Below are 72,089 nucleotides of genomic sequence, written 5' to 3'. Positions count from 1 at the left end.
ATAAAATTTGTGGAAACCAAACTGAAGTATCCCCTTTATCTATTGTTATAGATAGTTGGAGTATTATTCTTTTTGAAATTTGCTTTTCCCACTTGGATTGGGGATTTTTGTCACAGAATGTGTTTTGGATCTTAACTTGCTTCACTATTTCCCGATTGTTGTTAGCCTGGTCCATTAAATCATTTGACTATTGACTATGCACCAATAATTTATGATTAAAAGATGCAACCATATTAGTCTTCACGTTTACCTCAACTCTAGTAAAGGCTCCATATTTATCATTTAAGGTAGTTGCATTATCATTTTGATATGCTGAATTCTTGACATTATTATCATTGATGAGAATATTATCAAAATGTGATCCAAAAGCTTTTGTCATTCTTGATATATTGGAGCATGAGGGAATCTTTATGTTATTTAATCTATTAACACCTTCCTTTATAGTATCTTCTTACTTAACTCCGACAAATATTTTTTCTTCCTAAGACTACGTTGGGTAATCATCTAAACTCCAAAGTAGTTATCTTTATCATACAATCAATTAAGGCTTATGTTAGTCATATCCTCCTAATTTAGCTTCTCCATCAGAACCTGCATATTGCTTGTGTTCTCTAAAAGCTTCACATTATGACTTCTTATTGGCACCACCGTAATCTCCATGAATTAGTCTTTTTTGTGTCCTACTCTTCCACATTTAAAGCATATGCAATGAAGTCCCTCATACTTCAAAAGTAGTTTGTAACCTTTGACATATATATGTGTCTCCAAAGGTTAATCTAAATCCAACTCTACACAAATCCTTGCAAACTTCCTTCTTAAATGAATTGATGTCAAAAGATCAATCTTAAGAAACTTCCCTAAACTTGATCCAACCCTAATAGAAAACTCATCATTATATAACTCATTAGGAAGGTGTTGGATTCTGATCCAAATTTCTACCTTTGTCACTTTATCCACATTAATCAAGAAAAAGGCATCCAACATTGCTCTAATAGATAATGATTGACCACCATCCATAACCCTTCAAAAAGAACAAAATCATAATCTTTCATGTTGCTTAAAATAACTAGATAATAATCGTCATGGAAGTCTATGCTTTGGGTTGTGCCATTTCGAGTCCAATTCTTTTGAATTTTCACTTCAATAATTCTAAAGTTAACTTGTTTCTCCCAAAACATTAACAATTGGCGTATTCATCCATAGGGAAGACCATCTCAACAATTTAATATCAAAGAATGGGATCATTGGGTCATCCATTTGTTGTAGTGAAGAACCATTACATTCCTTTACACTACTAGAAATATGCTTTTTTTTTGCGGATTTTCCTACGAAAAGAATTTCCCACAAAATATTTGCGATTCCTTTTACAAATTAAATATTGTATGAAATTTTTGTGAAAATTTTTACAAATTAAAAGTTGCAGGAGATTATTGCAAAAGCTTTTGCGGAAATAAATTTGTAGAAAATATCTACAAATTTTATTGCAACCACATTTAATATAAATATTATTTTGTGCAGATAAAAAATTCTTAAAAAAATTATAGAAGAATTTTTTTTCCTACAAGTTTTGTTGCAAATATAATTAATAGATAATATTTTGATAATTATAGGAAAAGTTGTTGGAAAATTTTCCTACAACTTTTCCTACTCATTGAAATCTACAGAAAATTAAATAAATTTAATTTATTAAAATTTTTATTTTAATGAAATTAAACTATTTCATTTAAGTAAATATTATCTTATTAAATATATAATTTTTTAATAAATTAATGATAAAAATTTTAATTAAAGAATAGTTTTTAAAATATATATTATAATTTATATTAATTTAAATTCACCAACCTCTGTCCCTTTCTAAATATAATTGAGAATCCATATGCTGAGAGTTTTTAGAACCAAAATCATTTTTCTCTGCTCATTCAAACTTTTTCATCACTTTCGCACACTTCCTCTATCTCTGATTCAGGTTCGCACTTCCTCTCTCTTCGATTCAGGTTCGCACTTCCTCTCTCTTGTTACTTCTTTCACCGATTAGGTTTCAATATTAGGTAATGAAAATTTGGGTGTACTACATGTAGCTTCCATTTTTATTTTTTTAAAATTCAATAACACTTTCCTAATGCTGTGATAATCTCATAATAAAATGGAAAATCAAAGAACTAGGTAACTTAAGAGCTCAGGTTTCTATGGTGAAAGGTCTTGTTAGGTGCAATTATGGTTGTTTCCCAAGCAATGGAGGGGATGATTGGGAATATGGTGTTTTTCTCGGTTGCTAATATAATGAGAGCAGAAGAAATGAAATAAAATGAGATAAAGCTTTTTTTTCAATTTATCTGACAACTTTTTTTCCATTCCTTCAATATTTATATTATGATAAATCAGTGTATATGCCTATAAACTAAAATAGTTATATGTATATTTAGAAACTTATCTGTTAAACTTATAATAAAAGAAGAATTTATTTTTTATTGGTCATAAACAATATGCTACATGTTTATAATTTATATTTTTTTTAGTTTCCTATAATTCATAGACATATATTTTGCAGTGTAATTGTGAAAGCTCTCAAGGTGGATAATTTGTAGAAGCTTTGCTCATCTTTAGAACCTATTCTTCATAGAGTTGTAAGACAATTGGCTTCAAATTACTTTCACACTATTTACTGCTTTATATATACTTTTCTTTTTGGCATGCTTATTTTATGGAGAGGGGCACAAGGGCTATACTTTCTACAAAAAGTTATTTTCCTTTAACTCCTACTAGAAGCCATTTTGCAAATTAAATCAATTCTTATCATCTGATATGCTATTTGAGAGTGATGGAGTGCTTTTGCTTGAGTATGGATATTCTCAATAGTGCACTAATGTGGAGTAGTAGAATGAAGTGGCCCTGACCTGCCATGGGATTCAAATAGCAGAGCAGTTTTTTGATAGTGGCCATTACAGTTGCAATAGTGGCCTATATTTTGTTCTTACGTTGCTAGCAAAGGTACAATGATATAGGCTTCTAAAACCCATTTTACCCCCTTAAGCAACATTGGTAAAATTGTGATGTCTCCCAAATTCTCTACACCATTTTTTGAGTCAAAAACATCATATGGATTTGAGAATTGAAACACTTCTTCCTTGACCATTCCGCAAAAGGTTACCTCTATTTTTACTTCTGCTCACTCACACTTTGTAGGATTTTTTTTTCTCTAACAGGTTAAAAATTTAGTACTTTAATGAGCCTGGTATTTTCTTCTAACAAACTAAAAATTCCAAGTCACCTCTTAAAATGATTGAAGGCCCTAATGGTTGAAACTTGCAGCTACAGTTTAGTTTATAAGCACCTGAATTAGGCATTTTAAGATGTACGTGGATTACTATTAGCTAGTTCCATATTAAATATGCCAATTTGGTTTATAATACCTACTTCAAATTAAATCATAGTTATGTTTCTAACTTATTTACTCATATTGTATTTTTTAGTTGCTTTTAATTACTATTATTATTAGATATAAAAAATATTCAATTATATGTCAAATCTGTAAGTTTTAGTTATCATAGTTATTTTCTAATTTCTTATTCATTTATCATTTTTAGGTGCTTTAATTTCTTGCTCATTATAAAGACTAAAAATTAAGATCACATATTTACAAGAGGTATGTTTCCCCTCTTGAACTTGTAAATCATAGTTATGGTTCTAATTTAAATTATTTACTTTTATTGTATGTCTTTAGTTTCTTTTAATTAATATTATTATATATAAGGCATATTCAATTATATTCCTTATAAGTTGTATGTTTAATTTTATTGTTTGATTCATGTCTCTTAGTCATTTTGGAGTCAAGCTGAAAATGGAAATGGCCACTTATCGAGCATGGATGTATAATAGGCTTCTTCCTGGTCAAATGGGATATACAACTGAGTTTTTAAATGGCCTTGAAGAGTTTATGGCTATTGCTCGTAAATAACCAGTTTATTTGAGTGAAGGAAAAATAAGGTGTCCTTGTTAGTCATGTTGAAATGAGGCTTATTTAACCCTAGATAAAGTGAATGTTCAAATTCTTCAAAGAGGATTTACACCTAGATATTAGTATTGGACATCCCATGGAGAGAGAATCCCTCGTACAAACGTTGATGTTGATATGCATTCAGTTTCTAGCAGTAGTCAACAATGGGGTTATGGAGATGTTAATAGGCATCAAGACATGGTGTTTGATGCTGCTGGTTTTAATCATGAGCAACAAAATGAATAGGAACATCCAAATATGGAAGCTGCCAAATTTTACGAAATGTTGAATTCAGCTCAACAACCATTATGGCTAGGATGTGAAAATACATCTGAGTTGTCTACAGCTATTACAATGTTGAGTTTAAAATCTAAACACAAAATGTCACGAGCTTGTTTTAATGATGTGATGAAGTTTATGAAAGAGTCAAGCCACCCTAAGAATGTCATTCCTTTTAATTTTAGGGAAACAAATAAACTTGTAGCAGGGCTCGGTTTATTGATTAAAAAAATAGATTGTTGCATTAATGGGTGCATGTTGTATTACAAAGATGATAGTACTTTGAAGGAATGTAAATTTTGTGAAGAGGCTCGATATAAAGCACGCAATGCACATAAGAAAAATTCAAAAGATGTTCCCTAAAAAAGATTGCATTACTTGCCGCTCATCCCTAGACTACAAAGGTTATATGTTTCCATGAAAACTGCATAGTACATGAGATGGAATTATGAAAATCATAGGGAAGAAGGTGTGTTGTGTCATCCTTCAGACGGGAAAGCTTGGAAACACTTTGACCATCTGTATTCTGAATTTGCCTTAAAACCTTGAAATGTTAGACTTGGCTTATGTGCCGATGGATTCACTCCTTTTAACCAACCAGGAACACAATATTCTTGTTGGCCAATAATTGTAACACCATATAACCTACCTCCAGAACTCTGTATGATGACTCCATATATGTTTCTAACCTTGATCATTCCAGGTCCACATAATCCAAAAGGCAAAATTGATGTGTATTTGCAATCGTTGATAGATGAATTGCAACAATTATGGAATGATGGTGTGATAACATATGATGCTTCAAAAAAGTGAAATTTTCAATTGAAAGTTGCATTGATGTGGACAATAAATGATTTTCCTACTTATGCGATGTTGCTTGGGTGGAGTACAGCTGGAAAATATGCATGTCCAGTATGCATGAAAAAAACAAAAGTTTTTAAACTGGATAAGGGAAACAAATTGTCTTGGTTTGATTTTCATCGCCAATTTTTACCTCTCAATCATGCTTTCAGGAGAAATAAGGGAGCATTTTACAAAAATAGAATTGAGAGAAATGAGCCCCCTTATAGGCTAAGTGGTGAACAAGTGTGGGAAATGATTTTTAACATTCCTAAGACTACTGAAGTGAGGGTATGCAAAGTTCCAGGTCATGGAAGATACCATAATTGGACCAAAAGAAGCATATTTTGGGATTTGCCATATTGGAAACACAATTTATTAAGACATAATCTTGATGTTATGCATATAAAAAAAATGTCTTTGACAATGTGTTTCATACTGTTATGGACAATAAAGAGAAAACTAAAGACAATGAAAATGCACAATTGGACTTAGCAGAGCATTGTCATAGAAAAGAGTTATTTTTGAAAACAAAACCTAATGGGAAATATATAAAGCCTAAAGCAAAATTTTGTTTATCAAATGAACAAAAAAAGGAAGTGTGTGAATGGGTGAAAGGGTTAAAAATGTCTGATGGTTATGCTTCCAATATTTCCAGATGTGTAGATACAAAATCTATGAGATTATTTGGGTGGTCTTCCTAAACCAATATGGAAGCCCTTAACTGAGCTTAGTCAATTCTTTAGAGACTTATGTTCAACAATGTTACGGGATGATCATTTATTGCAAATGGAACAAAACATTCCCATAATCATATGCAAGTTGGAGCGTATATTTCCACCTGCATTCTTTGACTCTATGGAGCACCTACCAATTCATTTGCCTTATAAAGCTAGGATGGGTGGACTAGTTCAATATCGTTGGATGTACCCATTTGAAATTAATGTTACTAAACCTTTTTTTATCAATGTAGAAAAAGGAAAAAGGAATGGATCCATCATTAAGTGAGTTTTATTTTTGTACACATTGAAAAAAGAATAAAAGTTGGGTGGGTCATCATGCATAATTAACATTTGTAAGTTTTTTGTTGTTGATTTTTTAGAATATTGGGTATGGAGTAGCCTCCTTCAAAATCTGGAAATTTTCTACATGACCAGGTTTATGATAGTGATATTTTAAAAATTTAAGACACAATAATTATTTTATGTCTTCCTTTTAAAAAAGGAGAAGTGGAGACTTTTTGTTAGTTCAAGTTAATTTTATTATACAAATTTCATTGGCAGGACAAATTTCAACAAAGGAAATTTGAGTTATCATCTCAAAGGGAGGATGGAGTTGATAGCCAATCATCTATAAATCATCCTATGCCTTCTGACTTGGATATATGGGTAGATCTAGTTGGAAAGAAAAATGGAAGGATCCTTGGTCTTGGATCTTTAGGCAAAATGTTGACTCCATCAAGATTTTCTACTAAATATGAGGATATGTGTTCTTTAAGGGGTCAAATGCAGGCATTAAATGAATCATTGCAAAAACAAGAGGAAGAGAAGCTAACAATGATGCAAGAGTTGCAAAGACAAGAAAATGATAAGCTAGAAATAAGACAAGAGTTGAATGAGACAAGGAAACATTTAGTAGCTTTAATGACACATTTAGGATTTGTTGGCTCTTCTTCTCATCCACCTCCATCACTTGAACGTAGCTATGGAAATGTTGACAATGATGATGATGATGATGAAGATAATGATGAGGAGGGTGATATTTAAAAAACGTGTATTACCTCATATTTTATTTAGTTTCTTGTCTTAAAATATTTGATTTGTGTCTTGAATGCAATAGATTAAATCTTTGAAATTTATTTTTTTCCAACTGTGAGTGTTGTTTAATTTAGTGGTTTTTTATGATGCATTGTTATAATGATGTTAAATGAGATCTTGACCTTTTATGTTTATAAATCAGGAACTAACATGGACTGGAATTAGACTAAAAGAGTTTCAACCATCTTGCTTTGAGAAGGTTATTGTCATTGCTCAATTTTTTTTGCTTAGTTTTGATTATGATGATAATAGGTTTAAGCTGGAATTAAACTTGAAGAGTTCAGGAAAGTTTTGGTCATCCAAATTTAAGAAGGTTCTTGTCATTGTTTAGTTTCTTTGTTTGGTTTTGGTTAATAATGTGATGACACACATTATCAAGTACATCATCAACGTTTTACATTCTATGATATGGGTATTGAGTTTATATATGCTTCAGCAGTTTATATATGTGCTTTCTTTTTGTTATAGTGGGCCTTGGTGGTTAATCAATGTTTTCACTAAACCTCAAAAAATTATTTATGTACTTGAATGAGTGAGTTAAGGGCTTTGAGTATGATTATCAAAACAAATTCTTGTCTTGAATGAACTATGCAGTATGCTTGAAATTAAGGCCTAAAGGAACTTGATATCTATAGTGGTAAGTATGAATAGATTGTGTTTTTGTTTGCATAATATTATGTTCTATTAATTATACTAAGTTTGGCAGAGTCTGTTATGGAAGAAGTGAAAAGGTTAATTGAAGTGTACAAAGGGGAAGCACTGGGCATTACCATCACGGGGCATAGCTTGGGTGCGACACTTGCGTTGTTGGTGGTGGATGACGTCAACACTTGCTGCAATGATGTCCCACCTGTGGCTGTTTTTTCCTTTGGTGGCCTAGGGGTGGTAACTAGGAACAAGCTCACAACCCAAAACGTGAAAGTTCTAAGAATTGCGAACTTGTAGGACGTCATAACATTAAAAAAATTATAAAAAATTACCTGTGATTTTTCCTAGGAAATTTACTTGCGAATTTGAAATTTTGATGAAAATTTACTTACAAAATTTTAATTTTGCAGAAAATTTACTTGGAAAATTTTAATTTTGCAAGAAATTTACTTGCAAATTTTAAATTTCCTGAAAAATTTCTTGCAAAAATTTTGTGGATTTTAAAATTTGTAGAATATTTTTTTGCAAATTTTCTAAGAATTCTTTTTCCACAAGAAAGTTTGCTGCGTTTTTTTTTTGCAAAAAATTTTTCTATAGCCAAAATCATAAGAATTTTTTTTGCAAATTTTGAAATTGGCAAGAAACAATTACCCACAAAGGTATTAGCTGCGAAAATAAATTTGTAGAAAAATTCGCAAAAAAACTTCTTTCCTACAAATTTTGATGAAAAATTCTTAGGAAAATCCTAAGGTAATAGAAAAAATTCTAGTAGTGTCAACATCTTATGCATAACCTTCTTATTCACCTTCATATTTCATCCCATAGATATATCACTTCTTAGAACATGTTGAAAGAGTTTGTCTACAAAGAAGTGAATGTTCATTCCTTAAACAATCTCTTCATCATCCTTGATCTTCTTAGTACTCTTATGGAACTCACCATATTCTCAATGATACAATGCAAATGGTATATTTGCATTAATAATATTAAATATTACATTAGTATTTCTTTTATTTTTTAATTTAATGAAGAATGATATTGAACTACTATAGTTATATGAATTCAAAATTCCTTCTTAAACCACTATTTGGACTATGTTTTGTCAACTATGTGTTTATATATAAATTGATATGATTTTTTTAAAATTATTTATTATTTAAAGATTAGCATTGAATGTTATTTAATATTTCTTTTTCACTCTAATTTATTATATATATGTATTATTGTATATGTTTTTTTTTTTTTTGGTTCGTCCCTGGAATAGCCAGGACTGATAGCAGTTGGAGGCACCTCAAAGGGTAACGCGACTGCATACACAAGGCAAGTGTGATAGCTGACCCCAAGATTTAACGCGACTACATATACAAGGTGGCCCCAAAATTTAACACGACTGCATACACAAGGTAGGATTCGAACCTCTGACCTTATTTAAGCGTGAATTAACCCCTACCGCTAAATCACATATTAGTGTATATTTATTACTATAATAAATAGATAAAAAAATATAGAAATGAAAAAACACTTTAATTACATTCAACGTGGGCACAGAAAAGTTGCTACTGTTGCCAAAGCAAACCGATTTATTCATGTTATATGGATGAGGAGTTTTGGAAATTTAGGTAAGTTCACTCAATCACACACACAGCAATGAAAATCATAACAAGGGATTAGATTAGTTCAAAAGTTTCCATATTAGGGTTTGTCTGGGCTCTCTCTCTCCCTCTCTCTCCCTCTCTCTGTGTCTCTTCTCTTCTGCACACAACCACATGCCCTGGTAAGATCTCTCATCCTCTCTCCCTTTCCCACGCTGCGTTTTGATCTCCACGCGTTTTTTCTCGATTTTTTACAATCTCATTATTTGCTAAAAACCCTAAAATAAAAACCGTTTTTTTTTTATTTGGTCGCAAAGGGGGAAAAAGTGAAAAACCTCGATAATGGACGAAGGCGAAGGAGGGTACGGCGAGAGCGGCGATCCTATGGATCAGTTCCACCGTAACGAGGCTATATCCGCCGTTGCCGACGAGGGTTTCTTAGGCGAGGAAGACGACGATTACGAGGACCTTTACAACGACGTCAACGTCGGGGAAGGGTTCCTTCAATCATTGCGGAAGAATGACGATTCAGGGTTCCGAAACGACGACATCGACGAAAAGAAGCCACCGCCGCCGCCGCCGGTTCCTGATGCGGCCGGTGTTTCGATCCCGGGTGTCGGTGGCGGTGGAGAGGGTGGCGTTGGTGTTGGAAGCGGGGTTGTGGAATCTAGGGTTCCGGCGAGAGTTGATGGGTTTCAGAATCAAGGGTTTAGAGGGAACGAGGTGGGTGCCAAAGGTGGAATTAGGGTTGAACTGGGGCATCAATCAGGGAAATTGAGTGAAATTGAGGAGCAGGGTGGTAACGATGGTGCAGCGGTGCAGGGGATTGGGCAGCCACCACATGGCGGAGTTGTTGGGAGTGTGGGGAATGATGGTTTGCTGAGACAAGGTCAAGTTGGGGGTGGTGGAGGAGGAGGGAATGCTAATAGGGTTGGTGGAAACGGTGTTGGGAACAGTGTGACTGCTGTTAGTAATGTTAGTGTTGGAGGAGTTGGAGGTGGTGGTGGTGGTGCTGCTGCTGCCGCTTCTGGTGGTACTATATTGTTTGTGGGTGATTTGCATTGGTGGACTACGGATGCAGAGCTGGAAGCTGAGCTCAGTAAGTATGGGCCTGTGAAGGAGGTGAAGTTTTATGATGAGAAGGCAAGTGGGAAGTCGAAGGGGTATTGCCAGGTTGAGTTTTATGAGCCTGCTTCTGCCACTTCTTGTAAGGAAGGGATGAATGGGCATGTTTTTAACGGGAGGCCTTGTGTTGTTGCGTTTGCATCACCTTTTACAGTTAAAAAAATGGGGGAGGCTCAGATAAATAGGAATCAGCAGATGAATCCATCTGCTGTTCCACAGGGAAGGAGGGGGGCTGCTGATGCAGGGGCTAAGCCTGGTGGGAGCAATATTTCAACGGGTGGTAATTACCAAGGTGGAGATGGGAATAGAGGTTATGGGAGAGGAGGTAACTGGGGGAGGGGGAATAATAATGCCATGGGGAATCGGGGGCCTGTTAATCCAATGAGGAATAGGGGTGGGGGGATGGGTGGTAGAGGTATAATGGGTCATGGTGGAAATGGATTTGGGCAGGGTATGGGTGGTACTCCACCACTGTTGCATCCTCAGTCAATGATGAATCAGGGTTTTGATCCTGCATTTGGTGGTCCCATGGGTAGAATGGGCAATTATGGAGGCTTTCCCGGTGCTCCAACACCACCATTCTCTGGTATTTTACCTTCATTCCCTGGTGTGGGAGGTGTTGGTTTGCCTGGAGTGGCACCTCATGTCAATCCGGCCTTTTTTGGAAGAGGGATGCCTGTGAATGGTATGGGGATGATGCCCACATCTGGCATGGATGGTCCTAATATGGGAATGTGGTCCGATCCGAATATGGGTGGATGGGGTGGTGAAGAGCCTGGTGGTGGTAAGGCTGGAGAGTCAAGTTATGGGGAGGAAGCTGCATCAGACCATCAGTATGGTGAGGTGAGTCATGATAGAGCTGGGTGGCCAATGAGGGATAAAGATCGAGGGTCAGAAAGGGACTGGTCTGGTTCTTCTGAGCGAAGGTACAGGGATGATAGAGATCAAGGATATGAGAGAGATGCCCCTAGAGAAAAAGAGGTGGGCCATGACCATGAATGGTCAGAAAGAAGGCATCGTGATGATAGAGAAATGGGCCGTGAACGATCTCGTGATCGTGATCGTGAACGATCTCGTGACCGTGATCGAGACCGTGAAAGGGATCGAGACCGTGACAGGCACAGAGAAGACAGGGACAGGTATGCAGATCATCATAGGTACAGAGACCGGGAAGCAGAGCACGATGATGAGTGGGAGAGGGGACGGTCATCAAGGACTCACAGCAAGTCACGGTTATCACAAGAGGAGGAACACCATTCTAGGTCGAGAGATGCTGATTATGGGAAGAGGCGGCGGCTTACTTCTGAATAACTCTGTATGCTGCTTGTTATTTCTCTTGATGCTTTCCACTGAGGAAGGAGAAAACAGTAACTGAAGAGTCAGGATTTGTCATTTGTTGAATTCTCTAGTGGCCCAGACATTGTTGAGCAGCTGTTTTATTTCAATCACTTGTTCTAATTGCTTCTTGTTAGGAGCATGGTTTCTTTCTTCTTTGATAAAGGTTAGTTTCAGACTTCAGTTCTTAGCCTGCTTGTGTTATTGGATCTTGATTTGTGATATAAGCTTACTGTCTGCTATGTGCATTATGACGAAATAATACTAGATGCCTCTGCTTTACTCTCTTGTTTTCATGACGATTTCCCATGGACACAACCAATTGTAAGGTGAGATTTAGTTTTCACCATAGGTGATATGACAACTATCTAGAGAAGAATACTGTTGACTGTTTAGCGTTCTTCACTAGTAGATTTCTGCAGGCTTTTAAAATATTGTAACTTATTATTCAGAGGAGGAATCAGCATGTTCGAGATTAAGCCTTTTAATTTTTGGAATATATAATATAGTTAAAACTGAACCTGGAAGTATAAGCTTAGGCATCTTAGAACTAAACTATGGCTAACAAATGAGAAGCCCGTTGATATTTAATTGAAGGTTCAATAAGAAATTATTAACTTTGAATATTACTAATATATATATATATATATATATATATATTTTTTTTTTGTATTAGTGTTTTGCTTTTGTTGCGGGTGTTTTATAGAGGGTTTGGGATTGCTTTTCATTCTTTTATTTTTCTCCTCCATTTCAGACACATGTTTTGTGGTTTTGAATGCAAGGATTTACATTTACATTTCCTTCTTTGTGATTTCTTTGGGAGAACATCGTATCCGCTTGTATTTTCCTCTTTGCATCTAATAATAATTTCTTTATCTATATCTAAATAAAAATAATATTAATTTTGTCTTTAAAATTTGTTTTCTTCCATTGTCTAGTTAATGTTTCATTCTAGTATTTCTTTTGTTCATGTGTGCTCTTATTTATTCTAGTAATCTTCCTTGTTTATAATCTGGGCTGAGTTCCACCAAATCCATTCAGAATATCTTTTTTCCTTTTGATTCTCAGTTTGAAGCTGTAGTGCTTTCCTATCTCTCTGCATTTGGACCAGTTGGTTGTTTGACTATGGTTTCTGGATTAAATGGAAATCTATATGTTGTCTCTAAACACTTTACTTTTTAATTACTCTTTTTTGGGGGCTAATTATGCAAATTAATGGAGTTTATAATCTGGAGTCAGCTATGTGTATAATCCATTCTGGATTTGTAGCTTCTATGTGTGCATACTAGTAACTAGTTTCTTTGGAAGTTTTGTACAGTTATTACCCCCCCTGCCACCTTTTCTTTTGTTGGTAGTATAATTGTATAAAGATCTTGTTATAGTAAGTGGTATTTCTACACTTGAATATGCAGGTTATATCCATTAAGTTCTATGTTCAGAAGTGAATGTCTTTGTATGTGGTTGCATTTATTATGGCTACATGTTTTTAGCAGAATAATTTATGATATTGGGATGATCATATAATATATTATAACTGGAGCATCAAATGATCTCAATTGCACTACTTTTTGGATTTTCTCTAGGTATTTGTTTGAGGTATAGTTTTTGTAAGTTGTTCCCTTGACAAATACCTAGCCTAAGCTGTGGGTAGGATCTTTGGACACATGGATATGAAAAGGGAAAATAGGCTTATTCTTGAATGATTTCAATTTTCAATTGTTGAAATAATGGGTTTTAGGAAGGGAAGGACGAAGAGATGGAGGAGTATTTCAGCTATATCTTAATTAGGTTATTAATAGGAACTAGGTTATACGGAAGACAAAGCACTCAACTTAATATATACAAGGAATCAAATCAAGTATTTGACTTTTAACCCTGTGCAAATGGGGAACAAATATCATACTGAAGATGAGATAAAAGCCTCAAGAACAAGTTTAACATGATTAGATCCCTAGAAGTAAGCTAATACAATTCTAATATGTTATGCTTTATACTCTTCTGCTATGATATTTTGTGGATATTATAATACTCCCTTAAGGTAAAGCCTAAAGTTTTAGCTTGTTACAAATGAACACTAAAGAAAACAATATAAATATGAATTGTGTTCTGTAAAATTGGAAAAGGTGGAGATGCATGTCTTTACAGGCCAGTCAAGTTGACATATGCGTAGAATGCTAGAACATTGCTTGGTGGATTGTAATAGTTTTGGGCTTTTGGCAATAGTCACCTTATAGTAGTGTGCTGAGTTGGGATAGGCAAGGATGATGGTAGGGTCCAGTTAGAGCTGAAACATGCTCTTTAGGGATGAATATGATATGTTCAGTTGCGGGAGCAGTGATAAAGTAGTATGGGTGGAAGAATACATAGGGATTTGTTGCCTGGAATTTGTGCATGGCCAATGGGAAAATGAAACACAATTAGAGGTGTATGAAGGCCAAGAAAAACGTGTAAAACCATTAAAAAAGGATTTAGATTTAGGTTGCATCTCTGAAGAACTGGTTATTGAAATATCACAATGGCATTTTTAATCCATGTAGTTGACCCCACTTTGCAGTAAAAGGTTTTGTTATTGCTGGTTGTTGAAAACAAATTTACACCGAACTTGAGAATCCAAAATTTTCTTTTTTTTGGAACAAGTGAGTGGAAAAATAATGGCTTTTGGTTGTGGAGAATGGTATTTGGCTATTTGCTTTGCTCTGATACCATGCTGAAAGTATAGGGTATAAACAGGGAAGGAGGAAAGGAAAGTTAGCTGACTTTTAATTATATTCTCTTGGATTGATGTGGTGTATAATGATTTGATGCAAAAGACAAAGCACTAACCTCTATATATATAGTAGGAGTTAGCAGGTTAAGTACTAGATTCTTAACCTGCTAACCCTAATCATATCATGGGAACAAATAACTCACTAAAGATTTGATAAAACCCATTACAAGATCCCCAAAAATAAGTCAAGACAATTGTCCTAATCTGTCATGCATCATTTCCTCCTTGAGGTAAATATTTTTTAGATATTCTAACATCAATATTTCCAATTAATTTTGAAGTTAAATGCATTTCTACAGCCTAAAACCCTTGGTTTTCAGTTTCCCAACGATTAAAATGTGTTGTTTGCTTCTGGGGTCAATATATAATATTCTCACCCCCATAAAACAACCAAGTTTCTGTGTGCTTGTTTAACTGAATTGTGGAAGTATTTTTCTCTCTCCATTTTATATGAATTATACCTGCTTTATCTTCTTTCGGTTAGTGCCTTCTGAATTGTAATCAATTATCATTGTTATGGGCTTCTGTGTCGTGTAGGAACAATTGTTTTGAGAAAGGAAACTGTTCATTCAAACTCTGGGTTGTGATGGGGATCAAGCATCTTCGGTGTTGGAGATTCAAGTCATGACAATCATTTTCTTACATTGACAAGTGGAACTTTTGCTATGAAGTATTACCTTTTGATTTGATTTTATGTTTCAGTTATTAGCACATGATTAATTAAACCATCGATGTTGATGTAATGGGTTTAACTTGCTGAAGTCTGAAATGTGGCAGATTATTTAGAACTTATTGTTTGAAATATGTACTAGGATTTAGCAGAGGATGCTGATAATGTGCCGTTTCTGATTGGCTGGCTGTTGTATCATTTTTATCCCCACCTTTTGGCTGGCTGTTGTATCATTTTTCCCCCACCTTTTGGCTGGCTGTTGTATCATTTTTTCACCACATTTTTTTGGTGTTTTCTCCCTCACATTGTTAGCATTGTAGTTTAGCATGCAAATATTGTGTATGATGTAGAGAGCTAACCATTTGATCCCTGTAATCATTCAAAGCTGGAGAATTGTACATGTTTTCATGTATATATTGGTATTAACTTTGCTTTTATTAAGGTCGAATTCATCTCCAGTTTTGTTTAATGGCCATCTTGTTTATATCTAGTCTAATGGAATTCAACAGTTGAGAATTGGAAGGCCTTATTGTTTTGATTTTAGTTGTCACTTTCTGTATCTTTAATGCTAAAATACAGTGGAGGATGCCTAGGTTTTTCACTTCAAAAAAATAATAATAAATTTTATAATAAAAGTTTTGTATATTGTATGTAGAGAAATACATTTTTTAACATACTTTTTCTAATACTTTTTACAATTCAATGAAATTTGTTGATAATTATAAAATTGTGTGGGTCTCACTTTTCATTTAATAAATTTCATTCATTTTTTTAAGTTGTCAATAAATTTTGACTGATAAAAGTGTATTTAAAGGAGTATGACTGTTACTAGTGAGTGTGTTGCTAATACTCTTCCTGTAAACATATCACCCTTTTTTTTTTTTTTCAGGATTTATTTTACTTTCAAAACAGAAGTATGGTATTACTGCCAAAATTAATTGATGTTCCTGGGAATAATCGTTTTATGCATGGGAGAGGTCATGTTCTAACATTGTGGCTATTTTTTCTGATAGACATTAAATCTATTTCCTATGGTTTATTTTATGTCTATTAGTAGACATATATAAAAATTTGATTGCTGTTTTATTATGTTAAAATTGACATGACATAATTAACTTTTTTTTTCGTTATTCTTTACTTCCAACTCTTCATTAGAATAGTTTATAGAAAAACTTTTCTCTTATGTTTGTTTTTATTTTTTCTCCCAAGTTATTTTACTTCAAAAATGTAAATTCAATGTTTCTAGTAAACATGTAAAAGTGACCCGTATATGCCTCTACTTGTTATACCATCTGCTCTGTTCATGCCTCTAGTATGACAGTTTGTGTTTTCTTTATACGTTGTTGGATGTCAGTGTGTGCTTATTCGAGTAGTGACTGCAAATTATCTCAATAAAAGTCAATTTTCTTTATTTATTACTATGTTTAGGCTGTACTATTAAGAGAGCCTTTGAATGCTTTGAAGGAAAGTGCCTAGCCTTTTATTTCATTGTTGCCCATGGAAGTAACAGTGGTAATCCATTTGATCAATTGATTTATCTTCTGTCGATACGTTTACAGGTATATATTCTTCAGGATTAGAGTATCTATGTTCTTTATTATATTATTATTCTGTTTCCATTTTCGATGTTCCTGAGATTGAACGTTTCCTTTGTTTTGGTTTTAAGTTTTAAGAACAAAGTATGTATGTTCTGTTTAGAATGACTTGGATGCGGGAGAAAATGGATAGAGGAAAATAATGTATACATCTGTGTTCAATTCAGCTCCGATTAGTTTCTACATTGCCCTGCAATGATGTATAATATATAGAGCTGTCAAAACGGGCTACTCGGCCCGGTCCGGCCCGGCCTATCACGGGTTGACCATTTGGTGGGCCAACCCAACCCGGCTCATTTATTAGTGAGCTCAAAAAAATCGAACCTGACCCGACCCACCACGGGTTGGTGGGTTAAACGGGTTGGCTCACCTTTAAAAAAATAATTTTTTTCATTTTTTTTCTTAATATACAACTAAAACCCAAAAATTTAAACTTATTTTAAAAATATGAGATTCTTAATTAAAACATCTATAAATGAATCATTCATCCTAAATATTAAATGATAATTTTAAATACAATCAAATCAAATCTAAATAATCTCAAATAGATAAATATAATCCAAAATCATCTTAAACTTCAAATACAATCCAAAATCATAAAAATTACAAATCACAATCCAAAATTAAATTATTATTGTCTCATGGATTGTACCATGACCCAATAATTATTGTATTTTTTTTAAAAAAAATTTAATCACGGGTTGGTGAGCCAGCCCGGCTCACCACGGGTTCAACCCGGGTGAGCCGGGTTCAAATTTGACCCGCATTAAAATTTTCAAATTTTTTTTAACCCAACCTGGCTCGAACCCGTGGTGAGCCGGGTTAGCTCATCGGGCCAAGCCCATTTTGACAACTCTAATAATATATAATATATCGATAGACTTGGTAAGTGTTATCAAACTTCATTTAGATCGGTCAATCTGATTAGTTGACTCAAGAACTAGTCATTTAATCTGTTTGAGTCGATCAATGGACCAGGATGCTTTCAATCCGCTGCAACCCGACCTGACTCAGCGGGTTTGGCCAAAAATTAGTGACTTGGGTTTGGCTAACTCAGTCGGGTTAAATGCATATTTTATTTTATTTATTTTTTATTTCAGCAATACAACATTCGTGGCTTCATCTATTTGTCCATCTCCTCCGTCCGTTGCTCTCCTCTATCGCACAGTTTTAATCCCACTATACAACTCTTGTTGTCTCACCTCTCTCAATCATGCACTCCAACCATAGAGATGTGACCTTGTCGGTGCGATGCATTGATCATTTCTTTAGTGTACAACGACATAACCCGCAACATTTGTCATCATTCCTCACTGTCCTCACTATACAACAAGTTTGCATTTGTTCATCGCACGACAATGTAACCTTACTCTAATGTGTGAGTCATTAAATACATTTTAATTTTTTCGTTTTTGTCTATTGCTTGCTTTGGACTGGGTGATAGTTGCTTTATTGCTACTTGCTTGTGTATGAGTTTTTAATTTTATTTATTATGTTGTCCATTTGCTCTAATCCTGATTTGATGAGTGTTTATAATTTTGAAAAATTTTAATGTCTTTGTTCATGAAAAATTTATAATATGTTTTTAAAAAATTGAGACATAATATACTAGACTAAAGGGTTAGATAATTAAAATTCTTTATACACAAAAATAAAATAAAAATATGTTTTGATATAATTGAGGGATGATTCTTTTTAGTTAGTTGCAAAAATAATGTATAAAATGCATACCCAAAAAAAGAAAAGAAATAATATTAAAGATATCTATTAAGAGAATGCAAATAATAACACTAAAATAAATTAGTGGAGACAATACGTATATTATAAATCATGTTTTTCATTTTAAATTGTAAGAATAATTTATAATTATAAATGTTTATTAAATTTGCAAATTATAAAAATTTAGTGAGGGTAGCTGCCCCCACTCTCATACACTTGAATCTATCACTAAATTAAGGTAATATAATATTTTTTTGTCACAACAAGATATTCCTTTTAACTAAAAAATGTTAGATTTTCACTACAACATGAAAATAATTTGGTGGAAAATTTGTATAAAAAACATTTATGGGAAACAATGTTTTTTAGGAATGTTATTTTTAGATGATAAATCAAAAGTAGAAAACTAACATTCCCAACTTCCAATTCTTGAGAAAGTAAAAATATTTTACATACTAAATGTTTCCTTAATTTCACATGCTTGTGACAAAATGAGTTAAACATTAGAGAAATAAAAAAGTAGCAACTCCCATCTTAGTTATGATCTAGTCTTTCAAAATACTCTCAAGTGATCAATGTTTTTAGTACAAGTATGGTTATGTAATGCTCACTATTGGTAAGATCTTTATGCTGTATTTGTTTATTCATAACATAAATAGAACTAATATTAAATTTCATGACAAAACCCTCACAAGTTTACTTTTATGGTTTGATGTGAATCCTTTAAATTGAATAAGGATAAGAATAATATTAACAACAAAATTTTATGAATGTTTTCATAAGACAATTTTTTTTACAAGTTTATTTTTATGGTTAAGCTATGTTTTAATAGACAAACAAATATTTTTGAAGTAAGAAGAACAAGTATATACAAACAAAATAATACTATTTGTCAAGAAACACATTAAGACAATGTTTTACTTAAAAGATAAATAGGTGATATGTATTATTTTTCTTAAGATGTTAGTTTTAAATACTTTATTTATTATTCCTGGATATACTATCACCTGTCTTTATTACATTTCTTGATAAAATGAATAGACTCTAGTTTCTTAGGGATTGATAACAATTCTAAGGAAGTAGTACATTTTTCAAATGGAAAAAGACGAACCTACTCTTTGAGAAGAGTGTGGTAAACACAAAAGTTGTTTAAGATTGAACAAGAAAATGTTGATTCTTTTTAATAGAAAAATTTGATATATAGCCCTTTAGATAAGAAAATAAGTGACAATTTGACAAAATGTATTTAATTTAAGCATTTATGGCTCCAACAGACACTTCTCATACAAAAAAGAAAAACGAAGCAAGTTTGCAAGTGCATCTTGAAGGATTCACAATAGTTATCTTCAAAGGTTACCTATAAAAATATGAAGTTTGATCATAAAGGAACAAGTTACTCTAATGTCTTAATAATTCATTCTTTTTGTAACTATCTCTATATAAAGTTGTTTTTAGAGCTAAATTGTCTTATTATATTAAGGAAAACGAGACTTGTTAGTCCAACCTTCTAAGATTTAACTTAGTGTTTTAATTGGAAAACTTAGAGAGGCTTTATTTGTAAAGAATACCCGAGTACTTTGAAGCCTATAGAGACATTGTGTAATAAAGAATATTTAGATAATTACTTGAAGAGACAAGTCAAAGACTACTTAGATTGAGTCAATAATGGCTTGTAAAAGGATACTTTGTAACTTTTTTTTTAAGTTAATGGAATTTGATCAAGTCTCAATGGTAGAAATGAACCTGTATAAATTTTTGTGCTTTCTATTTCATCTTTTCGCTTTAGTTTGTCTCCTTTTTTGTTGCGTTCAAAAAATGTTGAAGTTTTAATAGATATAATTCAACCCCCTTCTTATGTTTGTTTTAACTCCATATTTTGGTATAAGAGTTTATCCTTTTATAGGTTGAACATTTAACACTGTAAAAGGAAAAAAAAATCCTAGGATGACAAGTAGTGAAGGATAGTGTTTATTAGAAGGAGCCTCTCTCATAAGGCCTCCTACCTTCAATGAAAAAGAATGCCTATATTGGAAGGAAAAAATAAAGATATTCATTAAGTTCACCAAATATTGCATATGGGAGAATAATAGATTAAAACATCCAAGTTTTAAAGCTTGAAAATGAGTTTACTTAGGAAAACGATAATGTATTACAACTTAGTACTAAAGCTAGATACATCGTAGTTTGTTCTTTGTCTAAAATTGAGTATAACAAGCACTAATGTATAATAGGGTTTTAAAATTAGTTATTTTTATCCTTTAAAATTGATTGAGACTGGTTTTGATGTGGTCAATGTTGTAGGGGTGACCTTTTAAAATTGGTCTTTAAACGATTTCGAAAGTACCATACAAAATTAGTTTTTTATAACCGATTTTGTATATGCTCAAATATGAAATCGGTTATAACAATAAATTCATATGCCAACAAATCCCTCCAAAATAATTTTTGTGGAACCTGCTTCACTCTTCTCACACTTTTGATCCAAGCCTTTCAACTTCCACTCCCCCTGTAGCGATGTCTCTAGCTTCTTGCAAAGCATGAAATTACAAAATGAAAATAATCCATGGTCAAACTTTAATATATCATTCAAGATTTATATTAGTATGGAAGTTATTCAAATCAAATTACATGGATAAAAGTTATAAAATATTAATAATACTTATAATAGATAAGATATCAAACTCAATATTCTCACCCCCACCATACTCCTCAACATAGTTCCTTTGAAAGTTGAACAAGTTCCACACCCCATGTGATCCAATTATATCCCAAGGACTCAAAGTTGTAACAATGCCATCAAAACACACACCACTTAAAATTTTATACAAAAAGCAATTGCAATGCAATTCAAAAACACACAAAATGGAAACCATGGTTGTCAAATTCAAACAAAGTCCACATTTTTAAGTGATTTAAGAACACATATTGTAACAAAGGTATTTGGGAAAAGTATCGTTAGATCCAAGATAGAGGCAATATAGAGGGAGTGGCTTCGCCTTCACCCCAAACTTCACTACCAACATGTAACTCCATTTTCCTCATGACGAGGTCGCAACCCACATCATTGAAGAACAAGATCAAAGATTACCTTCATAGGATGGACATGCAAGATCAACGATTACGAGGCGTTGCACCTAAACCCTAAGATAGACTCTTACTGGACCAAGCTTTAGGTGTTGCGATCCACCAAGATGGATTTGGTGGCTAAACTCAGACGTGAAATGGATCTTGCTAACAAGCATTGTAATAATGTTGGATGTAGTGGAAAATAAAGTGAAGGAGGTTGGGGTTTAGGGAAGAACGATACAATCAGGTCGGGGAAGGGGAAGGTGGCTTTGGGCTCATGCAAAATATTATGTTAATTGAGTTTATGGTGATGGGTGAGGTGGAGAAAAGATGTGCAAGATGTTTACTTTGACAAGACATACCAAATGAATTAATTTTTTGACCATTTTAAATGTGGTATACGAAATTGGTCATAAAATAACCAACTTTGTAAAGTTACCGCTCCCCTTCACAAACAAAATCGATTATATTTCAATCAATTTCGTATACCACATTTGAAATCAAGCATATCTTTAATCAATTTAAAATTGTGGTATGAAATTGATTATGATATAACCTATTTTCTAAAGTTGCAAATGAGTACAAAAATATCACCACACTAACTATTAAATTAGTTGCGAGACTATCAATTTAATAGGCTTGATGTGGGAGGCTATTTTTACACTAGTGATTTTTTGTAGTTGTAAGACTAAAAAAGAAATGCGGATGTTATCAAGGCAACTCATAAAAATACTAAAGATTTGGCTCAAGAAAGCTACCATTCTTTAAAGACATTGAGTTATTCTCCACAAAGGAGGTTGAGACTGTAGATGAAATATTTGAAGATTTTAAACTATTTTAAATGGTTTGAAAACTTTAGGGATTGAGTTATGAAAGGCTCTAAACAACTTCAAAATCCTAAACAACCTACCCAAGGTTTGGGAACCCAAATTCATAACTATCTTAGTAGCCTGTGATCTCAAAACTCTTATTCTAGATGAGTTGTTGGGAGATCTTCGAGTATATGATATCACCTGTTCAAAAGAGATCATATCAAAGTCAATGATTTTGTTGCTCTTAAGATGGGTGAGTCTAGTCAAAGAAGGGGGAAAAGACAAGGCTTTCAAGATTTGGTCTAACTTAGATGAATCACCACAGGTTCAATTATCATGAAAATCCTACATTCGCATAGGTCTATCATCACAAATATTATTGTGTTCATGTACATATGAAGTACAAGTTATTTATTTATTTACTACCTTCGTTCCTCTTTATAAGATCCAACTTAGAAGAATTATTTGTTCCTTTATATAAGATTGAATTCATCGTGTTTGATGTATTAATTATTTTTAGACTAAAATACCCCTAATTAAAACATGTCCTTTCCATTTGATGGAATACATTGATTATAAACTCTTTAAAAGACATGTATTCTAATTGGTTAAGAGAGTAAGTAGCATGAATTATGAGAGAGAAGTAATATAGAACATGTACTCTAATTGGTTAAGAAATATGTGAGTATTAATTAAGATAGAAAAATAACACAAAGGTGGTTTTGAAAAAAAAAATAGAACAAATTTATTGTTATCAATTAAATTAACTATTTTTCTTAATCTTGGTGAATTACGTATTTGAGTCTTAAATATAGGAACAAATGTAGTATTTTAAATCAATGTAACATATATTTATGGTTGGACTTGCACATACTAAAGGTTTTTAAAATCCTTTAATGTTTTAGCATTATAGTTGTATCACGTAACATATATATCTATGATGGACCTGCACATGGTAAAGGTTTAAAAAATTCCTTCATATCTATAACATATAATTGTATCATGTAACATATATTTGCTAATTGCATGATTTACCTATTTATGAATACTCAAATCATAGCAATCGTATAATTGTTTCTCTCATTTATATTATTAATTGCTTTCATTTGAACAAAAATTATTTAGACTTTTACTTTTAATTTAGTTAATTATGTTTTGAGGTTAATTACCCTTTTGGAATCTATGTTTTAGGTTTAAGAAAGATAATTGTAGAAAAAGAATTTTGGAAGGTTTTCAAGTTGAAAAACATTTTGGCTTAGTCAGAGCTTAAGATTAGTTGAGTCAAAGAAGTCAACTAGTGAAGTCCAAAGTCAAAGATATTTGCTTAACAAAACATCAACTTTGGCTGAGCCAATATCTCTTGATGGCCCATTTCATTCTCGAGACATTCACTTAGTGAAAAGTAATGTCTCGCTAAGTGAATTTTTGCTTGAAAATTGTAGTGGAGGGACAAAAACGAATTTTTAGGTTAGGCTTTTGTGTATAGAACCCTAGAGCTTCATGCTTCTTCTTCTTGTTGATGGCCCATTTCATTCTCGAGACATTTGCTTAGTGAAAAGTAGTGGCTTGCTAAATGAATTTTTGTCTAACAATAGTAGTGTAGGGACAAAATGACATTTGCTTAGTGAAAAAGTAATGGCTTGCTAAACGAATCTTTGTTTGATAATCATAGTGTAAGGGCAAAATGAATACAAATTTTTGTTTGACAATCATAGTGTAGGCACAAAACAAATTTTTAGGTTAGGCTTTTTGGGTATCTTGCATTCATTATGTTTAAAGTTTAGGGTTTGGGTATCTCCTCCTCCTCTCCCTCCTCCCTATAAGAAGAGGTCTTTTAACCTTTGTGGTAATCTCAATAAAGTTTCAAGAATTGAGTTGATCATCATCTTCATAGCATGAAAGGCTAGGCTACATGGTTGATTCACCTTCTCTAATTTGTTTTGTAAATCAGGTGAATTTATTCCATTAATTCTCTATTTTAGTAGTTATCTTAAGTAGGTTTCTTAAGAGGAGAGAATCTTGTAGTGGGGTGCTACAAGTAGATGATTTTTTAGGGTTCAAGAAATAGGTCCTTTAGAAGTGTATTGCATATGGTATTGTGATTGTAAAACTTCTAACATTAAAGATTAGTGAAAAATTTTAATTAGGTTGATTGGGAACTGGATGTAGGTCACAAGTGAATGTGGTTGAACCAGTATAAAATTGGCTGTGTATTCTTCTCTCTCCCTACACATGAATTCATATTCTTGCATATCTATTTTCATGCTTATTGATATGCGTTGTTAGGCATGTTCATTGAATTAAGAATTGAATGAATTTAGATTTGCATTAAAATTGAACTAAGTATCTTATCTAAAAGCTATAAGTCAACACACTTATTTAAAAAAATTTAGAATTTTTTTTTAAAATCAAGAAAGTTGTGCAAGAAACATTAAAAAACCAATCCCCCCCCTTCTTAGTTAAACCATCTTTTCTAGCATTTATTACCTTTAATTTTAACCTATGCAAAACCAACTTTCAACAACTTAAATTCCCATTCTTTTGAGCTTAAGTTAGTGTATTGAGTCAATATTACCTCATATTTCACAAGTCTCTTGAGAAACGATCTTTAAATTTGAAATACTACAATACAATTTAGTACGTTTTCTAATTTGTCAACAATATCAAAGGTGGTACCTATGCATACTAAAAGGAAGATATGAACCTAACATGTTTTTATTACAATGTCTTGATGATGTTGTACTATATTATCATGTCAACATGACATTTATGTTATTGGGCAAAAATATGTATATAATATCTCATTATTTATCCTAAGAGAATTACTTTAACTTTCCTTAAAACCTAATTTTTTTTCCTTATTCTCTTCTTTTTGACCAAAATTTTGTTGTTAGAGTCATTGTAGCCTTAGAGCAAGGAATCGTGAAAACACCATCACACTACTTGCATCTTTTTGTGGGAGATTGTTTCTTTCAAGGCAAGAGTAAGATTATCTCACCCATGAATGTGACTTGGGACATGAGTAAAGTGAATGACCCTAGGCCTCAATTGTTTGTAATTGTATGTTATACATGAAGGAAACGTGTTGTTGAGCAATAACTAAAATCTTGTATTGAGAACTGTCTTTGAATCCCTTAGTATAATTATGTATGTTTAGGAACCTTTGTGTGAAAGTTATTGTGGAAAGGAATTCTTTACATCCTATAGTCGCCTCTTGCTTAGTGAGAGAAGGACTAGAGGTTGGAAAGCTTCTGAATTTTTGTTTGCTCAATTAGCTTGAGTTTCAATAAGCAAAGGAGAATCCAAAAACCAAGACAAGTATTTATATTAATTCACTAAGTAAAACCTTTTTTACGTTATGTGAACAAAGTGGACAAAGAGCAAGAATGAAATCTATAAGGAACTCACTAAGTAAAACCCTGTCTTACTTAGTTGAAAAACAATATCAAGAGTAGGGCAAGCCCCCAAAGCACATTGTTAAGTGAGAATTAAGGCAGAGAGCAAAAGTGAGTCCCTAGAGTGAATTCATTTAATGATCACTTTGTTTCTCTCAGTGAAAAACTTGTATAGATAGCAAGGTAATCCTTAAACCTAGTGTCACTTAGTGAGAGATATTCTCATTCAGCAAGTGATGAAAATGTTACTATGTGAGACTCGTTCTCATAAGTGAAAGTGAGACATGAGCTAATGTTATTTTTCTTGCTTCAATGATGTTATGTTGATTGATTTACGACTATTATGTGCTATATGCTTTAATAATATACTTGATATCTTATAAGATACATGATAATAACTTTTAAACATTGAGATAAGGAACCTAACCTATGAAAGGTAGGATCTAAAGCGTGAAATATCTAGTATTCTAAAAACCTAAATGTGTGTGAACCATTCATCATAACATTTGAGTATTATGATGACGAAAGGTATGTATGAATTTGGTGGAGGCCATGATAGGTTATTTAACATGGCTTTAGGGGTGGTACTTGATATGGTTGTTGGGGTTTCGTGAGTAGTTTTCGATATTCTTTAAAAAAGACCTCATGAGCAAAACAACCTTTTCCCATAGACCACACATTACCAAGAACCATTATGAGTTTCAAGATTTTATCTTTGTTATGCACTTTATGTCATTCTAGGAAAGATCTCTTTGTAGGTTGAAGGGTGAACAACTTCTTCCTTTCGATCACTTAGCACTAAAGAATGCAATGTATCTACTCATTCCACGTGGGCAACGTAAAAGCAAAGTTTTGGTGATAGCCACAGGGTGAACATAATTAGGATTTTGTGAGACAAGACAAAAAACCTTAGATATCTCTCTATTTTCTCTCTTTGATGGATGATTGGGTAAGACTAGGTTAACCTTTCTATTAATAGATTGTTGTTATCTTAATTTTCCTCCTTGTTGAGTTTGTCCAAAACAAACTAAATATCTTGTCCATTTAATTAAATCATATTTAATTTAATAACTTTCTTACAAACATTTACTCTATGCATGTAACTCTATAGATTCTCACTTAATTAACAATACTATTTAAATAACCATATGAAATATTATAGATAAAGATTGACATCTAGCAATGCATTGTTACCATCCAATTAAAGAGAATAAATTGACGATCTGATTTTAACCTCCCAAACCCAATTACTATGCGGTAATTTCTCCCTTTGTCCACATGTCTTTGATTAAAAATGAGACAAAAGTGTGTCATTATATTTTAGTCCAATCATACGTTTCTTGATACTCTAGTAAACATTAAAAATAAAAAAGGCCTAATATCTAATATTGGCTTATTCTTACGTGGCCATGTATATTTCATGTCTCACTTTATTGAGAAGCCCAAGGCACATCTTTTGTTATGCAAGAGGAACAACATCATTTCTACATCAGTTACATTTCTCACATGATTCATTGTAGGCCCAATTAACTACCTTTATAGTCACTCTATTACGAATAAAGCTCACAACTTCTACAAGTAAGAATCATATCGAAGGATTACTTTAGTATGATCGCCATGAGAAGCGCTTATGACACTTGCATAATGTATTATGAAGTCTTCTCATTGTAAGTTCATCTAGTATAAATATTTATTCTCAATATTTATACTTGTATATTTGACTTGATATCTTTATATCCATGACCAATGAAATGTGATCATCAATCAACTCATACAATAGTTTCAATGTATTATTGTCGTCTTAGTTAACAATAATGCTTAACTATGTATGATTGAATAATAACTTTCTTTGTTCAAAGAATTTCACAATTAGTCACACTTGATAAATCTTTGAACGAACAAATTATTTGAAGGATGTTATTATGTTTAATCAAATAAAAACAATAATTGTAATGTCTTCATCAAAGTCATGATACTCCAATGACCCATGTTTATCCATGGAGTCAAAGTGAACAAACAAAGTTAGGTAATCTTTACTAGTCACCAAAGAAAATCATTCTAGTGAGAGTGCGAAAGTCGAAGGAATTAGTACACTAATGGCTTTCTTATGGTGATACATGTCCTCCTAGTCTACTTTCAAGAGCTTAGATTGATTCCACAAGTGCATGAAAAATAGAAGTTAAGTAGCACTGCATTGCATGATCACTTGATTGTGAATGCATTAATCTTTATGATTTATGTTCTTTTACTAAAATACTAGTTTTATTTATTTTTATCACCTTTGTAATACTTTGAACATGATGTGAGATGTATCTCATTGCTTAAATTGCATGTGTTTTCTTTATATGATTTGATATAAGTCACATCCAAAAGGCACTTGAAAAGTGAGTTTGATTTAACACATTAACCCTCTTTGTTGCTTATGTTTTGCTTTTGATTTTGTAAAACTATATAGAATTATGACATTAGGGCTTAGATATCTATTGCTTTATGTAAAGATTGCGGAATACAAATTAGTAGAATCATTTATCTTAATTATTTTTGTTTTAAACATTTGTAAGGTCAATCGTCGGCCAAGCCTTTTATTTACTATTGAGGTATTTCATGGACTTTAAGTGATAATGAGTTATGCATGTGATATTCTTTATCACAAAAAGAGTTTTTTAAAAGAAATTGATGTTTTTAATATCATAACTTTCACAATATTAACTTTGATAAATGTGTTTAGGGTAAAAGATGTCACATTTTTCATTTTTTATTTACAAATCTATCACCTTTTTTTTAATTTGTTTATTGTGTTTAAATATTTGTACAACAAACAATAAAAATATATATTTTTTGTTTTCTTTATTTATTATACAAATATTATAAATTAGGAAACAAAATGAAAACAAGATAATAATTTTGTAAATAAAAAGTGGAAAAAAAGTAAATAATCCCCTAACTTTTTATTTAGTCCTTCGACTATTTAAGTGTCTCTATTTGAACAAATAATATTTGTATGCATATTGAATATTGACTACAAAATGACAACAAACCAACATTGTTCTCCATCTAGAAAATTGGCATCTTATGACAATTTAACATACGTTTCTCCTGATTTTTTGACAAGTGCATTGGTCACTTCTAGTTCTTGGAAACTCATTATTTAGCAATAGCGATACAAATGTCATCATTTCAATGGTCCTTTTATTTTCCTAAAGATTATTGGGGATATTCTTAGCCACTTAAGAACATGTAGAACTTCCATGGACTTGAGCAATTGCTCTCTAATTTGCAAATGTCAGAGCTACTATCTTAGTCTTCAATGTTACCATTGTTAACATAACTTTTTTTCTCACCACCAATATTTTGATTGTCCTTTGCTTTGTTTCCTAGTCATCAAGTAGTGGTTTTTTGGCTATTAGACGACCATTTACATGGAAATAGTAAAGGTGTTCCAAGTGAGAATTTTCACCTTCTTCAACAAGGTTAGATGAACATGACTAGATAATAATGACCATCATTCTTCATTTGATTGACATGAAATATGCGAGTTTACAACAACTACAAGTGGTGTCATAATTGACATTGATTTTCTAGAGGTAGGATGTGTGTATCCACATTGTTAGATCAAAAAATGATTTTGGATCCCTTACAACACAAGTTTTAATGTTAACAAACTTGAAAGTTTTTATTAAAGAAATGTTCTTCGGATCACATAGAAAGACAAACTTAAATAGACGATTGGTTATCATGATGTGTAGTCTCTCAGATAAATAACTTGTCGGTGTATGAGATGAATGCATTAAATATACATTATTTATGATATTTGATAACCAAATCATATTTGTCTATGTTATTCCTTAATAGATTGAAGGAGTAAAAGTTTTTTTTTTGTACTTGAACTTAAAAAAAGAATGGATATATGTTTTTCATCAAAGAAAAGGCAAGCAAATATATCGAAGTGTGTGAAGTATTAGATAAAGTCATTTTTGACTGACTCATGCATCATTTCTCCTGTTTTGTACCTTAAAGGTGATAAGTAATCTCTTTGATTATATTAACAATTTGGTGAAATACATTTAATGCATCAATAGACACTTCTCTCTATAAGGAAGGAAGAAGAAGAAAGATTAAGCAAGCTTGTGAAGAAAGCTCAAGAATTTGTAATGATCATCTTCAAGAAACACCTATATAAAGAAGCTTGAAGTCTTAGAAAGAAGAGAGAACAATAATTGTAAAGGTTCATTTGATTCTTAATATAAATCTCTGTACCTAAACTGGTTGTATCACATCTTGAAAATAAGATGAAATAATAAATGATTTCTCAACTTTAACTTTGTGTTATTATTTGAAGTTTGAAGATGCTTTGTTGTTAAAGAATACTTGGTTGTTGAAGTCTAAAGAGGCTTAGTTGTTCAAAGAATGTTTGGGCAATTGCTTTAAGAGGTAAATCAAATACTTCCATTGAGCCAAAAGTGACTTATAAAAGAATACTTGTATCCTTATGAAAGATAGTGGAAATTGATCAAATTAATCAAGAACTGGATATAGTCTCGATGATTGAGACAAACTAATATAAAAATATCTTGTATCTTTTGTACTTTACTCTTCGTCTACACTATTAAGGTATTTTTATCACTTTAATGTTTCAAAAAAGTGTTGAGTTTTTAATTAATATTATTCAACCTCCTTCTAGTGTCTTTCTTTTCTCCACATATATTATTTAGCAAATTTATCTCAAACACAATGTTATGATATAATGAAGATAAAGGCTAGCGTGGACCACATTTATAGGTAGTTTATGGTGGGTCATCTTATTTTACCATTATATTCATCTTAGTTATAACATTATAATATAGAAAATTTGTACTAGATTGTGTTTTTACCTTTTTTTTAAAACTTTTTTCTTTGCGATTAATATTTCTCTCTCCTTTTTAATTTTTTTTTTTAATCTTTCTTTCCTTCTTTAGGACAAAGCACATTGCCTCCAAACTCTAGCATTGGCAAGCCACTACCATGAGGTTGACGAAGGCTGAGACTAGGAGGAGCTCTTATGAGGAGCTCGGAGTGCATCACCATTGGGCTCCAACACGAGTGGTGGAAAATGTTGTAGCCCCTAAGATTGCGATAGGAAGGAGCTCCTAGATGAGGAACACAAAGTATAACAAGGCTCTAACCAAGTTATAATGGTGGCATTAAAGGTAGAGAGGTAGGAGATGGAGAAGCAAGCAAGTAGAGCCATGTGAGGAAGGATGTCAAATCGAGTTGTCATACTCTACTGTTGTGCTTCATCGTCTCATTGTCATAGTCCGCTGTCACGCCAAATTTACGTCGTCTACCATTACATTAATTACAAATCGGGAGAAGATTAAGGTTGTTTTTGTTAATGATGGTAATTGTTGGGGACATCATTACTATAGTGGTTGCTGGTGATGTCAGAGGAGAGGAATGGAAAAAGAAGGAAAGAAAAAAAATTGTTGCCAAAAGTTGTTTCTGACGATGATATATAGTGGTGAAAGTTGTCAAAAAGAAGAAGGTAATACTATAGTGTGAAGTACACATCATAAAAATTGTAAACTAGATCAATTTAAATGATGATATTTGTTGTACATGGTGGACCACCTTAAAATTTATCTACAATAAAAAGCTCTTTAAAACGCTATGGAACATAAAATAAGAAATTAAACATATGCAAAGATAATTAATTTTTCTGTAAAAATAATGTTACCATTTTTTCATTATAATATAATTTTTCTTAAATATGTTTTTAACCTTTGTAAAATTATTTTAATTTTGGTTTCTGTAAAAAAAATTTATGTTTTTATCTGTCTAAATTTTAGAATTATTGTTTTTGGTTATTATTATTATATAATTATTTTTAACCACTTATTTATTTATTAAAAATTTAAGTGAGCATTTTATATTACCCTCAATTATTAGTGATATTAAGTTAGTGTGACACTTCTAAATTTTTTTTATAAGTCCTTAAAATTAATGTTATTTATCTACCTTAAAATCATTGTTAAAGATAAAAAATAATAATTTAAAATTTTAAAAGGATGAAAATCAAATAAAAATATTTTATAAAAAATTTACTTATTTTATAAGAATAAAAAATATTATATAAAAAATTAAATTAATGTTTAGAAATTTTAGAAAGTTAAAAAACAATAAAAATATTTTATATTTATTTTTAGAGTGAAAAAACATATTTAATTCACATATTTTATAAGTGTCATCTATTCATTTGTTAGTATATCTAAAAATATGGTGGCATTCTATTATTAGCTATTGAATCTAAATATGAAGTGTTGAGTGTGTCCAAAAAGATTTGCTTGTGAGAAGATTATAGATGAAATGAATAGCATTATCTAGAGTGTGATTAGATTAGATTACATTACATTAGTTCTTAAACAAATCACATATTCTCTCTCCCCTATACGCTGCGTTTTCACCCCCGCATGGTAGTACTCCATTTTTTGTCTCACTCCTCACTGCAAACCCTAATTTGAAGAAGGGAAGAGACCCAAACAATGGACGAAGGCGAGGGAGGGTACGGTGAGAGCGGCGATCCCATGGATCAGTTCCACCGTAACGAAGCTATATCTGCCGTCGCTGATGAGGGTTTTCTGGGCGAGGAAGACGATGATTACGAGGACCTTTACAACGACGTCAACGTCGGCGAAGGCTTCCTTCAATCTTTGCGTAAGAACAACGATTCGGGGCTCCGGAGCGACGACATCGACGACAAGAAGCCGCCGCCTCCGCCGCCGGTTCCTGATGCCCCCGGGGTTCCGATGCCGGGTGTCGGTACCGGTGGAGAGGGTGGCGTTGGTGTTGGAAGCGGGGTTATGGAATCTAGGGTTTCGGGGAGAGTTGATGGGTTTCAGAATCAAGGATTTAGAGGGAACGAGGTGGGTGCCAAGGGTGGGATTAGGGTTGAATTGGGGCATCAACCTGGGAAATTGAGTGAAATTGAGGAGCAGAGTGGTAATGATGGTGCTGCGGTGCAGGGGATTGGGCAGCAACCACATGGTGGAGTTGTTGGGAGTGTGGGGAATGAGGGTTTGGTGAGACAAGGTCAAGTGGGTGGTGTTGGAGGAGGAGGGAATGCTAATAGGGTTGGTGGAAATGGTGTTGGGAACAGTGTTAGTGCTGTTAGTAATGTTAGTGCTGGAGGAGTTGGAGGTGCTGGTGGTGCTGGTGGTGTTGCTTCTGCCTCTGGTGGTACTATATTGTTTGTGGGTGATCTGCATTGGTGGACTACTGATGCTGAGCTGGAAGCCGAGCTTAGTAAGTATGGGCCAGTGAAGGAGGTGAAGTTTTATGATGAGAAGGCGAGTGGGAAGTCAAAGGGGTATTGCCAGGTTGAGTTTTATGATCCTTCTGCTGCCACTGCTTGTAAGGAAGGGATGAATGGGCATGTTTTTAACGGGAGGTCGTGTGTTGTTGCGTTTGCATCGCCTTTTACGGTTAAGAAAATGGGGGAGGCTCAGATAAATAGGAATCAGCAGATGAATCCATCTGCTGCTCCACAGGGAAGGAGGGGGCCTGCTGATGCAGGGGCTAAGCCTGGTGGGAGCAATATTTCAACGGGTGGTAATTACCAAGGTGGAGATGGGAATAGAGGTTATGGGAGAGGAGGTAACTGGGGGAGGGGGAATAATAATGCCATGGGGAATCGGGGGCCTGTTAATCCAATGAGGAATAGGGGTGGGGGGATGGGTGGCAGAGGTATAATGGGTCATGGTGGAAATGGATTTGGGCAGGGTATGGGTGGTACTCCACCACTGTTGCATCCTCAGTCAATGATGAATCAGGGTTTTGATCCTGCATTTGGTGGTCCCATGGGTAGAATGGGCAATTATGGAGGCTTTCCCGGTGCTCCAACACCACCATTCTCTGGTATTTTACCTTCATTCCCTGGTGTGGGAGGTGTTGGTTTGCCTGGAGTGGCACCTCATGTCAATCCGGCATTTTTCGGAAGAGGGATGCCTGTGAATGGTATGGGGATGATGCCCACATCTGGCATGGATGGTCCTAATATGGGAATGTGGTCCGATCCGAATATGGGTGGATGGGGTGGTGAAGAGCCTGGTGGTGGTAAGGCTGGAGAGTCAAGTTATGGGGAGGAAGCTGCATCAGATCATCAGTATGGTGAGGTGAGTCATGATAGAGCTGGGTGGCCTATGAGGGAAAAAGATAGAGGGTCGGAAAGGGACTGGTCTGGTTCTTCTGAGAGAAGGTATAGGGATGATAGAGATCAAGGATATGAGAGAGATGCACCTAGAGAAAAAGATGTGGCCCATGACCATGAATGGTCTGAAAGAAGGCATCGTGATGATAGAGAAATGGGCCGAGAACGATCTCGTGATCGTGACCGTGAACGATCTCGAGACCGTGAAAGAGATCGAGACCGTGACCGAGACAGGCACAGAGAAGATAGGGACAGGTATGCAGATCATCATAGGTATAGAGACCGGGAAGCAGAGCATGATGATGAGTGGGAGAGGGGACGGTCATCAAGGACTCACAGCAAGTCACGGTTATCACAAGAGGAGGAACACCATTCTAGGTCGAGAGATGCTGATTATGGGAAGAGGCGGCGGCTTACTTCTGAATAACTTTGTATGCTGCTTGTTATTTCTCTTGATGCTTTCCACTGAGGAAGGAGAAAACAGTATAACTGAAAAGTCATGATTTGTCATTTGTTGAATTCTCTAGTGGCCCAGAAGTTTTTGAGCAGCTGTTTATTTCAATCACTTGTTCTAATTGCTTCTTGTTTGGAGCATGGTTTCTTTCTTCTCGTATAAAGGTTAGTTTCAGACTTCAATTCTTAGCCTGCTTGTGTTATTGGATCTTGATTTGTGATATGAGCTTACTGTTTTCTATGTTCATTATGACTGAATAATACTAGATGCCTCTGCTTTACTCTTTTGTTTTCATGAACTTTCCCATTGACACAACCAATTGTAAGATGGGATTTAGTTTTAACCATAGATGACTTGACAACTATCTAGAGAAGAATACTGTTGACTGTTTAGAGTTCTTAGCTAGTAGATTTCTGCAGGCTTTTAAAATATTTAACTTAGTACTCAAAGGAGGAATCAGCATGTTTGAGATTATGCCTTTTAATTTTTGGAATATATAATATAGTTAAAACTGAACCTAGAAGTATAAGCTCAGGCATCCTAGAACTAAACTATGGCTAACAAATGAGAAGCCTGTTGATATTTAATTGAAGGTTCAATAAGAAACTATTAACATTGAAGATTACTAAGATTTTTTTTTGTATTAGTGTTTTGCTTTAGTTGCGGTTGTTTTGTAGAGGGTTTGGGAATGTTTTTCATTTTTTTTTCTCCGCTTCAGATATGTATGTTTTTGTGGTTTTGAATGCCAGGATTTAATTTTTTCTTTTCCTTTGTGGTTTTTTTTGGAGAACATCTTATCCACTTTTGTATTTTTCCCCTAAGCATCTAATAATAGTGTCCTTTATCTATATCTAAATAAAAATATTATTTTGAATTAAAAATTTCCTTTCTTCCATTGTCTAGTTAATGTTTCATTCTAGTATTTCTTTTGCTCTTGTGTGCTCTTATTTATTCTAGTAATCATCCTTGTTTATAATCCTGCCTGAGTTCCACCAAATCCATTTGGATCATATTTTTTCCCCTTTTGATCCTCAGTATGAAGCTGTATTGCTTCCCTATCTCTCTGCATGTGGACCAGGTGGCTGTTTGACTATGGATTCTGGTTTAAATGGAAATCTATATGTTATCTGCTGAACACTTTACAGTTCAATTACACTTTTTTTGGGGCTAATTGTGCAAATTAATGGAGTTTATAATCTGGATTCAGCTATGTGTATAATCCATTCTGGTTTTGTAGCTTCTATGTGTGCATACCAGTAACTAGTTTCCCTGGAAGTTTTGTACAGTTATTATCCCCCCTGCCCCCTTTTCTTTTGTTGGTAGTATAATTATATAAAGATCATATTACAGTAAATGGTATATCTACACTTGAATTTGCAGTTATATCTATTAAGTTCTATGATCAGAAGTGAATGTCTTTATATGTGGTTGCATATATTATGGCTCCATGTTTTTAGCAGAAGAAATTATGATATTGGGATGATCATATAATATATAATAATTGAAGCTTCAAATGTTCTATAATTGCATTACTTTCTGGATTTTGCTAAAACTAGTATTTCTCTCAAAAATTTATGAGTATCAAGAAACTTCTTAACTTCCTACATGGACTATAGTTTTGAACATTTTTGTCTAGGTATTTGTTTGAGTTGTAGTTTTTGTAAGTTGTTCCCTTGACAAATACCTAGCCTAAGCTGTAGGTAGGATCTTTGGACATGGATATGAAAAGGGAAAATAGTCTCATTCTTGAATGATTTCAATTTCCAATTATTGAAATTATAGGTTTTAGGAAGGGAAGGACGAAGAGATAAAGGAGTATTTCAGCTCAATCTTAATTAGATTAATAATTGGAACTAGGTTATACAGAAGACAATGCACTCAGTCACTTGCCCCCATTTATACAAGGAATCAAATCAAGTATTTGACTTTTAACCCTATGCAAATGGGGAACAATTATCTTACCAAAGATAAGATAAATTCCTCAAGCACAAGTTTAACAAGATTAGATCCCTAAAAAGAAAGATAATACAATTCTAATATGTTATGTTTGATTCTCTAATGCTATGATATTTTGTGTATATTCTAGTATCCCCTTTAGCAAAAGCTTAAAGTTTTAGCTTGTTGCAAATGAACACTGAAGAAAACAATATAAATATGAAATTTGTTCTGTAAAATTGGAAAACGGTGGAGATGCGTGCCTTTATATGCATTTCTACAGCCTAAAACCCTTGGTTTGCAGTTTTCCCAAGATTAATAATGTGTTATTTGCTTCTGGGGTCAATATATTATATTCTCACTCCTATAAATCAACTAAATTTCTGTGCTTTTTAAACTGAATTATGGAAGTATTTTCTTTTTTATATGAATTATACCTACTTTATCTTCTTTCGGTTAATGCCTTTTGAATTGTAATCAATTATCATTTTTATGGGCTTCTGTGCTGTGTAGGGACAATTGTTTTGAGAAAGGAAACTGTTCATTCAAACTCTGGGTTGTGATGGGGATCAAGCGTCTTCAATGTTGGAGATTCAAGTCATGACAATCATTTTCTTACATTGAGAAGTGGAACTTTTGCTATGAAGTTTTACCTTATGATTTGATTTTATGTTTCAGTTATTAGCACATGATTAATTAAACCATCAATGTTGTTGATGTAATGGGTTTAACTTGCTGAAGTCTGAAATGTGGCAGATTATTTAGAACTTATTGTTTGAAATATGTACTAGGATTTAGCAGAGGATGCTGATAATGTGCCGTTTCTGATTGGCTGGCTGTTGTATAATTTTTTATCCCCACCTTTTTGGCTGGCTGTTGTATCATTTTTTACCCCACCTTTTGGCTGGCTGTTGTATCATTTTTTTCACCACATTTTTTTTGGTGTTTTCTCCCTCACATTGTTAGCATAGTAGTTTAGCATGCAAATATTGTGTATGATGTAGAGAGCTAACCATTTGATCACTGTAATCATTCAAAGCTGGAGAATTGTACATGTTTTCATGTATATATTGATATTAACTTTGCTGATAAAGGTTGAAGCCATCTCCAGTGTTGTTTTATGGTCATCTTGTTTATATTTGTCTAATGGAATTCAATAGTTGAGAATTGGATGGCCATATTGTATTGATTTTTTGTTTTCTCTTTTTGTATCTTGAGTGCTTAAATACAGGAGAGGATGCCTAGGTTTTTCACTTTTCAAAATAATTAAGTCTATTACAAAAATTTGGTATATTATACATAGAGAAATACTAGCTACATATTTTTTAACCTACTTTTTCTATCACTTTCTACAATTAACTGAAATTTGTTGATAATCATAAAATTATGTGGGTCTAACTTTTTATTGAATGAATATCATTCATCGTTTTGTAGTTTTTAATGAATTTTGACAAATAAAAGTGTGGTTAAAGGAGTGTTTTAGTGAGTGTATTGTCAGTGTGTTAGTATGTGTATATATATATCGGCTTCTTTTTTCAGGACTTGTACTTTCAAATCAGAAGTATGTATTAAAGTTGGTCTAGGAACTGCTAAAATCAATTGATGTTCTTGGGAATATTCCTTTTATGTTTGGGAGAGGTCATGTTCTAATATATTGACATGATTCATTGTTATTTTTTATTATTATTCTTTACTCGAACTCTTTAGAATAGTTTATAGAAAAACTTTTTTTTATTTATTGTCATTATGTTTCATTTTTTTGCCTAACCTATTTTTCTTAAATCTAAATTGAATGTGTCTAGTAACCTTTTAAAAGTGACCAATTTATGCCTCTATTTGCTATACCATTTGCTCTGTTAATGCCTTTTGTAAGATTGTTTGTGTTTTCTTTATACAATTGTGTAGAAATCGTGTCAATGTGTGCTTTTATGAGTAGTGGGGACAAATAATCTTAATCAATGTTAATTTTCTTTGTTTATTTCCATGTTTATGCTTAAGTATTAAGAGAGCCTTTGAATGCTTTGAAGGACACTGCTTAGCCTTTTATTTCATTGTTGCCCGTGAAAGTAATAGTGGTTATCCAGATGATTGATTTGATCAATTGATATATTTTCTGTCGATATGTTTACAAGTATATATTCTCCAGGATTGGGTTATCTATGCTTTTTATTATATTATTATTCCGTTTCTCTTCTCGATGTTCCTGAAGTTGAACGTTTCCTTTGCGTGTTGACTGGGTTATACTTGTTTGTTTTTCATCCTTATTATTTTGCTGTAGAATGACTTAGATTCAGTAGAAAGGGGATAGAGGAAATAATGTGACCCCTCAACACATTCCGAACGTCAAAGCTATGTATGCATCTCATGCATCGGCCTATGATATTATATATTCTATTCAATTAGTAAAGTTTCCCAACCGTTTATATCTACCAATTTGCTTCATATCGTTACTGTTCAAGTGTTCATGCATACTCGTTCTTCATCTGTGTTTAGTTCATCTCTGATTAGTTTGTACATAGCTGTGATAGACTTTGCATGTAAAGTGAAACAAAATGTATTTATCGTTAGTTTAAATTAAAGGATCTTGTAAATTTAAGTAATTTTAAATGAGTGATAGATGCAACGTTGAAGGTTCACTGGACAAGAATAAATTCCGATACGAATGAGATGGGGGCAGGTTTCTTATGATCTTTATTCCTACATCTGGATAATGTATAAAATTATTGTTGAACCAGATACACGTAAAAAGGGCACGAAGAAATAACTAATCTTAGTTTCACATGCTTGTGACGAGAAGAGTGAGGCTTTATACATTTAGACGATGAAAAAGAAGCAATTTTCATACTTGTTATGTTCTAGTGTTCCGAAATATTCTCACGACAATCTCTTGTGATCAATGTTTTCGAATACAAGTATGGTTATGCAGTGCTCACTATTAATAAGATCTTTCAAGTATATTTTGTTTATTCACAGCATAATAGAATATCAAATTTCATGGCAAAATCTTAAATTTTATTTTTATGGACTGAAAATGAATATCGATAAAAGAAATATTAGAAATACACTCTTTTTTTTTTAAACATTTCTTTATTAACTAAAAATTAGAATTTTTTTGTCAGATTCAATTCCTATTTAATTGTTTTTATTGATTTTATATTTAAATTCTTTTTGGTTAATAATAATAATTAAAAAAAGTGTTTCTAACACCTTTTACAATGATATAAAATAAGTATTCTTAACTGTTGAAAAAAAAATTAATGAATATTCTAACACATTTAGAATATAATATAATATAGACTTAAATATGTTTTTAGTCCCTCAAATTTAAGACAAATTTATTTTTGGTCCCTTAAATTTAAAACGGTTGTTTTTAGTCCCTGTAATTTTTATAAATCTTATTTTAGTCCTTTAGGTCACCATTAACATATTTGAAAATGACTAATTAAGACAGTTATACAATATCAACCAGATTTAATGTGATATTTTCACTACTAGGAACATCAATAGGTGGATTTTATGCAATAATGTTTGATAAATTTTTTAACAAAATTTGAATATAAGGACTAAAATAAGATTTTTTTTTGAAATTATAGGACTAAAAATAATAATTTTAAATTTGAGGGACCAAAAATATATTTACCTTAAATTTGAAGGACTAAAAACATATTTAAGCCTATAATATAATAGAATATAATATATATATATATAGAGAGAGATGAGAGTAATAATAACACCGGTATAACTTTTACTGAGTATTGCACTACTTAATAACTTTATATAACATATGAATTTTATAGATCTAACTGTTAAATTGAAAGTTTTTTATCTTTAGATCATATATACAAAATTTTATATTAATTCAAGATGATTTGATACTTCATTCTTATAAAACAAAATTGACGTAATATATACATTTCAAAATATACTAAAATATGAATATTTTGATTACCTTCAAGTTGTTATTTAATTTTAACAAAATTTGATATAAACATATAAAGTGATATGAACTTTCAATCTAGGAATGGCAACGGGGCGGGGCGGGTACGGGTTTCATGATACCCGTCCCCGTCCCCGCGAGCCAAACTCATCCCCGTCCCAGTACCCGTACCCGTCGGGTATGTGATTTTCATTCTCATCCTCGTCCCCATCGGGTATCGGGTATACCCGTGCCCGTACCCGTACCCGTCAAGTTTTTTATTTTTTATTTTTTTAAAAAAATATTTTTAAATTATTTTTTAAATTATATTATAATTATAATTAGGTTATTTTTTTTATTTCATATTATAATAAATAATCACACATAAAAAATATTAAAATTCTTTAATATAATTAAATTGAAAGTGGGTATTAAATTAAAAATGGGAACGGGGACGGGTACGGGGCGGGTAAGTACATACCCGTACCTGTACCCGATTTAATATATCGGGTTTTACCCGTACCCGTACCCGTACCCGTACCCGGTCAAACCGGGTATTCCCCGTCAAAGTCGGGACGAGTTTGGGTATTACCCGCGGTACGGATATATTTGTCATCCCTATTTCAATCTAACAATTGAATTTACAATATAAAGTTATTGAACGGTGTAATACTTAGTAAAAATTATACCAATATTATTATAAATCTCCTCATATATATATATATATATATATATATATATATATATATTAAAATTACTTAGTTCTACTCATCTATTTTTCTCTATTTTATTTCCCCATGTCTAAATCTTCACGATTTTCCAAAGTTTTGACTGGAAGTTAAATATTGTAACTCCCTACAATGACATGCTCCCTTTATAAAGAAAGTCCTAACATTATGTGGAAAAAAAATGTTCTTATCTTCCACTTTATGAACAAACACCAACTCGTGAATCATAGCATCACTTACTTTTTATCATGGCCCTGAGAATTTAATTGAAGTCCATAACCAATAAGAAAAAGGAAACTTTGATCATTTGGATACATACAGTAAGCGTGGTACAAATACTATTTCTATGATACAACAGTCAAATCAGTTACATATTGTTGGCCCTAAAAATGTGTCATACTATACATATCGCCAATCAATCACCAATAATATCATCATAATACAAATCTCTCGGTATTATTGCTAATTCACTAGTCACCCCTAAGAATATCGCATTTTTTAAATTATGAATAATAATAATAAAAATAAAGCTTAATTGTATTTTCTTTCCGATAATCCTTCACATTTTTGTAAATTTGTAGATAATTTTTTAAAATTTTACATTTTATTTTGGCTACTAAACTTTCAAATTTTATATTTTTTTCACTCTATTAATTTCATGTGACATAACATATTAATTAGTAACGTAATATATAACAATTTGTGTGAAACTTGATCACAAACGTTTCATGTTATGTTATATCATTATATAACAATTTACATTAATAGTTGATGTGCGATAATATATATATATATATATATATATATATATATATATATATATATATATATATATATATATATATATATTACGTCAATATTTAATATATTATATCAATAATTAATGATGTGAGTTGAATTTAATAGAATGACAATATGCATAATTTTGAAAGTAGAGTAATAAAATTTGTAAAAATATGAAAGATGAGTGGCTAAAAGTACAACTAAAAAAAAATAAAATAAAAGCAGGGCGAAGGATATATAACTAATCTATCTGGGCCTACCGGCATTGGATCCAGGCCCAGGATAAGCAGGCCCACCTTTAAGAGCGGCACCCCCGCCAGCCACTTGATGGAAGCCAGGAGAACCGTACACGTGTCCCTGATGCATCATGATTCCAGCGGCACCATAACTAGCAGTGTCGTAGGCACTGTTGTTGGCATTAGAAGCAGGAGGCGCGTCCTTGTCACGCGCCGCCACGGTCTTCTCTCCCTCCATCTCCCGGAAGCGCTGGAGGTACACTTTGAGAGGCTCCACGTAGTCCTCGAAGCCGAGAGTGGTCATCGCCCAGAGGAGGTCGTCGCCGTTGATCGTCTTGCGCTTCTCGCGCTGGCACTTGTCGGAGGCCTCGCCGGTGATGAAGCTGATGAACTCCGACACGCACTCCTGCACCGTCTCCTTCGCGTCCTTCGAGATCTTCGCGTTCGCCGGTAGCGCCTTCTTCATGATGCGGCTCACGTTCGCGATCGGCAGGAACCGGTCCTGCTCCCGCGGCGACATCTCGCTTCCCTTGCCGCCGTGGTGCGCGCCGCCGGAGTCGTTGTCGGAGTCCGCCATGCGAGGTTCCGGCGACGGAGAGTCCAAGCGCTGAGAAAGATTTGAATAGCTTCGACTCGGTTCCACGTGAAATTGAAGTGCTGTTTGAACAAGAAACTTGTTCGGAGTACGAAATTCAGTGGTCGGTGAGGTTTTCTTCGGAATTGAGAATTCGATTGGGAATGGACGAGGAATTGAGAATAAGAACCGCGAACGCTGCACGAACCGGTTTGACTTGGTGTTTCTGCGTTAAAATGAAGTGCTGTTCGCAGAAGAAGGTTGTTCGGAATAGGAAATTCAGTTTTCGGTAAAGTTTTTTGCGAATTTCGAATCCGAACCACGAACGCGGTACGAATCAGTTTGACTAGGTGCTTCTGCGTGAAATTGAAGCACTGTTCGCGGAAGAAGCTTCTCGGAAACTGAGATTCAGTGTTCGGTTCAGCTTTCTTTGGAATTTCAAATTCGATTCTGAATGAACGAGAAGTTGAGAATCCGAGTTGCGAAATCGGTATGACTCGGTGGTTCTGCGTCAAATTGAAGCGTGGTTGAAACGAAATACTCAATAGCTGAAATAACTGAATCGTGCAATTTTGTTAGGGAGTCGGAATCTGTGTGGTGGCAGGGTCAGATACGGTGGCCGGCGGAAAGTGACGGCGGCTCCGGCGAGGAAGGTGAAACGAACGGAAGGATTTGTTTGGGAGGTAATGAGCAGGATCCGTTGGATCAGAAGGGTTAATAACGCTTTATCTTGAGGACACGTGGCACGCTGTGGACCGTTGTTAGTCGATAAGTGTGAGTTTGCACGGACGAATGGGAACCCTTGGATTCGGTGAGTGCTTCATGATCTGGACCGTTGCTTTGGTATCTGGCATGTGCTCGGCTCTGACTTGGACTCGCTTATTTTATTCAAAATCTTTTCTCTGTACATAATATTTAGGTTAAAACTTTTATTTCATCCCTAATAATATTTTTTTGTTTTAATTTAATCTTATTTTAATTTTTAATTTTAATTTAATCTCTAATAATTTAAATTATTATAATTTTGTATTTTCATTCAAATGATTTAAACAGAGTTAACTGTTGGTCACATGGATGTCACGTAGATGTCACGTAGATGGATGCCAAATTTTTCGAATACACCTGGAACCAGCCCGTTCTAAAAAACGTCCCTTTCTAACACCAGAATGGCCCGTTCTGGTTTCAGAACGGCCCGTTCCAATTACAAAATTAACACATAACATGTGCATGCAAAACGGGTCGTTCTGGTTTCAGAACGGACCGTTCTGGTTCCAGGTGTATTCATGAAATTTGGCGTCCACCTATGTATCTACGTGACATCTACCTGGCATCCACGTAGCCAACAGTTAACTCTGTTTAAATTATTTGGACGGAAGTCCTAAATTGCAATAATTTAAATTATTGGAGACTAAATTGAAACAAAAAATTAAAATAGAACTAAATTGAAACAAAAAAAAATATTATAAAGAACTAAATAAAGATTTTAATATAATATTTAATATCCATATAATACGATACGAAGAAAGGAGAGCATTACAAATACATGCAATATAAATGAATTAGTAAAAGTGCATTAAATATAAAATAATAATAATAATATTTTTTGGAATGAAATTAATTTAAACTTATATTCATACCTTGATTTGACAGTGGCAATTATGGTGGTGAAGGATTCAAAGAATTATTTTTCTATTTATGCTAAATGAAAACAATTATGGTATGAAGGATGAGTATTGAAAATTAGTTACCTTTCGAAGTGCAGAACATTTAGTGATTGTAATCTACCATTCTCTATATGTCTTAGTATTGTATTGAAGGTATAAATTCAATTTGTGGTGGCGAGTCTAAAAAATGTGCGTTATCTTTATATTATATAATGAGTATATGAATTTTATTTATGATCATAATCAAATTTATATAAAAATCACAAAATTGATTTAGTGTTAACTATTTAGTTAACTTGGTCGAAAACTTATTAGTGATCAAATGGTCGTTTGACTGGAGATTCAAATGATATACAACCTTTCAAGTTCGAGCACCAGAATGCATAAAGTTTCAGCTCAACCTAGTCAATCGAAAGAAGAGTCTTACAATACACATAACTATAGACTTAAACACCAAAGTGTGAAAAGTCTCATTTCAAATTTTTTGACCGGTTAGAGAATCGAATGATACACAATTCCTAAGCTCGAGCACTAGAATACAAAGAGTTTTAACTCAGCTTGGTTGTTTGAAAGGAGAGTTGTATTATATACAACCTTCCAAGCTCGAGCACTAGAATACAAAGAGTCTCAGTTCAGACTACTATGTCAATTAGAGATTCGAATGATACACAGTCCTCCAGCCTTGAGCACCAAAATATGTAGAGTCTTAACTCAACCTAATCGGTCGGAAGGAGAGTTGTATGGTACAAAAACAATTATACCTAGAATTTTAATTATATTTTGAGTTTTTGTTTAAATTTATTATTCTTAACGATTGTATTTCTCCTCATATAAAAATTGAATAACCTGTATGAAAATTAAAAAAAAAAAATTCAGAATAACTAACAAAAAATGAAAGTATATATTTTAACAATTATACTTCATGGAACATATTCTAAGGGTGTTTTCTTTATTATTTTTAATTTTCAATGAAAGTACTTTTAAGAATTTTCTTAATATTTTATCACTTTTAATCTATTCTTTTCATTTTTATTTGTAAATTGAATTTTAATATATTTTTTTAAAAAAATTACCGCTAGTTTACAATGATTTTGTATCAAAAAATATATTTTTATGATAAATATAAAATATAATTTATATATTCAAAAGCATTTATTTATTATACATTTTAGTTATATAAATAGTAATAAATATTTAAAGAGATAGTAATGATTAATCAATATCAAAATAAAAATAAAATGTAAATGCATAATCAAATTATAATTTTTTTATTTAAAATTTTAAAAATAAGAGTAGTTTATATTTTGTTTTTAAAAAAGATAAGAGAATGTATTAATACTTAAATTAACCCAAATGAATTATCAGTAAATTTTTAGTGGTAAGTGATAAATAATATGAAATGGTTTTCATAACATTTAAAAAAAATGTAAAAAAGAGTTACCTTTTAAAATAACTTTTTTTTCCCACTTCACTCATATATTTGTCCTTTCTTGATTGATTAAAAAAATTCATTTGTGATACTTCTTAATTCTTATGGAACTTATACCACAACATGCTGAATTTTTTTACTGAACTTGATTTTTTTTAAAATAAAAACTTTTAAATACTTAATATTCAGATTTTAAAAAAAATGACATTTTGAGTAGGTAAATTTGACGGGAGGAAAAAACTAATGCTCACATCACATGTGACATCAACCCCATTGCTTGAATTATTATTATTATTATTATTTTGCATAATAGTGAGTTGATTTCAATTTAATTTATACAGTCCTAGTCCTTGTCTTTGATGACTAAATATTTTATCATTGTTATGATATTTATCTTCGTGTTAGTATCCGTGGTTTGAATGTATCTATAAACAGTGTGTTTGCTTTGGACCACGGATAACAGATTCCTGTGTGTTTGGTTATTATAAACTGATACATTTACATTCCATATAAAGTAACGATACTTAGTTCTTTTATAATTTTAAACAATATTCAAAAACATTTTTTATCTTACTTTATTTTTTGAATTAAACTTAATCACTTGCAATGAAATTAGCAAAATATTTGCAAGTCAATAACACAAAAGTTTTGTAATATTAAAAATAAAATATCTTAAAAGGGGAATTGAGAGGCTTTGATTGCTTGCCAAACAGTGTTGGCAATTGGTTCGGTAGATTTTGACTTGGAAGCTTCTCTTAATGCCACTCATTTCCTGAATGGAGGGTTTGTGGTTCTTTAGAAAAAAGGGAGTTTGATTTGATGTGTAGGTCGTATTTGGTCATCAATGTTACTACTCACTTTTCCTCATCATTTACTTGATACATCTTTACATATTATTTGATCATATATTTTTTTATTTACATTATGATTCTAGTTTCTAATATAAATTTAGAGTTGAAAAAGCGGACTATCCTATCTATTATTGGTTCACTAAATGCAACCCACGCCTTATAATAAGATGAGTCAAAATATGAGTTCAATTTGATATTTTAAATTAATGTTTAAGTGTGACTTTATAAAATTTATAAACTTTTTAAATCAGCTTGTTTTTTTAGTGTGAATTTTTGGTAGTGGATTTTTTTTTATTTGACTATCACCAATATCATTAATGTTTTTTCCAAAATTACAAATGTCCATTTTTTTATATGATAATAAAGAAACATACAATATTTTTAATTATTCACCATCAAACTCTATAAAAAAAAATTAAAAATAATGCTGGAAAACACAATTTGAATACTCAATCACAAATTACACATTCTTATGAAAGTATTTTTTTTTTGTAAAATTTGTAAATTTGATTTATATATTAAAAAATTTCAATTCAACAGTTAAATTATTAAAATTTGATATAAAATATAAGTTATTAAGTGAAATAAGTTTATCAAGACTTACTGTTTGAGTAAGTGAATCTCTCCATACACGCACGCGCACACACATGACACACTAGCCAATAGCAATAGATAGACACATAAAATCTAAATTTATCATTTTTGTTTCATCCTTCACAGATTAAATATGTGAAATCAACATTATAAAACTTAAAGTGTAAAACATTTTATGGTTTAGAGTTAGACCGCTTTACTATATAATGAAGAATAATTGAGAATAGGAGTCGCATGTTGTAGCAAGCTTTAGTCAGTTACAATGCAATTCCAAAATAGCACCGTCGTAAAAAGAAAAGAAAGAGGGTTTCTATGTATGTATGAGTAGGCTAAATAAGGGTTTGAGTATTTGACATAGTTATGTGATTTATTTTGATTCTTTGAACTTCTCATTCTTAAACTTTTGTTCTTTCTCTTTTATTTTTCAATGATAAGTAATATATAAAATACTAAAATTTAAAAAAGGAGTGACATGTCGTGCCACGATCGGACTAGCCTGGCTCAAACCTTTTTATAATACAAGCATGCATTTAATTTGGATTTGAAATTTACAATAAGTCTTATAATTTATCGATTAACCCATTAAATTCAACTAATTTTGTCAACTCTATCTAAAATATAAAGAGATGTTAAATTTTTGAATTTTCTTTATTATTGAGCAACTCTTCAATAAATATATATATATAACTTAATCACATTTCATGTCATTCATTTTTATTATCTTACAAACTCGAAGTTCAGACCCTTACTTAAAAAAAACTGACTTCAGTCCTCTTACACAAAACCTAGTTAATAGTAAAAAAGTATAACCGATCGATTATACGTTAATAATTCTTCCTTACAAGAGAAAATTTATACCCAGAACACATCATAACTAGTTAGTCATGAATCAGTTATATGGCAATATGGCATTGATGCCAAAGGTAACTATGATTTATTCATTAGTCTATCACTAATCATAAGATTCACATTGCTGCAAAAGGGGTGAGTTATTTTGCTTGTCATTAAGTGTTGCAATGTGGAAAATCATTTGATATTGGCACTGCCTATCAACTATCATATGCTTTGTATAATGTATACATCTTTCCTTGTTGCTATAATGGAGCAGAAGAAAGTTCCACGAATGTATATATTTTATTTTTTACGATACCGTATATTATTTGAAGGGGCAATATAAGATAATAAAAGACTGAGAATATTGGAGGTACAAGAGGATTTGATGGTGAAACTAATGGCCTAGAGGCTAGTGGGAGATTAGGACCATTTCACTATTTTGGACTGTTCATAACAGGAACTTGTGCTTTACTTCTAATCAAAACATCTTGTATACCATGCCAAAAGGAAATTGTTATATATATAACAAGCGTCGAGCCATTTTATATTTCTAATATATATATATATATATAGATAAAATGTTAAAAGATTATCTATAATTATTAAAAAAATATAAATTTTTTATATTTAAGGATATAATGGTGTACTAAAAAGTAAAAATAAAAAATATTACTTATTTATCTTCTTAATAATAAGTATAGATAAAATATTTTTTTATTTACATTTAAGGAGTATAATAATACACTAAATAGTGGAAATTAAAAGATTAATAGAGATCAAAAGTAATTATATATCTATCTTCTTTATAATATATATATATTACAAAATGAAAAAGAAGAGGATGCAAAATAGTGTTGTAAATAATATTATAAAGTAATTCATTGATAAAAACAAAAATGTATTGAATATATATGGTAAAGCCAAACTTTCAAAACGAGCTCAACTTTTTTTTTTTTAGTTTTCATTTATTTATTTTGGGGTGGCCGGAGAGGCCCCACGCTAAAAAAAACTTAATAAACTTGAATACTATTAATTAATCAATAGTTTATAAGTAATTAAGTATAGAATAATAATTAGCCTCACAATTCTTGTATCTATTCTCATTGTGTCTGTGTTGGCTGACTGTGTAGGGCAAACAAATTCATTTTGTATGCCCTTTTGTTGTTCTTGAGTAAGAATTGATATATAGGAGCATTTTTCAGAGCAACTTACATTTTTTATATATTTTGTTTTTTTTCCAATTTCCCTATTAGCCTTGATTATTTAATTTGAAGAAACAGATAAACTTACACAATATATCTATAATAAGAAGGTGCAAGTTAATAATAATAATAATAATAATAATAATAATAATAATAATAATAATAGTAATAGTAGTAGTAATAATCTAGGTTTTTATTTATTTATAAATCACATATTTTTCTTCATATAGAAGTAATTTTGTTTGAATCAAATAGAATTATTATACATGATAAAATTATTTCTAAATATTTAACACAACTGTATATTACTTAAAAAAAATTAAGACTACTAATTGAAAGGAAGTAATTTTGTAATAATTAATCCACCTATTCAATGATAATAACAATCTAGTTTCTAATAACATCAAGGTTTGGTGATTCAATTCTGATTGATTGAAATAAACTTTCATCAGTTAGTTTATAAGGTTATTATGCACTTGTTACCAACCTCGTACCATAAACTAAATCAACAATTGGTGAACAGCTTGAATAAACAATTAAGAAAATCTCACAAAGAGGTTGAGAGGATATTAATTAATTAACAAACTGTGGCTTTCAAGTGATTAAATTGGAGGCTCTAGTTATGGTGAGTGGTCACATGCATTGTAACTTTGCACATAAGCAACTTGAATGGTGCCAACAGCACCACTATAAACATTATTAGAGTTGCTAAGTGGGTCACCGACTTTGGACCATTGTTTTAATTTTCTAATGTCCATGATGTGACGTGGATGACTTTTCTTTTTCTCTTCCTCGCTCTCTTTGGTTTTCTTAAAGCAACTTTTTGGTAATACCAAACATGACTCCGATAACTTACTTCAACCAAAAAAATAAAGGAAGACTCGTGTCTATAGTCTCTTTAAAGTAATTCATGGTTCTAGAGGTCTTCATCTATGTAGGATCTACTTGAAACCGCAAAATAATTGGTATACAATGTTTTCTGTATGGAGTGTATGCATATTCAATGAAAGCATGTTTATTATAAAATATGAGAAGAGTAAATTATAATTTTTAAATTATAAATAAAAATAATTAATAGTTAAGATTATTATTATTATTATTATTATTTCTTACGCAATGAGGCCTCATGAGAGCGGGTAATAGTAAATCTGTCTCCGCCCTGCTAGATGAAATTGGTCTCATACCCACCTCATATCCATGCAGGTATCGATTAAGCGGGTATCCATGAATTTCTTGAATACCCACGGATATCCATGGATATTTATAAATTTTTTAAAAAATTAAAAAAATATTACAAATAATTTTAAGTTTATATTTAATGTCATTGAAATATTAAAAAAAATTCAATGTTAATTTTGAACTTGTATTTAACATTAATTTTGTTGAAATAATAATAAAAATGCAAGATAATTAATAACTTAAAATACATTAATCTCACAAGTCAGTGAAAGTCTCATATCACAAAGATAAGAGTATGTAGTTTTAGGGTTATGTGGTGTTGGGATGCAAGCAAAGTTCCACATCGTTCAAACAAGAAGATGGACATGGGTTTATATACACACAGTTGTCTCCATTGGTTGAGAGACCTTTTGGATGATGTCCAAAAGCAAAACCGTAAGGGCTTAAGTCCCAAAGCGGATAATATCTCACCAATGTGGAGACATGTGTATATGTGTGTTAACCCCCCGGTGCACAATAAGTGGTATCAGAGCTGATGGTTTGATCAGGTGACCGGCTCGACGAGTATGATGGTTGGCAGGTGGATCCAAGTTTGGGATCCCTTGTGTCGAAAGTCTTCCTAACAGTGGGTCCATGTGGAAGAGAGGCTTTCCTAGTAACATGGAGGGTTAGGCTAGTAACATGGAGGGTTAGGAGGCGTGTCCCACTGTCATGATGGAGCGGCGGTGCAAGCACTCAGAGCGTGAGTGAGCTCTGTGGGCCACCATCAGATAATACTCGTAGTTTTCGCTGCAATGGAAAGGGTAAACCGTGGTCTTTTGTTTGAGGGGAGGATTGTTGGGATGCAAGCAAAGTCCCATATCGTTCAAACAAGAAGATGGACATGAGTTTATATACACATAGTTGTCTCCATTGGTTGAGAGGCCTTTTGGGTGATGTCCAAAAGCAATGTGGAGACATGTGTATATGTGTGTTAACCCCCCGGTGCACAACATGTGATACAATGATAATTAGGATATTTAAGAAATATTATTAAACGCTACCCGCGGGTACGGATATCATCATACCCACTCCTGCCCCGTTTATAAACAGATAAAAAATTATTTGTCCCCATTATCCGCAGGTACCCAATTAGCCTAGTCATTTATTATCCATAGCGGATTTTACCTACAGATACCCGCGGGTGCGAGTATTTTTGCCATTCCTATCTCCTACACAATTATCAATATCCATCACCATTATCATCATTATTATTATTGTCATTGTTACCACCTTTGTCGTCAACGATAATGATAGTGGTAATAATAGTGGCAACAACGACAATGATGACGATAACTAGGTATGACAACGGAGCGAGTCGAGTACGAATTTCATAATATCCGTCCTCGTTCCCCTAGTTCAAATTCATCCCCGAACCCATTCCCATACTCACTATATATGTAATTTTTGTCTCATCCCTGTCCCCGTCGGATATCAGGTATATCCATACCCGTATCCGTAAAAAATTAATTAATTTTTTTTGCAAAAAAAAAATACACATAATATTTTTAGCTTATCTTTCTATTATATTACAATTGTAATTTGGTTATTTGTCTATCTCATATATTAATCAAGAGACTTCTTAATAATTAAACAACCACAAATGTTTCACATCATAATAAATAACCACACATAATTAAATATTAAAATTCCTTAAAACAATCTGTTCTTACCGGAAATCTGCTGTAGAGCTGATCCGCCAGGTAAGATCGATGAGCCTTCTTTACGGGTACGCTGGTGCTCCAAGACGCGGGTGGTACCTATAAAAGAGACTCCGATGCTAAAGTTAGGGTTTGTATGAGTATGAGTCTCGTATATGTAATGCACGTACCTTAGTGTGAATTAGGGTTGTTTTGGGCCTTGGGCGTGAGATAAAATATGATTAGATAACGGATCTCGTCTGGCGCGAGATCCCCCTGAGATCAGTTATGATCTACTTAAATGCCGAGCTGATGCCATGCGGTGCGCGTCCGAGGTCGGCTTGCGTTGTGGTGCCGAGCTCGGAGCTCGGTTACGCGGTACGGATAGTACACTAGCCCCCCGAGCTCTAAAGACCGTAGGTCGAGGAGTTAAGACCGAGCTCGCTGGGGGGAGGTGACCTCTCGCGTACGTTTGCTCGTTGTGGTGCCATGTGTCACGACTGTTCATTTCCCGGGAACGTGCAAGTGGCACGTTTATGGGAGATGACGGTTATGTAATGATGGTCTTGCAATTAATTGTGTTGTCAGGCGTGTCCCCTGACCGACACGTGGCGTGGCGGTTTTGAAATGCGGGAAGGAGCCCCTTTTCTTTTTCTTTCCTGCGTCTCTTCCCATTCACTCCATTTTCTTCTACTTTTTGGCTTCTTGGGTACGGTAGCCCTCTGTGCCTTCTCGTTCCTGGCTTTCTCGCTTTCGTCTTCGTTTTTACAGTCTTTCTTCGAGTCTTCTTGATGGCTGGTGGTCGTGGCGTCGGTTCTTTTGCGCCTGCCAGAGGCAAGGCGCGCGGCAAGGCGGTGGCTACCGGGAAGGGTGCTGCCGAGAGGAAAGACCCGCCCCCGCCTAAGGACTTGGAGTCAGGTGTTCCTGGTTACGACTGGGTCAAGCGCGAGATGGGGGGCATCCAAAGTGTGTTCAGGTCGCGCCTGGAGGTTGATGCGGTTTGGGAGACGCACCGGATTTGCGACCCCACCCTTTCCCGGATGATTCGGCTCGAGCCCTGTCCGTTTGGTGAGGGTGTGTGTAGACCCCTAAAATTGTCCGGGTCGGAAATAAAGCTAGAAGGCTCTCAAAGACTGAAGGAAGATCAGCCAGAAGGACTCCTGGAAGGCCCTAGGAGGGTTCTCTGTAGGTCTAGAGGTCTTAGGATAGCAAAAATAAGAAAAGTGGGAGGAATGAAGCTCAATACGGCCTCCCAGAGGATCACTACGGCCGTATTGAGTATTTTGAACTGCAATACGGCCGCGGCGAACTCAGTACGCCCGTATTGAAGTCTTTGAACTTCAATACGGCCGTACTGAATTCAATACGGCCGTATTGAAGTTCAAAAACTTCAATACGCCCGTATTGACCCCAGGGGCCGTACTGCGCCTCATTCCTATAAATATGACGTCAATTTGACGTCATTTGACACTTTTCCACTGAGTTTTGACTCCCTCCTTGAGTATTCTGGGGTTTTTGAGCAGTGTTCTGCCCTAGAAATCTCTCTGGGAGTCGATCCGACGAAGTTCTGGAATTCCGAGCATTTAGCTTGGAGATTCGAACTTAGTCGAAGGGAAATCCTCCGGATTTCCATAGTCAAAAATTATTTTTAGGAAGGAGTGAGCGGGCTTGTAGAGCGAGGGAACGCCAAAAAGCTTCCCAGTTTTACTTGATATATAAAAAGCACGCTTCAAGAGGTTTCTTTTCTAAAAATCCCTTCTTTTACTGCTTTCTGTGTGCATATTAAACTGTCATCATGTAAATAGTTAATTTATAATTGCTTAGAATAAATAGGGGTAATTTAGTAATTTTGCACTATTATTTTTAGAAATAATCTGTCATAGGGAACCCGAAAGGGGCGCTGTGGGGTGCTAACACCTTCCCCACGCGTAACCGACTCCCTTACCCAACTCTGGTTGTAATGGCCGAAGTTGATTTATAAAATCAATTGCCTTATCCCTTTTTCCAATGTTTTGAGTAAAACATTGGTGGCGACTCCACGAACCCTTCCTTTTTATGAAAACCGCTAATCCATGGAGGGTCCCGCTTGGGATTAACATGGATTGGTGAGCCTTTTAATAAAATTGCTCGTTTGACGAGGTCTCAGTTTGAGAATAAGTCATTCTAGCAATCCATACTTTTCAAAACAATAAAAGAGTCCAACCATCCTTCGCGAGTGCCGAAAGCCCGTTTCGGGCCGGTGGCGACAGATGGCGACTCCGCTGGGGAAGCCTCGAGAGTCAGTCCCATTTAGTGACAGATTATTTTTAACAAATAATAGTTAAAATTACTTCATTACCCCTTGCTTGTATAATAACACGTTTTACCTATTTGGCTTTAAATAACTGTTGTATGTTTAAATTTTTGCAATTGTTTGAAATAAAAACTGCACACAAACCTTTGCACACAACAGTTCCCTCTATACCCGGGGGCATGAGTGGTAAGCCATAGGGAGTGGATGTTAGTACGGCCGGTTGTCGAATGGGTCTATAGGTGCCCGTAGACCGTTGTCGGAAAGCATCACTCAAGGTGATAACCATGAACTCGAGTCCGACAGTGCGTTGGAGCTTTCCATCGACTTACGACGAGAGGAATTGGGTCCCTATAATGGGGGCACCTTGGGGGCCTCAGACCGGTGAGAACAGTTAGAACCACCTTGAATATGCACCTTTCTGCAGGAAACCCCTACCTCGTGATTCGCTCGTGACTGTTCGTGGATGAGTGAATTGTTTGTGTAAATGCTTATGTGCAATTGTTTGTGCATTAATAAATAACCTCGTGATAAGGTCTAAAGAATAATCCCCATGCATGAAAAAACCATGACATGAGAGGAAAGACCATGTGCGAAAATATAATAAAAGTGAGGAGCATGTGCATCATTACCAATAAGTTATCATGCATCCTCATAAACCATGCATTCTAGGTTCACCAATACCTCTTGACATGAGTAAAAGAGACCCATAATTATCGAGATTCTCCGTTGGGGAGGGATCATAAGTCAAGGAGGGTGGTAACATTCCGTTTTAAAAAGGCAGCGCCTTAAAAATGGAGGGTTATCAAGCTCATGTCAAGAGCGTATTCATCCCATAAATAAATTAATTAAACATTCATTTTAGAAAGTGGCTGGTCATCTCTCTGTCCTCACGCGCGTGCAGAAAATCAAGAAGATGGACGCGTTGGAGGAACAAAATAAGAAGCTTACAGCCGAGCTCTCACAGCTCAAGGAGCAAATGGCGCAAATGATGGAACTCATGCGTCACCACAATATACAAGGGGCTGAGCACAGTGACCATGAGTCCCATCATGTTGGAGGAAGAGTGGAACAAGAGCTGAAAAGTGGGAAGCTAGCTAAACATTCCCCAATCATTTGAAGCCAAGAAGACCTTCGGGAAGAAGAAAGAAGGAGGAGTCAACGCTGTAACCATTTCTCCATCTTCTTCCACTTCGAAGTCGGGAAAGTCGCAATACAAGCCTGTGAGGAAGTTTGATAAACTTCCGACCACATATAGCGACCTCCTGCCGAAGCTAGTGGAGGCGCATCTTCTAGCTTATGTTCCACCAAGGAAATTTGATCCACCATACCCCGATTGGTACAAACCACAAGACAAATGTCTATACCATTCGGGGGCATCGGGGCATTCAACGGAGGACTGTAAAGTTCTCAAATATAAGGTCCAAGACCTTATTGATGTTGGGTGGGTCACCTTCGATTCGACAGCGCCCGACGTGAGCAAGAATCCTCTACCAAAGCAGGAGTAGAGAATGGCAAGCCACGATAGGGCCCCTTCATATTTTTCTTCTTTTAGGGACTCATGATCAGTACCCGAGATCATGAGAACCTTTTCATGTAAATAAGGGTTTTACAGTTTTTTTTTTAAATATCAATAAAGAGGCATTTTTCACGTATCATTCTTTTGTTCTTTTCTCTCTTTCCCCATTAACATTAATAATTCTAAACCTAAACAGAACCAATAAAATAATTGTGTCTGTAATTGTTCGCTCTGACCGGGATCCAAAAGTTGAGGATAAATGGGTTGAGTTGGACAGTAATGAGGAGACCATTTCTCCGGATCTGCAAAGATTGCTCGTCAAGAGAAATTAGAGACTGTGAATTTGGGGCATGGCCAAAAGATATAAGAGGTCAACATTGGGACCCATATCAGTGATGAAATAAGGACACATGTTTCCGCTATGATTATAATAAAATCATTCTTCATTGCTTCTTTTCTTGCTTATAATAAAATTCTAAACCGCATCATTTTTAACCCTGCTTGAATAAACATGAATGAGGTTAAAATCATCTTAATAATAATAAACCCACATCATTTTCATGTGGAGGTGTGTGTGACAACTTGGAGCACCTTCCCTTGGCCTTGACAAGTGCCATCATGGATAAAAATAAATCCTTCAAAATAAAAGAAGCTCGGCAGGAAACCCAAAAAGGGGACTGCGCAAAAATAAGAGCAAAGAACCCGCTAGGAATCCCACGAAGGGGTGACCTAGGCAAAAATTAGGGTTACAAAATAATGAACAAAAACAAAAGTCCGCTAAAATACCACGAAAGGGTGTTTTAGGCAAAAATAAGGACAATCAAAAAACAAAATAAATCCATGATGGTACCATGAACCGAATTCAAAAAGAAAGGTTCAAGGGAAGCTATCCAAGTTGTCAAATCACAACACGACTTTTTAACTTCATAAGTGTTTAATCAAACAAGCCTAAACATATAAGCCTACCTTGGCCATCCATTCTTACAAAAATCATTTTTGAAAAATAAATCCCCTCTAAAACACAAACTTTAGAACAAAAATATCTTTCCTTTCTCTTCTCTCTTGTCCCAAAAGATTTTAGAATAATCTAGTGGAAGCATGGAGAAATAAATCATCACTGAAAATGGATCTAATCTGAATAATAAAATGGTGGAAGAACTGTGCCAAGAATTCAAGATCCAACACCGCAACTCTTCCCCATATCGGCCAAAGATGAATAGGGCAATCGAGGCAACCAATAAGGACATCAAGAAAATAGGGTAAATTTAAAGACTGGCACGAGATGTTACCCTTCGCTCTTCATGGTTATAAGACTTCAGTACACATCTACAGGAGCTACTCCATTCTCCCTCGTCTATGGGATGGAGGCAGTTCTACCCGTCGAAGTCAAGATACCTTCTCTAAGGGTAATCATGGAAACAAAACTTTCCGAGGTAAAATGGGTTCAAAGCCGATACGACCAGTTGAACCTTATCAAAAAGAAACGGCTGAACGCCATATGCCATGGTCAAGCCTATCAGAGGAAGATCAAAAAAGGCTTTTGACAAGAAAGTCCACCCTCGAGTCTACCATGAGGGAGAGTTGGTAATGAAGAAATTGCTACCAACTCAAAAGGACAAAATCGGAAAGTATGCCCCAAATCACGGAGGACCATACGTGGAAAAACGAGCCTTCTCAGGAGGAGCATTGATCCTCACAGACATGGATGGAAAAGAACTTCGATACCCAGTCAACGCTGACGAGGTAAAGAAGTACTATGCTTGAAGACGTTGCTTGCATAGGCCCGCTAGGATGAAAACCCAAAAAGGGCGTCCTAGGCAAAAGTTAGGGCAAAATAAAAAGCCCGTCAGTACAAGGGTACTAGGCAAAACAAAGGCGAAATTATCCCCGCTAGGATACGTCCTAGGCAAAAGTTAGGGGCAAAAGAATAAGATGTAAAAGCAAAGCAAGCAACGATCGCTTGAATCGAAAACCGAAAGGCGGTTCAAGTGATTATCTTCTAGAAGCAAGCGTCTTGCAGCATCTGCGCTCCTGGCTCAGGCATCTCACCCGAAGCAACTAGGGAATGTAAAGAGCAACAATTACAGATATAATTGTTAAGCCCAATGTATATAGCCTACCCTGGCCAGCCATTCTTCAGAAATTCCTTCTGTATATCTTTCTGTAAAAACACTTGTGAATATTAATAAAATATCTATTCATTTCTTTTCTCTCTTGACCATGTGATTATGCCTCTAAATTGGTATTTCTAAAAAATTGTATGAAATTCCTTAATAATCGGTCAATAAAGAAAATTGGAGGGGTTCCTATAAAATCCATAATCTCCTGCATAAAAGGCTCACAAAAATATTCCCTCACGTCGATGACAGAAATTCCTCCAAGAAAAGGAGGATAGGGAGAGCCATTCATTTTTCTAAAAACATTAAATAATAAAACTTGCATTTGTGCATCACACACATTAGTTGCACATTCAAAGACCTTATCATGAGGCAATTGCATAAAATAGAAAAAATAGAAAATTGCTTGTGTATGACAGCAGTCAACAAAAGCCGAAAACGAAAAAGGCAAGGATACAAACAATACTCCTCAGTTTGTACAGAATAATTGAGCCTGGAGAGGCTTGCTGAAAAAATACTTCCTCAGAATAATTGAGCCTGGAGAGGCTTGCTGAAATAATACTCTCGCAGAATAACTGAGCCTGGAGAGGCTCGCCGAAATAATACTCTCTCAGAATAATTGAGCCTGGAGAGGCTCGCCGAAATAATACTCTTACAGAATAATTGAGCCTGGAGAGGCTCGCAGAAATAATACTCTCCAGAGATATCTCAGCTTCCACTCACGGGCCAAATTCCCCAGTGAAAGCTATCAAACCAAGATCAGCAAAATTCCCCAAGGGAGGCTTGATCATCTAAACAGAATATCCAAGTCGAAAGGACTTAAACTTCCTCAGTGGAAGGTAGCTTTCCAGCTCAAACGAAGAGTGAAGCTAAGCCTGAAGAGGCTTTCTAAATAATACTCTGGGATACATAAGAACTTCAAATCCCCAGTCGCCTACACAAGAGGCACTCCTTCAAAAAAGGAAAATCAAAAATCCAAAAGATCAATAATCATTCCCCAAGTGGAATCCGGCTCTCAGCCAATCATTGAACGTCAAGCTGATACGCCTAACAGAAGAGGCCAATTACAACCAATGACAAAATCCCCTAGCGGATAACAGCCTACACAGAGGCAACAAAATCCAAAAATCAAAAAGAGTTACCCGAATAAGGATAACCGGGATACTCCACCAACGTCAAAGGACGTCAGCCAAACATAAGGCATCGCTCAATTCAAGAAGAGCATCTGTGTCTACACCCCAAGGAAACAGAAATTCCCCATGGGTACCAACTAAGCAATGCAAGTTGGGGCACAAAAACCTATGAATGACTGCACATCCCCTAGACGGATCCCTGCATTATCTAGCCCTCAGTGGCACCAAAATCAAAATCAAACCGTCGAAGCAGCATCGTGGACTGTGGAGACAAAATCATCTCAAAGCCTAAGAGGCAATACTTAGCTACCCAGTTGTCGAGAGCACCGAGGTATGCAAAGCCTGGAGAGGCAATACTCAGCTACCCAGTTGTCGAGAGCACCGAGGTATGCACAAGCCTGGAGAGGCAGTACTCAGCTACCCAGTTGTCGAGAGCACCGAGGTATGCAAAGCCTGGAGAGGCAATACTCAGCTACCCAGTTGTCGAGAGCACCGAGGTATGCACAAGCCTGGAGAGGCAGTACTCAGCTACCCAGTTGTCGAGAGCACCGAGGTATGCACAAGCCTGGAGAGGCAATACTCAGCTACCCAGTTGTCGAGAGCACCGAGGTATGCACAAGCCTGGAGAGGCAATACTCAGCTACCCAGTTGTCGAGAGCACCGAGGTATGCACAAGCCTGGAGAGGCGGTACTCAGCTACCCAATTGTCGAGAGCACCGAGGTATGCATGAGCCTGGAGAGGCGACGACTAATACTCAACCTGGAGAGGCTACTCAACAATTTTCCACCGGAAGACATTACAAGTCAGAAGGTCGGCACATCACCCGGACAATTGGGTCAACTCCTTTACTTGTCAGCCGGTACACCAAAAGGCCGTCCGACTAAGTAAAGGGGGGGCAGCTGTAGACCCCTAAAATTGTCCGGGTCGGAAATAAAGCTAGAAGGCTCTCAAAGACTGAAGGAAGATCAGCCAGAAGGACTCCTGGAAGGCCCTAGGAGGGTTCTCTGTAGGTCTAGAGGTCTTAGGATAGCAAAAATAAGAAAAGTGGGAGGAATGAAGCTCAATACGGCCTCCCAGAGGATCACTACGGCCGTATTGAGTATTTTGAACTGCAATACGGCCGCGGCGAACTCAGTACGCCCGTATTGAAGTCTTTGAACTTCAATACGGCCGTACTGAATTCAATACGGCCGTATTGAAGTTCAAAAACTTCAATACGCCCATATTGACCCCAGGGGCCGTACTGCGCCTCATTCCTATAAATATGACGTCAATTTGACGTCATTTGACACTTTTCCACTGAGTTTTGACTCCCTCCTTGAGTATTCTGGGGTTTTTGAGCAGTGTTCTGCCCTAGAAATCTCTCTGGGAGTCGATCCGACGAAGTTCTGGAATTCCGAGCATTTAGCTTGGAGATTCGAACTTAGTCGAAGGGAAATCCTCCGGATTTCCATAGTCAAAAATTATTTTTAGGAAGGAGTGAGCGGGCTTGTAGAGCGAGGGAACGCCAAAAAGCTTCCCAGTTTTACTTGATATATAAAAAGCACGCTTCAAGAGGTTTCTTTTCTAAAAATCCCTTCTTTTACTGCTTTCTGTGTGCATATTAAACTGTCATCATGTAGATAGTTAATTTATAATTGCTTAGAATAAATAGGGGTAATTTAGTAATTTTGCACTATTATTTTTAGAAATAATCTGTCATAGGGAACCCGAAAGGGGCGCTGTGGGGTGCTAACACCTTCCCCACGCGTAACCGACTCCCTTACCCAACTCTGGTTGTAATGGCCGAAGTTGATTTATAAAATCAATTGCCTTATCCCTTTTTCCAATGTTTTGAGTAAAACATTGGTGGCGACTCCACGAACCCTTCCTTTTTATGAAAACCGCTAATCCATGGAGGGTCCCGCTTGGGATTAACATGGATTGGTGAGCCTTTTAATAAAATTGCTCGTTTGACGAGGTCTCAGTTTGAGAATAAGTCATTCTAGCAATCCATACTTTTCAAAACAATAAAAGAGTCCAACCATCCTTCGCGAGTGCCGAAAGCCCGTTTCGGGCCGGTGGCGACAGTGTGTTCATAGGGAAGTCAACCGATCCCCCCCACTTTTATGTTTATCAGAGTTTCTTCAGGGACCTAGGCGTTTGTCTTCCCTTCACTCAGTTTGAGTGTGATTTCTTGAACTACATCAACGCGGCCCCTTGCCAGCTGCACCCCAATAGCTGGGGTTTTTTGAGGGCGTTTCAGGTCCTGTGTGCGGTCCTAGGGCTGGAGTTGTCCCTTCGCGTATTACTTCATTTCTACCAGCGGAAGCTGGGCGTTCCGCCGTATGGCATTCTTTCTTTGAACGGGAGTAAAGAAGGGGGTTTATTCACTCTTTACTCCCAATCTTATAAGAATTTCAAATCCAAGTTTTTCCGGGTAGTCCTTGTGGACATCGACCCTTTGGAGGATGGGGATTTCTACTTTGGTGGACTGCCAAAGTTCCCCTTTTACTGTTGCCCTAAACCGTCTAGGTTTCACGAGGTGAACCCTTTGGAGTTGACGGCTTTGGAGGTTGCCGTCGTTAAGAATCTCTCGGCCTTGCCTCGCCTGTTGGATTGTAGGTCGATCTTGTCACTTGCGAACTCGACGCACAGGGAGAGGGTCCTGGAGGGTGAGTATTTTGTATCTTGGTATTTTGTTGAGGTTTGTGTAATTCTTTTTTGCTGATTGTAGACCCCTAAAATTGTCCGGGTCGGAAATAAAGCTTGAAGACTCTCGAAGACTGAAGGAAGATCAGCCAGAAGGACTCCTGGAAGGCCCTAGGAGGGTTCTCTGTAGGTCTAGAGGTCTTAGAATAGCTCAAAATAAGGAAGTGGAGGGAATGAAGCCCAATACGGCCGTACTGAACTTAATACGGCCGTATTGAAGCTTCAATACGGCCGCCGTGAACTCAATACGGCGTATTGAAGTTTCTGAAACTTCAATACGGCCGTACTGAAATCAATACGGCCGTATTGAAGCTTCAATACAGCCGTATTGAACTTAATACGGCCGTATTGAAATTTCTGAATTTCAATACGGCCGTATTGAACTCAATACGGCCGTATTGAAGTTCAAAAAATTCAATACGGCCGTATTGCTTCTGTAGGCCGTATTGCGCCTATTCCCTATAAATATGACGTCAATTGGACGTCATTCCACACTTTTTGAGATAGTTTTAACCCTCTCCTTGAGTATTCTGGGGTTTTTGAGCAGTGTTCTGCCCTAGAAATCACTCGGAGAGTTGATCCGACAAAGTTCTTGAGCCCCGAGTCATTTTGCTTGAGGATCGAACCTAGTCGAAGGGAAATCCTCCGGATTTCCATAGTTAAAAGTTTTAGGAAGGAGCGAGCGAGCTTGTAGAGCGAGGGAACGCCAAAAAGCTTCCCAGTTTTACTCAATATATAAAAGCACGCTTCAAGAGGTTTTTTCTTAAATCCTTCCTTTTACTGCTTTCTGTGTGCATATTTAAACTGTCATCATGTAGATAGTTAATTTATAATCGCTTATAATAAATAGGGGTAATTTAGTAATTTTACGTTGTTATTTTAGAAAATAATCTGTCATAGGGAACCCGAAAGGGGCGCTGTGGGGTGCTAACACCTTCCCCACGCGTAACCGACTCCCTTACCCAACTCTGGTTGTAATGGCCAAAGTTGATTTATAAAATCAATTGCCTTATCCCTTTTTCCAATGTTTTGAGTAAAACATTGGTGGCGACTCCACGAACCCTCCTTTTACGAAAACCACTAATCCATGGAGGGTCCCGCTTGGGATTAATATGGATTGGTGAGACGTTTTAATAAATAAATTGGATAGGATCGACAAGGTCTCAGTTTGAGAACAAGTCGTTCTAATAATCCAATACATTTTCAAAACTAAAATAAAAGCGAGCTCGACCGTCTTCGCGACCGCCGAGGCCCGTTTGGGCCGGTGGCGACAGATGGCGACTCCACTGGGGAAGCTTCGAGAGTCAGTCCCATTTAGTGACAGATTATTTTTAACAAATAATAGTTAAAATTACTTCATTACCCCTTGCTTGTATGATAACATGCTTTATATATTTGGCTTTAAATAACTGTTGTATGTTTAAATTCCGCAATTGTTTGAAATACAAACTGTACACAAACCTTTGGACACAACAGTTCCCTCTATACCCGGGGGCATGAGTGATTAACCATAGGGAGTGGATGTTAGTACGGCCGGTTGTCGAATGGGTCTATAGGTGCCCGTAGACCGTTGTCGGAAAACATCACTCAAGGTGATAACCATGAACTTGAGTCCGACGGTGCGTTGGAGCTTTCCATCGACCTACGATGAGAGGAATTGGGTCCCTATAATGGGGGCACCTTGGGGGCCTTGGACTGGTGAGAACAGTTAGAACCTACCTTGAATATGCACCTTTCTGCAGGATAGCCCTACCTCGTGATTCGCTCGTGACTGTTCGTGGATGAGTGAATTGTGTGTGCATTTTTTTTATGTGACATTGTATGAGCATATATTTGCACCTTTTAAACATACAACATTCTTGTTTACAATAAAAAATAAGAATAAATAGAAATAAAGATTTTCTAGTACATGGTGTTAACATCTACCTCCATTGCATTCATATAGGTAGTTTCCCTTTTCACCCAAAATATACAAAAATACAAAATACTCAAAAGGAAAAAATACGTATTTATCCAAACCAAGCAATATCATGCATCATCTTAGGAATATCCCGAAAACATGATAATGCTTAGTTGAATAAACACTATGCATGCATATTCATCGCCATCATCTCATATCATGCATTGTATTGTAGATTATGGAGAGGTCTAGGGAAGTGCAAAGGCCATTAAAGAAAGTGGACTTCCTATTATACCGTGCTGAGAGGTTGGATCACCTCTGTACCTTGATGTCAAGAGAGGCTCGCGTCGAGTTTGAGAAATCTTATGGGCGAGTTCTCGATTTGATGAGGATTTGTGTGGATCCAGCTTTTCTGAGGGCATTGGTTCATTTCTGGAGTCCCGATCTGCACTGTTTTGAGTTCCCCCAGTTTGACCTGGTTCCTACTCTAGAGGAGTACGAGCTCATGTTACGGTGGCCTAAATCAGCTGGGGTCTACCTTTTTCAGGGGAACCATGTGGCCGTAGAGAGAGTAGCCACTCAGGTCAAACTACCACCACGATTATCTGCTTTAGTGGGGAACGGCAGTATCAAGGGTTGGAAGCTTGCTATGATCGAAGACCACCTTTCTTCCTTGGCTGGTGAGGGAGATTGGTTAGCTTTCAACAAGACTCTTGCGTTAGCCGTGTTTGGGACGATCCTATTCCCCTTTCACGCTAACACAGTGGACCATGCTGCGATGGACGCTTTCTTTGCTTGGGACGTGCATATGAAGAGTCCCGTGCCCGCTATTCTTGCCGACACCTTGCTATCTGTTCATCTATCTCAACAGAAGCAAGGGAAGATCATCCGATGCTGCACCTCCTTGTTATATGTGTGGGGCATCACACATTTTTACGCCTCCAGTCACATGGGGACCTTGCCCGATCCGTTGAGAAGCTTCTCAAAGATCCCCGTCTGCCGCCGATATGCTTTCGAGTGGAAGGATGAGATGGAACTGTGGAGTATCGAGCATTTTACGTGGGTTTGCCCTTGGTTCCGTCCGAGCCATGTATTGACAAGATGCGGCAGTTATTCGAGCATACCGTTGATGGGCCTCAGAGGTTGCATAACCTACTCACCTAAACTGGTTATGAGGCAACTAATGAGGACCCAAATCGTTCCTACCATAGAGGAGCTGGGAGGGTTGTGTTTCTCTTTCGATCCCGAGCATCAGAAAGATATGCACGCTGTTATAAGAGCATGGGAGAGACCAACCTATGAGGGAGATCTCGAGCTTGAAAAGCCTCGGGTGTCCGTTTCCATTGACTATGAGAAATGGAGGAATGAGAGGGGGGTGTCACAACCATCCACCTCTTGTGCAACCACGACTACAAGGAGGGTGTTGCATGAACAGGTCGACGCCTTGACCAAGAAACTGGGAATCATGGGAGCTCAGATGAGAGTTCTTGAAGAGAAAAACGAAGAATCCAGTTTCACCATTGATGGTCTTCAAAGGCAATGCAAGAAGAAGGACCATGAGATAGAGCGACTCAAGGATGAGTGTGCTAACCTCAACGAGGAGACTACTCGGGCATCCAAAATGCCAAAGGTTGAACCGAGTAGTCAACTCCGAGAAGTCAATGAGAAGATAGCACGCCTTGAAGCCGAGCATGCAAAGCAGGCACAGTTGATCAAGGACATGCAAGATAATTTGATTCTGACTCGATCCGACGCACAGCAATGGCGGGAGGTCGCTCAACGACAAGCCACAAACCTTTCCGATTTCCGCAAAAAGGAAAGGAAAGGATTGGCACAAATGGCCAAACTCCAAGAGGAAAAGGATCGAGCCGAAGACGAGCTTAATGAGCTACAGGCCATGATCAACTACTATACCCAGAAAGCGAAGGAAGCTCAGAAAATCAGTGACGATATGAGCCAAGCGGTCCATACGCAGATTAAAACAATGGGTCGTCATGTCGAGGAAGCCGAAGATGAATGGCAAAGAAACATGAACCCGCCTGTGGGTTTTTACCGGCTTTTCTCTTATTGTAAAAAAATTGCTTCAAAGCATTGTATAAAGTTGTACACTTTCTTTAATGAATAAAACAGTATTTTTGAGATTTATTGCCTTTGCATCTCATTAGTCATTCATTTTGCATTTATCTCTCCTAGTAATTAATAATAAAGATTAATAAAAAAAAAGAATTAATCGATGCGTATGTTCAGAATGGATCGCACGCCATTTGTGATAAAATGCAAACCAACAACTGCGCAAAGTGAACACACGACGACGCCGTTGTTGGTAATCAAGACAGAAAAAGGGGAGGGTCCCGCGCCGTTAAGGATTGTCGCTCCAAGACCTTTCCCTTACAAATCGAATAAGGCTGTGCCATGGATATACGACATCCATACTTCTGCCGACAATGATATCTCCAATATCGCTGGACTTGGGGGCATGACTAGGAGTGGCAGGATCTACTCTCCCGAAGATCTGCACGATAAAGCTCCCAAGAGTAAAGGAAAAGAAAAGGAGAAAACCGAGGAAGATAAAGAATCCGAGGAGGAGACTGATGAGCTGTTAAAAATCATCAAACAAAGCGAGTACTCCATTGTGGATCAACTTCACAAGACACCAGCAAAGATCACTTTGTTGTCGTTGATCCTAAGCTCCGAACCGCATCGGCAAGCTCTGTTGAAAGTCTTGAACGAGGCGTATGTATCACACACCATATCCCAAGACAAATTTGAGGGAATTGTTAGTCACATCACGGCTAATGATCACCTCACCTTCACAGATGAAGAGATCCCCACCGAGGGACCGCACCATAACAAGCCCTTGCACATCTCTGTAAAGTGCAAGGAGTATCACATCGCGAAGGTCTTGGTGGATAATGGATCTTCCTTGAACGTGATGCCAAAAAGGACGTTCGATCAGATGGCAATCAAGGGAGTCCAAATGCGCCCAAGCAACATGATCGTTCGAGCTTTCGACGGCTCTAAAAGAGAAGTGGTGGGAGAAGTCAGTCTTCCAATCCAAATCGGACCCACTATCTTTAATGTCGAATTTCAAATAATGGACATTACTCCTGCATACAGCTGTCTCCTCGGCCGACCTTGGATTCATGATGCGAAAGCTGTACCCTCTACGCTCCACCAGAAAATCAAGTTCATCGTGGGTGACAAACTGGTGACCGTGCAAGCTGAAGATGACATACTCATCAGTAAGCCATCCAACATACCTTACGTGGATGCAGCAGAGGAAGCTTTGGAAACCGCCTTCCAAGCATTGGAAATTGCCAATGTTGAAACGTTTCCCCGAGAAATGAAGAAGGTAGCTCATATGCTCACAAAGAACGGATACTTGCCAGGACAAGGATTAGGCAAGAACTCCCAAGGAATCCCGGAGCTACCCATTATCAAGGACAATCCGGGGAAACAAGGGTTAGGATACAACCCTGTTAAAGATCAAAGAACGAAGAGGAATCAAGATCCTTCTCGACGTTCTTTAAGCCAGATCTTTAGGAAGGCTGGTTCACAAACGTCAAGGCCAGCTGTCGTCATCAGGTGTCCTTTTCCTTCTAATAGGGATGTGTAAATCCAGTGACTATTAGAGATCACTCCTCGGGGACAGCCCGACCCCCGAGCCTCGATAGGGCACATGTTTCCATCATGATTATAATAAAATCATTCTTCATTAATTCTTTATTGCTTCTTTTCTTGCTTGCAATAAAATTCTAGACCACATTATTTTAACCCTGTTTGAATAAACATGAATGAAGTTAAAATCATCTTAATAATCAATAAACCCGCATCATTTTTATGTGGAAGTGTGCATGACAGCTTGGAGCACCTTTTCTTGGCATCAATAAGTGCCATCATGGATAAAAGAAATCCTAAAGATAATAAGCTCGGCAGGAAACCCAAAAAGGAGACTGCGCAAAAATAAGAGCAAAAGACCCGCTAGGAATCCCACAAAAGGGTGACCTAGGCAAAAGTTAGGGTTACAAAAATGAACAAAAACAAAGGTCCGCTAAAACGCCACAAAAGGGGGTTTTAGTCAAAAATAAGGACAAACAGAAAAACAAAATAAATCCATGATGGTACCATCAATTGAATTCAACAAGGGGCTCAAGAAAAGCTATCCAAGTTGTCAAAGCACAATCATTAATAACAAAGATGTGCTTAACTTCATAAGTGTTTAATCAAACAAACCTAAACACAATAAGCCTACCAATGGCCAGCCATTCTTACAAAATCCATTTTTCAAAAATAAAATAATCCCCTCTAAAACACAAACTTTTGAAAATATATCATTTCCTTCTTTTCTCTCTTGTCCTAACGATTTTTGAATAATCTAATGGAAACATGGAGATATAGTGGTCAATAGGAGGGTTGACACATCTTCTAAAGAAAGGGAAGAATCATTTGGTTGATGACACCAAAATCAAATACGCATCATTCCTCGGTAACAGAAATCGGCAGAGCACAGCTCGTCTAGAGGAATGGCAAAAATCCAAACAGAAGAACGCATCGATTAATTCTTTTGAAAAATGAATCAAATAGAATTAGGTGCATCATATACTGCATACATGCATACAGATGATAGGTGTACTGGAAGATCACTTATTCTCTGTTTCTCAAAAAAAAAAAAAAAAAAAAAAAAAAAAATCATCAATCAATGCGCCCGTATTGAGTTTAATACGGGCGTATCAAGGTGAACGTTGAAGCAACGTTTCGTATTCAATACGGCGTATTAAACACAATACGGGCGTATTGACGTTCAATACAGCCGTATTCCATTCAATACGGGCCGTATTGATTGCCACATTTGTACAATAACGGTAAAGCCAATACGGCCGTATTGAATTCAATACGGCCGTACTGGCGAAAACTTCTCTATAAATAAGTCTCCCCTCCTCTCATTTTTGCATATCAATCTTCATTCTCTGCATATTTTGTTTGTGAGTGCACCCTAGACAGCTTCTCAGATATGGCAGAGTCATCCCGAAAAAGACAGAGAGCCCCAGCTCGACGCGAAATGACGGATCGACACAGGCAACGGCTGGAGCTCATAGAGACATTCAACTTCGAGCCGTCAAGGACGCTCGACTTTGACCTTCTCCGAGCAGTGGGCTTGGAGGATGACGTCAGGGGTTACTTCGGCAGCATAGGATGGGGATTTCTCCTTGATTCCCCTTCTCAGCTGTACTTGACAGCCACGAAGGAGTTCCTGGTCTCCGTCGGTGTTACTGAGTCGACGAATAGTTATGGGGAAGATGTCTGCTCGGTTGACTTCTGGATGAATCAGGGGTACCGCTCCTTGACTTTGGACGAGTTCAATGTCCAGGCAGGATTTTTCAGCCGCACTGATCAGCTGGAATTTCGTGATGCCATATGCGAGTGGCCTGATCAGTGGACTCCGGTTGACATGTGGAGATTGCTCACTGGCCGAGAGGATTACCATTCAGGGGTAAAGGGCTCCCGGCTTCCGACCGCTCTTCGGATCTGCCACAAGATCCTTACCAGTACTATCCACGGCAGGTCCAAGAGCCCCGAGTCGATTACTCGTCCGGACCTGCTGGCATTATATTGCATGGCCACCGGACGGAAGGCCAACCCGGGATATTTCTTCCTCGAGCATGTGAAGAAGCTGGGGGCACGAGAGGGAGGAGAATCTAGACAGGGGTATATCTTGGTCGCCCCACTCCTTTCACAGCTGGCGGAGACATGGGGATGCCCCGATGGCGAAGAGCCAAGGGCGCTGGCACCAAAGCTGATCGGTGCTACCACTTTGATTAGTATGAGGATCATTACTAGATCAGTTGGAGGGTTTGTACGAGTAGATGGCCCCGATGCCTATGCCGACATCCTCAATGACCTCGACTTTGAGGGCGATGGCAGCCCACAGCCAGAGACCGGCACTTCGCAGTCGGATAGGGCCTACTTTGATGCCCGCTTTGACGCTTTACAGCAAAGCATCGATACTCGATTCGATGCTTTTCAGCATAGCATCGGCACATGGCAGCAGAGTACAGATGCTCGACTAGATACCTTGGTGCAGGGGTTCGACAACCTCTCCGTCTGGATGCATCGCCGCTTCCCGGACCCGCCACAGGACCCGCCGGCAGAGGAGTGAAGACTGGCTTCTTTTTTATTGCTTTTTCATGCACTAGTTCGGTTGGGCTTAGCCCCATTTCTCAAATTTTCCTTGTACAAATTCATTTTTAGTAATGAAATTTGCCACTTTTGAACTCAAAATTCTCTAGCAATTTAAATTCTGTACAGAAAAAGCCAAATCAGAAGAAAAGGCAAAATACAGAAAAAGCCGAAAATAAAAAAGGCAAGGATACAGAAAATCCAACAAACAATTTGTACAGAATAACTGAGCCTGGAGAGGCTTGCCGAAAAAATACTCTCAGAATAACTGAGCCTGGAGAGGCTCGCAGAAATAATACTCCCCAGAGAAAACCTCAACTCAAGCTCATGGAACGAATCCCCAGCAAGAGCTATCAAAGCAAAACTGACGCAATCCCCAATGGAAGTGCGATCATCCAAACAGTATATACAAGTCAAAGGACTTAACACTTCCTCAGTGGAAGATAGCTCTCCGACTCAAAGCGCTGAGTGAGGCTAAGCCTGCAGAGGCTTCCTAAATAATACTCTGGGATACATAAGATCCCTCATTCCCCAATCGCCTACTCAGAGGCATCCCTGCAAAAGGAGAAAAAATCAAAAAAACATCAATAAATATTCCTCAAGCGGAATTTGGCACTCAGCCGAACACTGAACTCCAATTCCTCAGTCGCCTACATAAGAGGCACTCCTTCAAAAGGAAAAATCATAAAAAGATCAATAATCATTCCCCAAGCGGAATCCGGCTCTCAGCCTATCATTGAATATCAAGATAATCTGCCTAACAGAAGAGGCCAATCACAACCAATGACAAAATCCCCTGGCGGATAACAGCCTACACAGAGGCAACAAAATCCAAGAGTTAAAAAGAGTTACCCGAATAAGGATAACCGGGATACTCCACCAACGTCAAAAGGACGTCAGCCAAACATAAGGCATCGCTCAACTCAGAGAGAAAGAGCATCTGTGTCTATACCCCAAGGAGTCAGAAATTCCCCAAGGGTACCAACAATGCAATGCAAGTTGGGGAACAGCAACCTGTGAATGACTGCACATCCCCTAGACGGATCCCTGCGTTATCCAGCCCTTAGTGGCACAAAATCAAAAAACAACCGTCGAAGCAGCATCGTGGACTGTGGAGACAAAATCATCACAAATCCCTGGAAAGGAGATATTCACGCTACCCCGTCGTCACAAACACGGAGGTATGCAGCTTCCGGCTCGAGCAATGAGCGAAGCTATCTCTGGAAAGGGGGTACTCACTGCTCACCGTTGTCACAAGGGTACTTAGCTTCCGGCTCGAACAAAGAGTGAAGCTAAGCCTGGAGAGGCGGTACTCACAGCTTCCAGCTTGGGCAGCAAGCAAAGCAAAGCCTGGAGAGGCGAAACTCACACTGCTCACCATCGTCACAAAGGTGCTTAGTTTCCGGCTCGAACAAAGAGCAAGACTAAGCCTGGAGAGGCGAAACTCTCACTGCTCACCGTCGTCACAAAGGTGCTTAGTTTCCGGCTCGAACAAAGAGCGAGACTAAGCCTGGAGAGGCGAAACTCACACTGCTACCGTTGTCACAAGGGTACTTAGCTTCCGGCTCGAACAAAGAGTGAAGCTAAGCCTGGAGAGGCGGTACTCACAGCTTCCAGCTTGGGCAGCAAGCAAAGCAAAACCTGGAGAGGCTACTCGACAATTTTCCACCGGAAGACGCTACAAGTCAGAAGGTCGGCGCATCACCCGGACAATTGGGTCAACTCCTTTACTTGTCAGCCGATACACCAAAAGGCCGTCCGACTAAGTAAAGGGGGGGCAGCTGTAGACCCCTAAAATTGTCCGGGTCGGAAATAAAGCTTGAAGACTCTCGAAGACTGAAGGAAGATCAGCCAGAAGGACTCCTGGAAGGCCCTAGGAGGGTTCTCTGTAGGTCTAGAGGTCTTAGAATAGCTCAAAATAAGGAAGTGGAGGGAATGAAGCCCAATACGGCCGTACTGAACTTAATACGGCCGTATTGAAGCTTCAATACGGCCGCCGTGAACTCAATACGGCGTATTGAAGTTTCTGAAACTTCAATACGGCCGTACTGAAATCAATACGGCCGTATTGAAGCTTCAATACAGCCGTATTGAACTTAATACGGCCGTATTGAAATTTCTGAATTTCAATACGGCCGTATTGAACTCAATACGGCCGTATTGAAGTTCAAAAAATTCAATACGGCCGTATTGCTTCTGTAGGCCGTATTGCGCCTATTCCCTATAAATATGACGTCAATTGGACGTCATTCCACACTTTTTGAGATAGTTTTAACCCTCTCCTTGAGTATTCTGGGGTTTTTGAGCAGTGTTCTGCCCTAGAAATCACTCGGAGAGTTGATCCGACAAAGTTCTTGAGCCCCGAGT

At 36.0% G+C, this 72,089-nt stretch overlaps 3 protein-coding genes across 5 annotated transcripts; 2 read left to right on the top strand and 1 right to left on the bottom strand.

Annotated features, from left to right (window-relative positions):
* Positions 1-9,159: 9,159 nt before the first annotated feature.
* On the top strand, positions 9,160-15,347 carry LOC109813105 (uncharacterized). Of its 3 annotated transcripts, none has more exons than XR_014431631.1 (3): positions 9,160-9,352; positions 9,488-11,796; positions 14,935-15,347. XR_014431631.1 is itself a non-coding variant. In XM_083068572.1 (2 exons), the coding sequence occupies exon 2, from the start codon at positions 9,513-9,515 to the stop codon at positions 11,604-11,606; it is 2,094 nt and encodes a 697-aa protein (XP_082924698.1). In that variant the 5' UTR covers positions 9,160-9,352; positions 9,488-9,512; the 3' UTR covers positions 11,607-11,797. The 3 variants fall into 3 exon arrangements, 1 of the variants encoding a protein (XP_082924698.1); XR_014431632.1 differs by lacking the exon at positions 14,935-15,347 and adding an exon at positions 11,899-12,118; XM_083068572.1 differs by lacking the exon at positions 14,935-15,347 and having other exon boundaries at positions 9,488-11,797.
* Positions 15,348-32,020: 16,673 nt separating this feature from the next.
* On the top strand, positions 32,021-37,121 carry LOC109813115 (uncharacterized). The gene is made up of 2 exons (XM_020377237.3): positions 32,021-34,454; positions 36,739-37,121. Exon 1 carries the CDS (start codon positions 32,173-32,175, stop codon positions 34,261-34,263), a length of 2,091 nt encoding a protein of 696 aa, XP_020232826.2. The 5' UTR covers positions 32,021-32,172; the 3' UTR covers positions 34,264-34,454; positions 36,739-37,121.
* Positions 37,122-41,737: 4,616 nt separating this feature from the next.
* On the bottom strand, positions 41,738-43,417 carry LOC109813121 (nuclear transcription factor Y subunit B-3). Its single transcript, XM_020377245.3, has one exon. It carries the CDS (start codon positions 42,463-42,465, stop codon positions 41,899-41,901), a length of 567 nt encoding a protein of 188 aa, XP_020232834.2. The 5' UTR covers positions 42,466-43,417; the 3' UTR covers positions 41,738-41,898.
* Between the last annotated feature and the right edge of the window lie 28,672 nt (positions 43,418-72,089).

This window comes from Cajanus cajan, chromosome 2, assembly GCF_000230855.2.
Source record: "Cajanus cajan strain Asha chromosome 2, NIPB_CcT2T_4, whole genome shotgun sequence".
Taxonomy (NCBI): Eukaryota; Viridiplantae; Streptophyta; class Magnoliopsida; order Fabales; family Fabaceae; genus Cajanus; species Cajanus cajan.
Note: the sequence above shows the minus strand (reverse complement) of the source record. Positions and strands in the feature narration are given on the sequence as shown.

Bases quoted from the DNA above. Each gene is read 5' to 3' on its own strand.
- LOC109813121 (XM_020377245.3), bottom strand. From the start codon at position 42,465: ATGGCGGACTCCGACAACGACTCCGGCGGCGCGCACCACGGCGGCAAG.
- LOC109813105 (XM_083068572.1), top strand. From the start codon at position 9,513: ATGGACGAAGGCGAAGGAGGGTACGGCGAGAGCGGCGATCCTATGGAT.
- LOC109813115 (XM_020377237.3), top strand. From the start codon at position 32,173: ATGGACGAAGGCGAGGGAGGGTACGGTGAGAGCGGCGATCCCATGGAT.